General features: G+C 41.6%; 1 protein-coding gene across 1 annotated transcript; it reads left to right on the forward strand.

The window, feature by feature from the left end:
- The first annotated feature begins 13,017 nt into the window (after positions 1–13,017).
- On the forward strand, positions 13,018–57,525 carry Chst7 (carbohydrate sulfotransferase 7). Its single transcript, XM_004665730.2, has 2 exons — positions 13,018–14,603; positions 57,054–57,525. The coding sequence occupies exon 1, from the start codon at positions 13,159–13,161 to the stop codon at positions 14,590–14,592; it is 1,434 nt and encodes a 477-aa protein (XP_004665787.1). The 5' UTR covers positions 13,018–13,158; the 3' UTR covers positions 14,593–14,603; positions 57,054–57,525.
- The last annotated feature ends 3,423 nt before the right edge of the window (positions 57,526–60,948 follow it).

Raw genomic sequence — 60,948 nt, forward strand, 5'->3', positions numbered from 1 at the left:
CTCAGGAGGCAGAGGTAGGACGATCACCGTGAGTTCAAGGCCACCCTGAGACTCCACAGTGAATTCCAGGTCAGCCTGGGCTAAAGTGAGACCCTACCTCAAAAAAAAAAAAAAAAAAAAAAAAAAAGAAGGAGGGAGAGGAAAAAAGGTGTGTCAGGGCCACTAGCCACTGCAAACAAACTCCAGACACAGGTACTGCCTTGTGCATCTGGCTTTACGTGGGCACTGGGGAAATCAAACCTGGGTCATTAGGCTTTGCAGGCAAGCACCTTAACAGTTGAGCCATCTCTCCATCCCCCAAACTTTTTTTCCTCTAAACTTTCTCTCTGTAATAAACTTTATTCTTTAAAACTCATCTTTTCTGTCCATGAAATTCACCCCTCAATTTGTGAAACAATGAACCACTGACTCAGTGGAGCATTGGTGGTCATTGAAAGTTTTGCATTCTAGCTCCTGAGTTAAGCCCACTTAAGAGCTGAGATAGGAATCCATCACTCTCAAAGAGACCTGTTTTCATTATAGCATGCCCTTCTATAAAGGATCAATGACCACATAAAAGACTCAAATAAGACCATGAGTTAACAAAGGAAATCATTCAAGGCATTGATGAGACAGTCTCCAAAGTTAATGATACCATTAGCAAATTGGAGAAGAAAGTCCAAAACATGAAGGACAAATTCAACAACAAAAATATAAACACCGAAAAAGAACTAAACAGGAATTCTAGAAATGAAAGAAAAATCGCTCAAATAAAAATCACAACAGACAGGATCGTCAACAAACAAGACCATGCAGGAGATCAAATTTCAGAGAGAGAGAGGACAAAGTTGAGGCAATAACACACACAGACAACTGTAGATTTTGTGCTTGTCAATATTAATCTTTGCACAGGCTGCACTTGAGGACATGGAAAAATATATGCCTTAGACGTGAGCTCCTAGGACATGATGAACTCACCAGCTTTTGCAAAGATTTCCCAATGCAACAAGCGTGTTCTAAAACAAAATGTTTTAGTCAACAATTTGTGATCTGCCCTATGCTGAGTATAATACATTTTTTTTTCAGTTTGACCTAAGCTGCTGATAACTTTTACTGCCTCAATAAAAGATGTGAGTGCAATCTGCATGGGGATAACTGGCATCCCCCGATGAGGAGGGTTACTTTGAAGGGGAGCAGGGATGAGGGTAAGGACGGTACCAACATGTGCTATTTACATACTGAGTGTGGTGGTTTGATTCAGGTGTCTCTCATTAACTTAGGTGTTCTGAATGCTAGGTTCCCAGCAGGATGGAGATTTGGGAATTAACACCTCCTGGAAACAGTGTATCGCTGGGGCGGGCTTATGGGTGTTATAGCCAGTGTCCCCTTGCACACTCTCCTGTTCCTGTTGTCCACCTGATGTTGGCCAGGGTGTGATGTCCACCCTCTGCTCTTGCCATCATTTTCCCTGCCATCATGGAGCTTCCTCCTTGAGTCTGTAAGCCAAAATAAACCTCTTTTTTTCCCACAATCCACTCTTGGTTGGGTGATTTCTACCAGCAATGTGAACCTGACTGCAACAGTAAAGTGGTACCAAGGAGTGGGATTGCTGCTAAACCCCTGACTGTGTGGCTTTGGCCTTTTGGAGCTGATTTTAAAGAGGAATGTGGAAGGATTTGAAACCTTGGCCTAAGAGATGCCTTGCAGTGCTGTAAGTACAGCTTCATGGACTATTCTGGTCAGAATTGAAAGACCTGAATGCAGTAAAAACTATGGACTGTGAAGTTTGGCTTATGAGGGTGAGAAAGAGCTTTGCTTGGACTGGGCTAGCAGTTTGTGTGAGAAGCTTGCTGTTATGCCCATGTCCTGAGAAGTTGTGCATGGTCGCTTTGCATAGAAATGAACTGGTGTGAGCAAAGTGATATGGCACAGAAAAAAACCTTGGGGTGAATTGTTGCTTATTCACCTGCAATTGAGAAATTACAACCTTTTAGACTGGGCCAGCTGACCTGCACTGGGGCAATAGGAAGAATGTAGACTCTTTTGAAGGGGACTGAGTGCTCAAGGAGTGTCCTGTTCTTCAAATTCTGCTTTATTCCCCCCTGGATTAACAAATTGGCACCCTACCTGGTATTGTGGAGTATAAGAAATGCAGGAAAGAGAGGGTCATTGATTTTACAACACGGTCTTGTGTTTTTGCAATGGCCATGGGAAGTATGAAGCAGGTTTTACTGGATGACTGCATGAAGACCCCATGGGGCCATGAGGATGAACCATGTATTGCAGTGGAGACTCTGTGGAGATTCCAGGACCATGAGATGGCTGCCAAACAAAGCTGCCAGCCTGGGATGAAGATTTTCAGGACTGTGAGTAGCCTAGCTGGGGGGGGGGGGGCAGAATTGGAATACAAGAGACTTGTTGCTGGTTAGAATTATTGGGCTTGGAGACTTGTCACTGACTAGAGTTGTTGGACTTGGAGTTACAGAGTTTAATGTTTGCCATGTTTAAATCTTGTATTGGTTGAATGTTTCTTTGCTATATCCAATGCCATCTTTTTCAGTGTAAATGTTTATTCTGTGCCATTATGGTTTGGGAGGGGGATTTTTTTGGTATAATGGCTCAGTTAGAAGATCTTGGATTGGGGGATGTATGAACATCATTGGAATTGATAAAAACTATGGGGACTTTTAAAGATGGACTGAATGCATTGCATTTTACATCATGGATGATTATCAGCTTTTGGGGGGCAGGGGTGGAATGTGGTGGTTTGATTCAGGTGTCCCCCATAAATTTAGGTGTTCTGAATGCTAGATTCCCAGCTGACAGAGATTTGGGAATTAATGCCTCCTGGAGGCAGTGTATTGTTGGGGGCAGACTTATCAGTGTTATAACCAGTTTCCCCTTGCCAGTGTTTGGCACATTCTCCTGTTGCTATTGTCCACCTGATGTTGGCCAGGGAGTGATGTCCACCTCTGCTCAAGCCATAGTTTTCCCTGCTATCATGGAGTTTTTGCTCGAGCCTGTAAGCCAAAATAAACTCTTTTTCCCCCTGCGAGCTGCTCTTGGTTGGATGATTTCTACCAGCAATGCAAATCTGACTGCAACACTGAGTATGTTCATAACTAATAACAAATCAATAATTAATTAAATTTTAAGGAAGACATGAGTAAAGTCAACTTAAGGTTTCATTCCAGTGGAGCCCTATGGGCCTCCTTTAAATTCTGTCTTGTATGATACATGGTTATTTTGCATCCTCCCAGGTACAAAAGACTATACTGGCAAGTGGTACCAAACAGGGACTTTGGGACTGCACTAGGACATGAACGCTGAGAAAAGTGAAAGTGAGCTCTGCAGCAGACCCTAAGTAAGATTTTTTTTTTTCCCTACGTCTTTGAGACTTTCCAGTCAGGATAACATAGGGCAATCATCTATAAACCAGAAAGGATCTATTGAGGTGCTTAGATCATTGTTAAAATCCTCAGGGGCTTAAGTTTCAGAGAAATAGCTCCTGAAGCTATAACAGAAAATGGTTACCTGACAGTGGCGCAGTGGATCTGGCATTATGGGATCAAATAGGACAGAATATGAGATGGGTTCACGAGAAAGGAGAAAACATACCCATAGCTTGTCTTGTCTCTTGGGGATTCGTACAAAATGTTCTGATTCCATAAAAACAAGATCATGAGGAAAACACAGAGTCTCTGAAACCTCCTCATTTGCCACCAATAGTATTTTCTGGAATAGTAAATCCCATTGAAGTTGCCTGAGCCACCCTCTTGTGTGAGAGAGCATGCATTTGCCAAAGCCATTCCACAGACCACCTTGGCTGAAGATTCGTTAGCCTGCTTGATGGTTATGCAAGATAACCAATGTGCTTTTGTGCCAGTTGGCTATGAAGTCTACAAAGAAATCAGAAAGAACCCAAAAGAACAGTGCTAATAGCACCTGTACCCCTGGTCTTATTACCATCTTTAGCAATCAGTATCATATGACCCCATGGAATTGGCTTACCCTGGAAAATACTGCCTTAGAGGGCTATCAATCCTTGGTCTGGAGAGCTAAATGTGATCATTTATGTATAAATTAAGCCAGCCATAACAATGGGACTGGGGTCGCCATTACTGTAGACATACAAGGGAGAGGCTGATAGCAGGATGTAAATGCTCAAGTCTAGCTCCCTGAGTAAACATTTGAACTACCCAACTGTGGAGTGCATTCTGGATATAAAAACCCAGGACCTCTTTTCAGACATCTATCAGAGGCCACAAGAACCCTACACAAAGATCAGCCAGAAAAGACTTTTCATCATCATGTTTCATGTAAGCAGGCTTCTGAAATCTTGCTTTTACAGTTGGCTTATGAGAATGCAGAATGTAGTAATGCTGTTGAGAGCATTAGATCTAAGGCTACAGATATGGGTGAATTCATTTAGACATGTCAATATGTGGACACAGAGGCTCATAAAGGATCAAAATTGAACAGTGCTTTCAATGTGGGAAGCCAATACCAATGCTACTCTAAATATTATAAGAATGGGAACCCATTACAAAATCAGGGAAACAGGAGGAAGGCCCTGGCCTGGGCCCAGAAACAAAGAGAGTTTTTCCTAGTGGTGTATGGTGTATGACCTCTGCACAACCACTGCAGACAGCATTGTCTTAGACATTTCAGCCAGAACCTTGTTCCAACTTGTAGAGGGTGAACCATTCAAAAAGTTGATAGTGGAGTCTATGGAACCCCACTTTCTGGAACAGTGGGCCTCATGTTGTGAAGGTCCAAATTGAGAGCACAGAGAATTGTCCAGCTTAAAGTAGTTAATAATGATTATGAGGGAGAAATTAAAGTGATTATGTCAAATAAAAGGCCCACATCTTAGAGACAAACATTAAAGTTGACCAGTAAATATTGTTACCATACTGGGTACCTCAGGCTAACATTGGGATGAGGGGAACACTGGGCTTTGATTCTACCAGAGATCATATGGTGTTCTGATCACAGATGCTTAGAACAGATGGGACAACTTTGTGAGTACCCATAAAAGGAAAGGATTTTTCTGGAGTTTTTGGATTCAGAGACCAATGTTACCATCACTAGTCAGAGATACTGGCCACCATAATAGCCAATACAACCCACAATCAGTACTCTTGTTGAAATGGAGCATTATGACAAGTTATATCAAAATGTACATATAATAGAAGCTGAGGGACCTGAATATAAAATGGCCTTTATTCAGCCTTTTATATCCCCTCTTTCTGTTAATCTTTGGAGAACAGATGAACTTGGACAATGGGGAATCATGTTGAACATACATTTTACATAGATGTTGCTGTTATTTCTCCTCTACCCCCTAAAAAGAAGACATTTAAGCCTTAAAGGGGACAAACTTGTACATTCACATGAGCTGGTTAAAAACATAGAAAAGGGGTGTATAGAGGTCTCTAATGGCTCTTAGAATACACCAATATTTATAACTCCTAAGAAGTCAGGGAAATGGCAACTATTACATGATCTCAAAGCTATTAATACTATTTTAGAACCAATGGGCAAATTAGGAGCTAGATTGCCTCCTCCTGCTATGTTACTTAAGGAGTAGCCCCTCATTGTTATTTACCTGAAAATTGCTTTTATACTATCCCATTAGCACCCCAAAATTGTAAAAATTTTGCTTTTACTCTACCTTATATTAGCCATACTCAACCTAATTAAAGCTTCCATTGGAAAGTACTGTCATAGGGTATGTTGAACAATCCAACAATATAAAAAAAAAAAGGAGGATGGCTATAAATCCAAGGCCACCCTGAGACTACAGAGTGCATTCTAGGCCAGCCTGGGCTGAGGTGAGACAGTACCGCAAAAAAAAAAAAAAAAAAGCAAAAACAAAAAAATTCCAACAATATGCCAATGATTTGTGGCTCAGGCCCCTGTGCCTGCAAAGCAAAAGTTTATCAAATCTCATATAAAACATTTCATGGGTGATATATTTCTTGCCTCTTCAGCATGACAAAGATTATTTGAAATATATCAATATCTCCAATCTAGTCTGCCCACTTATGGTTTTGTTATAGCAGAAGATAAGGTTTAGGTGACCTCTCTTTAGAAATACCTTGGCTATTCAGTAAGTGAAAGAGCTAGCAGTCCACAAAAATCAGCTATAAGACAAGATCGCTTAAACACTTTAAATGATTTTCAAAATTTACTAGGGGATATTGACTGTTTCTGCCACACAGTAGGAATCCAACAAATCAATTTTCAGTTTGGTTTAAACTCCCCATAACTTTTACTGCCTTAAACACTCAATAAAAACTGTGAGTAAAGTTAGCTCATGGCTTCACACCAATGGAGCCCTAAGACCCTCCTTCAGATTCTATCTTGTGTGCTATATGGTTATTTCACATCCTCCCAAGTATGGAGAACTATACCAACAGATAATACAGATCATATACATACATACATTATATATATATATATATATATATATATATATATATATATATATATATACACACACACGTGTGTGTGTGTGTGTGTGTGTATACACACACACACGCAACACATGTTGGGCATGGTGACTCGTGCCTTTAATCTCAAAACTCAGGAGGCTGAGATAAGAGGATCTCTGTGATTCCAGGCCATCCTGGTGCTACAGAGTTCCAGGTAAGCCTGGACTAGAGTGAGACCCTACCTCAAAAAAAGAAAGAAAGAAAGAAAGAAAGAAAGAAAGAAAGAAAGAAAGAAAGAAAGAAAGAAAGAAAGAGAACATGAACAATATTTCATTGAAGTCTGAGATCATTCAAGATACCAAACTTTAGAATCATAGGATAGAAGAAGGAGCTGAAAGTGCAATGTTCTCTCTCATTTGTGGATCCTAACTTCAGATGTCTATATTTGCATGTGGGTTGGAGTGAAAGTCAGTAGAAAAGGCCAGGAATATAGAAAGGGACCATAAGAAAGGGAAGACAGAGGAGTTCATCGGGGGAGGCAATAGTAGATAAATAAATAGAGAGGCAGAATATTGTGGGTGAATCAGTCTAAGTGGGGTCAGGGGAAGGGATGCAGTAGAGTACAGGGTGGAGGAGGGTTAATAGAAATTAAAAATGTTATGAGTAAGCCATATGGAAACCTACTTATGTGCTAGCTAATAATTATATGTTAAAAAGAGAGAGAATTTGGGCTGGAAATATGACTCAGTGGTTGAGGCACTTGCCTGCAAAGCCTAACAACCCTGGTTCGATTCCCAAGTACCCATGTAAAGCTAGCTGCACAAAGTGGCACATGCATCTGGAGTTCATTTGCAGAGGCTGGAGGCCCTGGCACACACATTCTCTCTCTCTCTCTCTTTGTTTCTCTGTCTCTCTCTGCTTGCAAATAAATGAAATATTTTTAAAAGAGAGAATTTGGGCAGAAGTACCCGGTGAATATGGATGACACTGTGTCGAAGAACCAGAGATTGTTATAAGAAAATTTCAGTGCCAGGGATAGGATACTTTTCAGTGAGCTGTTAGTCAGGGAGGTCCCTGATGCCCACAAACATTACAGGTATTGCCAAAGCTCTTGGTTGCCCACCATAAATAGATAGTAAGACCCTATTACTTAAGATTCTATATGCTTGGGCTGCAGTCACTGAGAAATCAAGCTGTAGCTAAGCTGGAAGTTTTATCCTTGTTGACTAGCTGTCATTATGCTGGAAAGAGCTATGTGGTCCATTGGGGGAGAAAAGTCATCAATGGTTTTGTTTCTAAAAAATATTTTTAGGGCTGGAGAGATGGCTTAGCGGTTAAGGGCTTGCCTGTGAAGCCTAAGGACCCCGGTTTGAGGCTCGGTTCCCCAGGTCCCACGTTAGCCAGATGCACAAGGGGGTGCATGCGTCTGGAGTTTGTTTGCAGTGGCTGGAAGCCCTGGCGCGCCCATTCTCTCTCTCTCCCTCTATCTGTCTTTCTCTCTGTGTCTGTCGCTCTCAAATAAATAAATAAATAATTTAAAAAATTTAAAAAAATATTTTTAATATTTATTGTAACCAAAGAGAAAAAGTATAGGTGTACCAGGGTCTCTTGCTGCTGCAAACAAGCTCCAGATGCATGTGCCATTTTGTGCATCAGGCTTTACATGGGTACTGGGAAATTGAATCCAGGCCAGCAAGCTTTGCAAGCAAGTACCTGTGGCTGCTCATCCCTATCCCCAGCCTATCATCAATAATGTTAACTAGTAGGGGACCTTTCAAATTTTACTGCTGGACAGCAGTCAAAATGAACCAACTGGTGCAATAGTGGCATGTATGCTATGGGGGAAACCAAGTGCTCTGTGATTAGACTTAAGACCTGCTCCACAGGAAGGAATTCCTGCCTGGTACTGAAAACCTAATCAAAATCCCATGGCTGGGGAATCATAAGCCCTAGGAGGAAAACCATTACTGTTGTCTGGCTAAATGGATATATTATGCTTACCAAGATGTCCTTTATGTTCTTACATTTATCCCAGGAATGGGAAACCCCCAGAGACAATCTGGGTGCCCCCAGGCAAGATCTGGGTTAGAAATGTTGATATAGAATCATTGAACAGGGTGAAAAGAAGGAGGAGGAGGGCTGAGCCTTGAGGAATTTTAACATTAAATGAGCTTCACCAATGATAGTAAATCATAATATATGAAGCTTATTTCATGACATGCATTGTTCTGAGATTATCTTTATATTATTTATATATCATTGCTCTGTCTATCTGCCTTACAGCAACACATAAGGATGGGTTTTATGAGAATCACTGTTTACACATGAGTCATTAAGTAACTTTCTCACTGCCACAGAACTGTAAGGGGCAGATCTGTCATATCAACTTGGGTAGTCTCACTCCAAAACCTAATCTCCTGTGCTCTGGAGGTATAGGTGTGAAATGGCAGGAGAACAAGAAAAATGTGATGTCATAGGCACTGAAAGTAAAGATGGTGTGAAGATTGAAGCTGCAAACTGTGTTAAATGTTAGGAAAAGGTCAACTATGTCGAGAGCTAAAAACATCGTATGGATTCCATAACATAAAAGCCATTGGTCACAACATGAGGACTAGGACCCAGATTATGGTGTGCTAAGGAATGAGGAGAGGATTAAAACATAGAGATCAAGTAGAATGCAGACAACTGGACCATTTGAGCTTGGAGGAGTGGGTAAAGAAACCCACTAGCAGAACAAGGGGCATCCAGGGTCCTTCAATAGACAGAAGCAAGTATGGGAGGCAATCACTCAGTTTCTAGTTCCACGCTGTACAAATTTTGACCTGGGGCTATGGTCTGAAGGAAAGGGTACTGATTCCATGTGGTCCCTTCCCTTGGCACATCTGAAGGGGGCACTTTTCATTTCCTACAAAAAGTGTTTATGGTTCTGTGTAGAGGAGAGAAGGGTGCAGAAAAAAGGGGGAAGGAAATAGTGATTGGGGCTTAATTAAAAATTATTTAATTTTCACACTAGTGGAAATAATCTGGTGGAGAGGGTGTGGTGAAGAAATGGTGGGATTTGTTTTGTTTTGTTGCTTTGAGGCAGGGTTTCATGTATTCTAGGCTAGTTTCAAACTCACTAAAGAGCTTAAGCTGGTCTCAAACTGCTGATCCTCCTGCCTTCCCTTCCTTAGTGCCACCATTTGCCACCCCATCAGGCTTGAGAAGTACAGGGTCTGGGGTTGACTCCATTGTGTTAGAGAAACAAAAAGTGGTAGGAGGTATATTAACAGGTATGATGAAGATCACTTTACAGAAAACAGCTTCATTTGTGTCTTATTTTTCTTTCTACTGGGATGGAAATTTAACTTAATTCCTAGGTCCACTCTGCAGCTATTATTATAGGCCTAGAGTCTTGAGATCACCATTGAGTCTTAGTCCAAATAGTTGCTCTGGGGATTTGCCAGCACGGTCCTTGTGACCTTTCTGCTGCTGTTTCCAAGCTGTGCCTGGGGCACAGGAAGGATTGAGACAATGCCCTAAAGTACCTCTACCAAGGCAAATTATGTGGTCATTCCTCCTTACTCCTACAGGCCCTGACTCATTGCCGGGAACTGTCCATGTGTTCGACTCACCAGTACCCACATAAAGCCAGATGCACACAATGGCACATGTATCTGGAGTTTATTTGCTGTGGTGAAAAGCCCTGGAGTGCTCACTCTTGCTCTTTCTCCACCTTTCCCTCTCCCCCCTCCTCTGTTTCAAATAAATAAATAAATAAATAAATAAATAAATAAAAATATTTTCAAAAAGCCTATATACTAAGGCTCCCTGGATCTGCCAGGTTGGCACCTGCCATTCAAGTGAGAGAAGATATCCCTGACCAGTATTTCATCTTTAATGTTTGATGAGTCTTCTCAGAGTGTAGAAAATGATTTAACCCGGGGAGGGGGGTGAACTCCAGGGTCTCTTGTCACTGCAACTGAACTCCAGATGCATGGGCCATTTTGTTCACCTGGCTTTATGGGGGTACAAGTGTGTCAAACTCGGGCCATCGGTCTTTGCAAGCAAGCGTCTTATTCACTGATCCGTCTCTCCAGCCCATGGAGGCTTTTTATTTATTTTTTTTTAATGTGATACTAGGGAATGAACCCAAGATCTTGTGCATGCTATATCCCCAGCTCCACCAGTCCCTCTCAAGAATCTAATTAATTCTTAGTCCCCAATACCCCTCAACATTGCTACATTAACAACCAAATTTCAACATACATTTGGGTGAGAACAAAACACATCCAAACCATACCAGCTATCCCAGGATTGGTGTTGGAAGGCAAGGCTGAAGGGCACAGAGGGAGCAGGGAAATACTTTGAAGTTGATTTTACTATCTACCACACTCTCCACTACAGGACATGGCTTTTGAAAAGAAACGCCAGCAATCATTTGCATTCTGCCCAGCATCCTTTTCTCCAGGTAAGCTCTGAGCCACTTCTCAAAGGAGGAGAGAAAAATGTAAAAACAGGGCTGGAGAGATGGCTTAGCGGTTAAGCGTTTGCCTGTGAAGCCTAAGGACCCCGGTTCGAGGCTCGGTTCCCCAGGTCCCACGTTAGCCAGATGCACAAGGGGGCACATGTGTCTGGAGTTCGTTTGCAGAGGCTGGAAGCCCTGGCACGCCCATTCTCTCTCTCTCTCTCTCTCTCTCTATCTGTCTTTCTCTCTGTGTCTGTCGCTCTCAAATAAATAAATAAAAAATTTAAAAAAAAATGTAAAAACATGGAGCGATCTATCAATTAATATTGTAAAACAATGTCCTTCTGCCAAGGAGATGAGTATACAGGCAAGTGGATCATCTAATGCAAAGAAAGATGATGTTCAACATGGTTTCTTCTGTCTGTGAAGAGGTAAGATCATTGTTGAGAAAGGGAATAGAGTGGTATCCATGGTTAGAAAAGAGTGGAGAGTTGGAAATAGTCATGATGGGCCAGAGATATGAAATTGACATGAAGAATATGGTATTTTAGGAACCACCTGAATTTGATGGTAATGAATTTCTCTTGATGCCAATCTGTCCTGCATGGAAATGTTTTTCAACAGTGTTTCTGGGTTTACAGAAAGCTACAACAGGATTTGTAGATGAGTAATAACATGCTAAAGGGCAAGGGAGTTTAGTTGATTAACAAGTGTGTTATTAAAACAATGGCTCATGGGCTGGTTCAGTACTTAAAGGTTCATGTTAACAGTGCCTGCTGGCCTGGGTTTGATTCCCTAGTACCCATGTAAAGCCAGATGCACAAAGTAATGCAAGCTTCTGGAGTTTATTTTCAGCAGTCAGAGGCCCTGGTGTGCTCATTCTGTCTCTTTTTCTGTCACTCAAATAAATAAAGATATTTAAAAATAATGGCTCATGGTATCTACGGAGAAGAGTGGGGGAGGGAGTTGTGAAGGAGGTTGACAAATAAACAGAATATACACAGATGGCTGGAAAGGGAGAGAACTGACAGAAAGCAGTGCTTGAGCCTGTGATTTCAGAGGTGGGTAGCTGTGGTGATGAGGAAGACCAAACTTTTGGAAATGTACACACTTTTCCAATTTGAACTCTTTCCACTAGCGAAGATGAGATTTGTTTTTTGGGGTTTTTTTGTTTGTTTGTTTATTAACCTTTCAATACCTTAACCAAGGCAGTGAGAGATGCCTCCTTTCCTTGTTCATTATCCCACTGAAATGAGGAGAGGGAGAAATCATCATTTTCAGTGGTCTTTTGAATTTCATAAATTCTAAGCTTGGATTTCCTGTCACTTTTTTTATATCTTTTGACACTTATTCTTCCTTGTGGGTCCCTTTAAACACTCACTTCCTGGGTAAAGTCACCGTTCTACCCCCTCTGATTCTCCATAAATCTTTATGTATGTGAGAAGTATGTTGTGGTGACAATCTCCAAGCCTTACAAACTTAGGAAGTACGTGAACACTGAAAATTATTTTACAAAAGAGTAAATTCAGTGCCTGCAAAATGCACTGGCAATAATCCGAGGGAACACAACACGTAAACTTCACAAAGGTTAGATCTTAACTATTGTGTTAATGCAGTCACGTCTCCAGCCCTCTCTGCCTCCCCCCTCCCCCGCATATGCCACCTTATAACGTGCAATTCCATATCATTTATCTCCATGGAGTTCTCCATCCAGACCGCAGTAACACGCTCCTGAGCTGATGAGGGCGCTTGCTGTAGATGGTGGTCAGTCTGCTTTGGAAGAGTTGATCAGAGAGGGGACATAAAACAGACGGGATGATGGAGTTCTCTGTGTGGGGGTCTACGTCCAGCCATTAAATATATTATGTACACATCTTTCCCTCTCTTGCCTGCAGTCAGTTTATGAAAAGTACATTTCTTTACTGAGGAGTTGGGGAAACATAGGGACTGACAGGTCCGTGCGCCCCTGCAGTTGACCCCAGCCGGCGACAGCCCCGCCCAGATCTGGCCAAGCAGTGGGCGAAGCCCAGAGGGAAAGAAGGGCGGAGAGAGCAGGCGGGGTTGGGGCGGGGCGGGCGGCGGCTAAATGTGCCAATTGGATCTCTGAAGTGGCTGAGCCATCACTGGAGCACTGCCGCCTTCCAAGTTCTCACTAGTGGATGCACTCACTGGCCCGCCGCTCGGCTCTTCGCGCAGAGGGGCCTGAAGGAGCGGGAGCGGCGGACTCTCCACCCGATTTCTGGGGAAGGGGAGAGGACGCGCCGCTGCTCTGCCTCCGGGCGTCGGTGAAAGATGAAGGGTCGGCGGCGACGGCGGGGAGAGTACTGCAAGTTCGCACTGCTGCTGGTGCTGTACACACTGATGCTCATGCTCATCCCTTCCGTCCTGGACGGCGGCCGCGACGAGGACGAAGGACACTGTCCGGATATGCAGCGCAGCCTGGGAGTGTGGAGCCTGGAGGCGGCGGCGGCCGGCGAACGTGAGCAGGGCGTGGAGGCGCAGCCCGCCGTGGAGTGGGGCGCAGGCACGTCCCTCAGGTCCCCGGGCGATGTCCGAACCCACGAGAAACAACACATCTACGTGCATGCCACCTGGCGCACCGGCTCATCCTTCCTGGGCGAGCTCTTTAACCAGCACCCGGACGTTTTCTACTTGTATGAGCCCATGTGGCATGTATGGCAGGCGTTGTATCCGGGCGACGCCGAAAGCCTCCAAGGGGCTCTGCGGGACATGCTCCGCTCCCTCTTCCGCTGTGACTTCTCAGTGCTGGGACTGTACATGCCGCCTGGAGGACCCGCCGCGCGTGCCTCCGACTTGGCCAACGTCACCACGGCCACCCTCTTCCGCTGGCGGACCAACAAGGTCATCTGCTCGCCGCCGCTGTGTCCAGATGCGCCCCGTGCCCGCTCGGAGGTTGGCCTCGTCGAGGACTCGGTCTGTGAGCGTAGCTGCCCACCGGTGCCGCTTCGCGCCCTGGAGGCTGAGTGCCGCAAGTACCCAGTGGTGGTCATCAAGGACGTGCGCCTGCTCGATCTGGGCGTCCTGGTGCCTCTGCTGCGCGACCCAGGCCTCAACCTGAAGGTGGTGCAGCTTTTCCGAGATCCACGGGCCGTGCACAACTCGCGCCTCAAGTCTAGACAGGGGCTCTTGCGCGAGAGCATCCAGGTGCTGCGCGCGCGTCAGAGGGGCGGCGGTTTCCACCGCATGCTGCTGGGGCATGTCATGGGCCCGCGGCCCGGGAGTCAGTCCCGGGCGATGCCCTCCGCGCCGCGCCCCGATCTCTTCTTAAACAGAGCGCTCGAGGTGATCTGTGAGGCCTGGCTGCGCGACCTGCTTTTCACGAGCGGCGCGCCCGCCTGGCTGCAGCGCCGCTACCTGCAGCTGCGCTACGAGGACCTGGTGTGGCATCCTGAAAGCCAGCTGCGCCGTCTGCTGCAGTTCTCGGGGCTGCGCGCCCTCGACGAGCTCGAAGCCTTCGCGCTCAACATGACTCGCGGCTCGGCCTATGGGGCCGACCGACCCTTCCATCTGTCTGCACGAGACGCCCGCGAGGCGGTGCACGCCTGGCGTGAGCGTCTGAGCCAGGAGCAGGTGCGCCAGGTGGAGGTTGCGTGCGCCCCAGCCATGCGTCTGCTGGCGTATCCTCTCAGCGGAGAGGAGGGCAACGCCGGGGAGCCGCCGCTGGAGATGCAGGCCAAAGGTGTTATGAACCAACTCTATCCCTAACCCCAAACCCGGTAAGGTGGCCCCAGGCAGGGAAGGGCATGAAGAAGGGTCCTCCAGAGAGCCTACGAGGGTTGACAGGGAGAGGATGGTGCCATCCAGAGTCCCATTCATTATTTTATAGTGTAATTCAGCATTCCCTTGGGATGGGTTAAGGGACAAAGGTTGAAGATTTTAATGAAGTCCCATCAGATCAGGTACAAAGGGTGGGAAAAGACTGCTTCCAGAATTTAGGAGATTCGCTGGATTCAGCACCTACGTTCTCAGCACAGGACGTACGGCGGGAGGGAGCACTTGAAGAATGTAAGAATGTAAAATCCACATCTCTGCATTCCCAATCTTTGTTTGGGAAGTATAAGGTATCAGCAGTCTGAGAAAAGTAGTCAAAGTCTGAAGTATGCTAATGGTACTTGAGACTGGGAATCGACATGGGATGTATAGGAGTGGAGATTGATGGCTCTGAAATGGATTTGTCCGGTGAAGCAGCTTTCCGCTGGTGTCTGTTGCCAGAGAAAATCAAAAGCAAAGTTTGGCGAAAAGGCTTGGACTTAACCTTTATGTAGTACTTGTCTGCCTGTCTTCTGCTCAGGCTCCAGGTGGTCCTCCTGAGCACCAAGTTTGCAGGCAATCAGGTGGCTCTTCTAACACTTTTGCACATTTGTGGATCTCAGGGCCTGTTATAATGGGGACATTTCTTTTCTTGGATATCTCCCTCCTCTCCCCACCCCCGCTTTAGTGGCTGACTGCTGTTTGCAGGATATTTGACCATATCCCGTTTGCATCAGGTCACAAAAGCTGCCTGGTCAGCTTCCTCTGCTGCGACAAGACTTCTGGGCTGGGTTTCCCCCACTCCACTCCATCTTTTTAATAGATGGGACCTTAGAATGGCAGTGGCAGTTTAAGAAAAGTCTTCTCTTCTTTTTTGTTCCTTCTTTGTAAATTGTACGTGTAAAGATGGCAAATACGTACCACGAATAATCTCCAAATGCGTTCAGTGTTAGGTCAATGGATGGTGTGTAACATTGGGCTAGGGGACGATTTGTTCTGCGTGATACTAACCCATAGGATGTTACTTAGTGCATGGGAATGCTTTGCCCTAAATGTTGCTTTGGAAGGGTGCCTGCTGCCTTCTGCACTGTACAGACCAAAGGCGGAGGAAAAGCAGTGCAGGGAGGTCGGAAGTGACTTAAGTTTCCATTCATTATTTTATAGTGTAATTCAGCATTCCCTTGGGATGGGTTAAGGGACAAAGGTTGAAGATTTTAATGAAGACAGATTTTTCCGTTAATAGAGCTAGGGTTTCAGAGTGATTTCGGAAGCTGGCTAACTGGTTTTTCTCTCAGTAATCAAGCCACTTTCTGTAACTGGTAGGAAGTCTGTGTTCTTTCCTGACTTCTAGAGTGAAGGAAGGTAAAGCACAGGGTGACTCCTCATGTCTTAACAAAAACATCCTTTCATCTGCTAAGTCTGTATTTACAGATGGAACATAATAGTCTGTAATATTCCGTCACAGACTTCAGGAAACTCCTCCCCTGGGCGAAAGCTACAACATTTTATGGATTTAAGACGTGAAAATCTCTAAGAAACTTTAACTCCCTTCCTTCAATTTGTGCTCACAGTGAGTGAGGCAAGGTAGTGGAAAGGGGAGGAGAGGACAAAGACTTTGCAAGTCTGTGTGAGCAAAGTAATGTGAAGTAAGACGGGGGGGGGGGGGGGCTGCTGCTTGCGAGGCTGATGAGGCTTCCTTTGAAGGGCCGCAGGGATGTGTGTGCGGAGGTTTTAGGCCCTTATAGAATTTGGTGACTGAGCCCTTCCTGCCATATTACTGCCAACCTGTACATTTATGAAAGTTCTTGTATTTCTGGTTTTAGGAAGATGATCTGTTTGCAATTTTTTTTTTCCCCAGACCTCTGCCAACTAACTTCCTTCCCACTGAACTGGGTCCCATGGCCTGCCCTAGGTCAATAATTGGCAAAAGGGAATGAGAGCCTCCTGAGTGGCTCAGTCTTGGCTGAAAATTTCAGAAGAGCACCCTCCCATCCTTGGAAGATATACTTCTAAGACCTTTGTAGATGCCTAAAACAGCTAATACTGTAATATATATATATATATATATATATATATATATATATATATATATATATATATATATGTATGTGTATATATATATTCATATATATTTATAGTCATTCTATGATTTTCTCCTATCTTACATATCTACAATAAAGGTTAATTTAAATTAGGCAAGTAAAATATCACTAATAAAACAGCACAATTATAATATTTGAATGAAAGCTCTATCAGTGTTGTGTTTCTTGGCTGCCACAGGGCACATAGTGTGGGTATGTGGATAAAAGGATGTTCTACATCTCAGACATGACAGAGCAGGACTGCATAATAGTTCAACATGCTACGCAGAATAACAGTATAAAGCTTATAAATTATTTCTACAATTTTCTATGTGCATACCCGGACTGTGCTTGACAGTGGGTAACTGGAACCTCAGAAAGGGAAGCCATGGGAAAGAGGGAACCACAACTATACATTTAGCTAAGGAGAGGTTTTTTTTTAATTTTTATTTATTTATTTGAGAGCAACAGACAGAGAAAGAGGCAGAGAGAGAGAGAGAGAGAGAGAGGGAGAGAGAATGGGCACACCAGGGCCTCCAGCCACTGCAAACAAACTCCAGATGCATGCGCCCCCTTGTGCCCCTTGTGCATCTGGCTAACGTGGGTCCTGGGGAAGGGAGCCTCGAACCTGGGTCCTTAGGCTTCACAGGCAAGTGCTTAACCACTAAGCCATCTCTCCAGCCCAGCTAAGGAGAGTTTTGAAACTACCAATAAGGGTTGGGGAAATGGCTAAGTGGGTAAGGTAGTCACTGCATAAGCATATCAACATAAGCTTAGATACCCACTCATATAAATGCTGGCTAGGTGTGGCAGCCCATTCATAATTCCAACATTTTGGAGGCAGAGACAGGAGATCCATGAGGCAAGCTAACTAGTGAATAGTTGAATTGGTGAGCTCTGGGTTCAAGCAAAAGATTTTTGTCTCATTAAACAAGGTGAAGGGTGATCTAGGAGTAAACTCAATGCCAACCTTCGATCTGCATGAGCGCCTGCACATGTGTGACATATATACAAATGCACACAAAAAAATCATACCCCAATGCTTGAGCGCCACCTGAGGAATTTGTTTTATTGGCTTGGTGATGGAGATAGAACTCATGGACTGACACATGCTAGTTAAGGGATCTACTATTGAGCTACATCCCCAACCCAGGAGATTCTGGTTTAATTGGATTACGGTGAGGTCCCCAGACCCAGGCATTGAAAGCTTTCAAAGTTCACTAGGTGATTCTACTGTAGAACCCAAACTGTAAAGCATTGGCATAGAACAATGATTTCCCTGGGCCAGGCCTCTGGCGCCTGAGTGAGATCAGAATAGTGAATCGAGGGCTCATGATGAACAGCAAACTGTCTGCTACAGTGATTTGTATGGAAGAACTTGAAGCTATGAAGTGTCATCTAAATACAAGATGTTATTATGGAAAGGTAAACCACACACAGGTTTATCATCCTCTCACATACCTTCACATCTTGTTGTTAGTAGCTCCTTAGCTAAAAGTCTATCATTGTACAAACACTGCCCACTCTTGCTCTGAAAAGATTGATGTGTTTTCCTGTCCTTTCCAGCATGTCTCCCTTTGGCATCTATGTGTGTATGTGGGTTTGTGCACATGCAAGCATGTGCATGCACACATGTACACATGTTGGGGATATACCCAGGGCCTCGTGCAGACTGAGAATATACTCTACCACTGAACTGAACCATATCCCCAGTGTTCTAAGGCATTTAGGACATCTTAGTCTTTATTCTTTTTTTTTTTAATTTTTTATTTATTTATTTGAGAGAGACAGACACAGAGAGAAAGACAGGTAGAGGGAGAGAGAGAATGGGCGCGCCAGGGCTTCCAGCCTCTGCAAACAAACTCCAGACGCGTGCGCCCCCTTGTGCATCTGGCTAACGTGGGACCTGGGGAACCGAGCCTCGAACCGGGGTCCTTAGGCTTCACAGGCAAGCGCTTAAATGCTAAGCCATCTCTCCAGCCCTTAGTCTTTATTCTTAACAGGATATATTCACCCTTTGAAAGAAACTAAAGATAAAATTCAGATGTCCTATAGCTTAAGCCCAATAATCCGGAAACTGGAAACTTTCTCTCTAAGGAAATCATCTATACAAAAAAAAAAAAAAAAAGAATTGATTAGCTACTACCAAATCCCTAATAATCTACTTTGAAAGTCTTTCCATTTTAATCAGTGGACTGAGTCCCAAAGTTCCATGTGGGATTATGTATCATCATCACTGAATAGACCCCCTTTTGACTCAAACACAAGCTGCTAAATAACAGGCATTTTAAAGTATTTTATTCTTATTTATTTATTTGAGAGAGAGGCAGATAGAGAGAGAATGGGCACGTCAGGGCCTCCAGCTGCTGCAAATGAACTCTAGACATATGTGCTACCTTGTGCATCTGGCTTACGTGGGTCCTGGAGAATTGAACCTGGGTCCTTTGGCTTTGCAGGCAAACACTTTAACTACTAAGCCATCCCTCCAGCCCTAACAGGCATTTTAAAAACACTACTCCTATACAGAACTCTCAAAAACAAATCAAGCTGGGTTCTGTGTTCAGGCCAGAAGCCTGGAAGTTAAGATGATGGTGGAAATGGTGGGGGGCATGCACTTGTGTGTGTGTGTGTGTGTGTGTGTGTGTGTGTGTGTGCGTGTACATGTATACATAGATATCTGAGTGGTGGGGCTACAATAGGGCATGAACATTTTTTTCTTTCTGTGTTCTCTTGCAGCTTCTTTATTTTTTTTTAACTTTTTGTTGACAACTTCCATAAGTATAGACAATATACTATGATCATAATCCCCTCCTACCATCCCCTTCTTCCCCTCCCTTCCACTGAATCCCTTTGTTCAAGCTATCCTGTCTTCTATTTTGATGTCATCATTTTCCCCCTCCTATTATGCAGGTCTTGTAGTGACAGCCACTGTGAGGTCATGAATATCAAGGCCACTTTGTATCTGAAGATAGCATTGTAAGCCCTCGGACATGAACATTGTTCTAAAACACAGACATGCTCAAATCATTATTGGCGCTTCTGAGGTTTGTGCTTATCTTTGATTCAGACATTCTCTGAGCTCCTGCTTGCCCTGCCTTCCTTGACAGGAGTCCTCAGTTGCTTGTGGAGTTGGTACGCAGGAAAGGTCAAGACTCTTCAGGTCTGCCCAATGAGGCAGGGAATAAGACTGGTCCTATAAAGCAAGGTGTAGGCAGAAAGTACTAACAAACCATCCCTTGATTTCTATGAAGTCAGTTCTTACATTAGGACACAGGAACCCAGGCTTTAGAACCCGGGTCTCTTGTTTAGTATTGGATCAAGTATAAAGAAAAGAGAGGTTAGGGGCTGAGGTTGCAGATTACTGGTAGAGAAACGAAACAGAGCAAAATGTCTGAAACAAATTAAATGTCCTATAGTATAGCAATAGGAAGTAGGTAAACATGTTATAATACATCCCTACAATGAAGACATGGGAAAGTTACCAAAGTATTGTGTGAATAAGAAGAACAATTAGAGCCGGGCGTGGTGGCGCACGCCTTTAATCCCAGCACTCGGGAGGCAGAGGTAGGAGGATCGCCAAGAGTTTGAGGCCACCCTGAGATTACATAGTGAATTCCAGGTCAGCCTGAGCCAGAGTAAGACCCTACCTCGAAAAACCAAAAAAAAAAAAAAAAAAAAAAAAAAGAAGAACAATCAATACAGTTCAGTCCCACATGTGTAGTAAAATGCCAACATATTTGAATCTTCCAAAAACATTTCACAACACAAATCACAGAAATGTAGTGGTTGCCTCTTGGACCCGAGACTGGTACATATTTACCTGCTTCTAACATTTCTACAGAATTTAAACACACTAGTTTAAAATCAAAGAACACAAGCTGGAGAGATGGCTCAGCAGTTAAGGTGCTTGCCTGCAAAGCCTGGTGGCCCTGGTTTGATTCCGCAGTTCTTACATAAAACCAGACGCACAGAGTGGTGCATAGGTCTGGAGTTTGTAGTGGAATGAAGCCTTGGAGCACCTGTTCTCTCTTCTCTCTCTCTCTCTCTCTCTCTCTCTCTCTCTCTCTCTCTCTCTCTGTCCCCTTGTGAATATAATAAATAAATTAAAAAACTAAAACAAAGAACACTTGATTTTAATCCCTGACAATTTTTTTTTAATTTTTTTTGTTCATTTTTTATTTATTTATTTGAGAGCGACAGACACAGAGAGAAAGACAGGTAGAGGGAGAGAGAGAGAATGGGCGCGCCAGGGCTTCCAGCCTCTGCAAACGAACTCCAGACGCGTGCGCCCCCTTGTGCATCTGGCTAACGTGGGACCTGGGGAACCGAGCCTCGAACCGGGGTCCTTAGGCTTCACAGGCAAGCGCTTAACCGCTAAGCCATCTCTCCAGCCCAATCCCTGACAATTTTATCCTTGACAGTTTTCCCAAGTTCTCTGAACTTGTTTCACAATCGAAAAAATAGGGATACACCTACCTCACAGAGCTGAAGTGAAGCCTAGGACAATATCCATTCTGCAAGGTGCACAGTGCACAAATTGGGCAATGAATATTACTTCCCCTTGGCACCAAGAATCCTTAAAAATTCTCTTACCCTCCTATTTCCCATGTTGAGGATAGAGCACAGAGCATTGTGCAAGTTAGGCAAACCCTCTATCACTATGCCCCCAACCCCTTGAAGGTTTTGAGGCAGGATTCAGAGGATTTGCTAAGAGGTTTATTATCTGCACAGAGGTTTTCTTCCCATGAATAAAAATATGTAAATAGTGGGGATGGTAGTTTTTTTTTAAAAAAAAAAAAACATTCACAAGCAACTGGCTTAAAATTCTTCAATATGCCTCTTCTCAGACTGCACCCAGTACTAGCAGCCTAGAAAAGAGTGCAACTGAAGAAGCTAAAGTGGTCTTACTATTGTGTCTAGTGGAACCAGGTGACTATAAGTGAAACTCTCTCCTGTGAGATCTTCTGGCTTCCCATCCTCATACTTCCTAAGGGGGCTTAAGCAACTTGCTCTACTGAAAGGAGCAGTTCTGCTCAAGTACAGTATAGAATAAGAACAGTAGGCACTAAGAAACAGCCCTGGCCCAAGTTCAAGAACACTGGGAAGTGGCGAATTGTTTGGAAGCTGAACAGGAAGCCGTTTCAATTGGAGAAAAGTTGCAGAGTTCAGTGATGTCTTCATGAGAATTAGAATCCTTCAGCTTTTCTCCCCACCCCTGCCACGGCCAGGCACCAAGCCAGCAGCCGGGCTGACATTTTCTGCAGCTGGCCTCGTTCATATTAAAGACCATCCTGCTGGATGCTGAGAATAAATTAGAGTGGGGGCCACTGGTGGATATTTTTAAATTCACAGGGTAAGAGGCTGTGAAATAGGAACATCACTTTGATTTCAGCATTGACAGTGTTCTGAACAGGCAGGCCTCCTCCCTTGAAAGAGATAGGCAGCAAAGATTGTCCTGTAGAATCACATGCTGAAAATAGGGACTGAGGTAGACACGGGTTTGCACAAGAATCAAAGCCTGGTCGGTGAACTATTACCTTCAAGCTGGAGCGTCTGCTACTGGGAAGGTCTCAGATAGGCTCTGGGCCCAGTAAACAAGAAGTCTCATGTTTTCGGCTGGGTGTGAGAGCTAGAACATGTGCCAAACCTCACTAGTACCTGGAGTCCCTCCCTAACACAATGAATGAATGAATGAATGAATGAATGAATGAAGAATGAGCAGAAAAGAGAAGAACAAGAAAAAGACACCAGAAAAGAAGACTCAAGTTGTAGCCTGAAATCCAAATGCCTGGAGGAAGTGCTTCCAGAGAGTACTCTTGAGTAATATTCTAGAGTCCTGGTCTTGGTCTCACATAGGCTGGAAGCAGAGACAGCAGCCCAGCTGTGCTTCTGCCTGCCACAGAATAGCACGGGGGGCGGGGGGGGGCGCTTTGGAAAGCCTGGGCAGTGACAGTGAGGCCGGGGTGGGGACTCTGAGTTCTTTAGTAAACATAATCAAGCATTTCCCCAGATGGAACTGAGAAGCTAATCGAATAAGTCATTCCACAACAGACAGATAAGGTGGATTTTAGGGAAGAATGTCTGAGAGCTCTGAAGTCACTTTTCCCATGGCTGAGACCAGGCTTTATCAAAAAGGGCCCCTTACTGCCTCAGAGAGATTATAGGAATAGTAAGCCAAAAATACTAGGATCAACATATTTTAAAAATAGAACTTCCTTTTGACCAGCCAAGGACTGGTGTTTGTTAAATATACAGATTGTAAAAACAGTAAAAGTACATGCTTTCTCTCACTGTAACAAGGAATTTCAGGGCTGGGGAGATGGCTCAGCAGTTACAAGCACTGGCTTACAAAGTCTAGTGGTCCAGGTTCAATCCCCCCATTCCCACATGAAGTCAGATGCACAAAGTGGTACATGATTCTGGAGCTCATTTGCAGTGGCAAAAGGCCCTGGCATGCCCATTCTCTATCTCCCTGCTTGCTAATAAATATTTTTTTTTAAAAAAAGAATTTCACCAACATGAATATAATAAGGGAAAACAATACATATTTCAGGTTGTGCAAATAACAAAAAATGTTATACTTTGTTGTCGTTCTGACAGTAATTAACCCACATGGTACTCCATAAATATGTACTAGTATTCTGCAGTAAGTGAGAATTTTTTAAAAGGTTTGAAGAGATGGAAATGTTAATTACCTTGATTTGATCACTACATTGTATACATGGATTGAATTATCACAGTATACCCCATAAATATGGACAATTAAAATATTAATAATATTAGAGACAATTTTGCAAGAACAGGATGGTTGCTAAAATGAGCACCTTTCCAGAAATGAGCAAAATCCATAGCATTATTGGTTGGGTTTTTATTTTATTTTATTTTATTTTATTATTTCAGAAAGGCAGAGAAAGGCAGATAGAGAGAGAGAGAATGGATGCACCAGGGCCTCCTAGCCACTGCAAACAAACTTCAGACACATGTGCCACCTTGTGTATATGGCTTACATGGGTACTGGGGAATCAAACTTGGGTCTTTTGGCTTTGCAGGCAAATTCCTTAACAGCTAAACCACCTCTCAATCTCTTGAATTTAAAAAAAAAATGGATCGTATTTCTATTTCTTTTTTAAATTTTTTGTTTATTATTTATTAAAATATTTGTATTATATTTATTTGAGAGAAAGTATGAGTGCACCAGGACCTCTTGCCACTGCAAATAACTCCAAATTCATGTATAACTTGTGCATCTGGCTTTATATGGATGTTGGGGATTCAAACCTGTGGTGGTTTGAATAGAATAGATGACCCCCAATATATTCAGTTGTTTGTTTGTAGTTGTAGTTTGGATGGAGGCAATGTCACCGGGTGGATCTTAAGTTGTGGTGATGGGTTTCTGATTTCAATCTAAAGATATGCAAAGTGTGCCTAGCTGGAGTTACTGAAGTGTGCTGTGGCTTTTGACCTTTAGGCTTGTACTTCTTTCCTTCCACTTGGACCTGTGAAGGCAAGCCAGCTTCTTCTGTTCTTCTGCCATTATGGAACTTCCCCTGGATCTGTAAGCTTCAATAAATCCCTTCCTCCATAACTGTGCCTGGTCTGGAAGTTCATCTCAGTGAACCTGAAGCTGTCTGTTACAAAACCCAATGTTCAGGCTTTGCAAGCAAGCACCTTTAACAACTGAACAATCTCTTCAGCCTTAATTTTAATTTTATTTGCATGTACGTGTGTGTGTGCATGCATGCACATGTGTGCATTTGTGTGTATATGCATACCAGGGTCTCTTGCCTCTATGCAAACGAACACTAGATGCTTATGACACCTTTTGCATCAGGTTTACATGGCAGCTTGGGAATTGAACCTGGAATGGCAGACTTCGCAAGCAAGAGCTTTTAACCACTAAGCAGTCTCCCAGCCTCCTATTTCTATTTCTTAACAGTCAGAAGTGAAAAGAAATAGTTTTGAGCTCAGGAAAAATTCAAGTCCTGATCCTGAGTATGGCAGTCTCCAACAATACTACAAGTCAGAGGGAAGACCAAACTTATACAGTCCAGTGTCCTGTATTCAGGTAAATCTGCTCATGGCCATGGGGTTATTTTATTCCCACTGAACTGTGGGCAGAAAAGGATAGAAAAATGTGGAATAAACATACTGTCTCACTCTGCAGGGAGAGATGCCCAGTGTGACTAGTTACATGTTGGCCCACTAGCCATGTTAACTTGGGAATCTTAAAGCTGGTTGAAGGAAGCCCCAGGTAACCTCCTCTTTAGGAACTGGATAGCCCCTACTGATGTAAAAACACAGCTTTCCCCTTAAAGGCAAGAGAGGAAGGTTTATTCTGAAGCTAAATCTGAAGGACTTTGGCCTGGGAACAGAGTCTAGTTCCCCCGGATACCATGTTTCAGTGTGGTAGCAGTGTCATGAAGCTTTTATTGTAACAGAACAAACAAAGAAAGTCATAAATTGAATTTTTTCCAAAATAACAATTAGTGGGAACATCAGGTAAGCAAGTTATAGCAAAGTGGGGAAATCCCTCAGGTGATATCTGCTAATACTCTTTGCCTTTGGGTTGATGAAAGCTAATGGCCAGTAGGTTCCAGACAGATACTGCCTAATAGTTACAGGATAGGTGTTAGTTCAAACACAGAGGTGGACACTGATTGTCTATTAAGGGGTCTAAAGATAGCCCAAGACAATTTGGCTCTAAACCTATAACATTCCAGCTGTCTACCATAAGAGAAGTTCGAATCAATTAATCTGCCTTATAAAATCTTTTATACAAGTACAGCCTTTTCCCCTCAGAAATTCAGTTCACAGTTTTCCCTGTTGGCCAAACATATATTGTGTGTGTGTGGAAATAAAATATGTTACATCCCACAGTGCTAGGAAGGCTCATTCCTAGGATCTGATAAAGGTAAGGCAACTAGGCAGGGAAACAGTCTGCAAGAGAAATAGTTGGCAAAGGAACTAAGGAATAAAATCCCAGGATCATTTTAAATTATTTTAGACATGATGACTCAGGTCTGATTCCCCTTCACATTTGTATTTTACATAACTTTTAGACATGACAAATAAATATAATGGAAATACTATACCTAAGTTAAAATAATAACGAACATAGTATGACCTAAATAAGTAATGTAGCAGGTAAGTGAAACAAGCATGTTAGTCAAGAAAAAATCATAATCTTTAACTAAATTGGCTGTATTTTCCCCCAAGTTTACACTGATTTCTACTCTATGAAATATTTTAGTTGATTTTTAGAGTCTTTGAAATAATTTATCATCTTTAATTTTTTGTTTTGGCCAGTTTTTTTTTTTTTTTTTTTTTTTTTTGGTTTTTCGAGGTAGGGTCTCACTCTGGTCCAGGCTGACCTGGAATTAACTCTGTAGTCTCAGGGTGGCCTTGAACTCACGGTGATCCTCCTACCTCTGCCTCCCGAGTGCTGGGATTAAAGGCGTGCACCACCACGCCTGGCCATTGGCCAGTTTTATTTTAGGAGAGATTAATTTTTAATATCAAAGTTATCTTATATTTGTGACTATTAATTTCATTCGTCCTATTATTTTGCATTACATGAGATTTTAGCGTGGAGGAGTAAATGGAGAGTCACATTATAGAAGCAATCAGATTGTATCACTTTAATTTTTTTGATGTGTGAATTTATTTATTTATCTATTTATTGTTTTTTTGAGGTAGGGTCTCACTCTAGCCCAGGCTGACCTGGAATTCACTATGTAGTCTCAGGGTGGCCTCAAACCCATGGTGATCCTCCTACCTCTGCCTCCCACGTGCCGGGATTAAAGGCATGCACCACCATGCCCGGCTTGAATTTATTTTTATTTATTTATTTATTTATTTTTGTTCATTTTCATTTATTTATTTGAGAGTGACAGACATAGAGAGAAAGACAGATGGAGGGAGAGAGAGAGAATGGGTGCGCCAGGGCTTCCAGCCACCGCAAACGAACTCCAGACGCGTGCGCCCCCTTGTGCATCTGGCTAACGTGGGACCTGGGGAACCGAGCCTCGAACCGGGGTCCTTAGGCTTCACAGGCAAGCACTTAACCGCTAAGCCATCTCTCCAGCCCTTGAATTTATTTTTTATTGAGTTTCAAAGATTTGTTCCATTATGGTGTTTTAAAACAAACTTTGGTTCTCTTCCTCCCCTTCTCTTTTAATCTCCCCCATTTAAGCCTCCTCCCCAATACTTAGCTTTTAAAATGTTCATTATTATTATTATTTTAAGATATTTTATTTATTTATTTTTATTAATTAGTTTTGTACTCAGCAAATACAGGCAATTTGGTACCATTATTAGGCTCATCCATGACCTACCCCCTCCCCCTGGCCCCTCCTTGTTGAGGTATATGGGGTCGTGCATTGTGGAGTTAGCCCACAGTTATGGGTAGGATAAATGTCTCTGCATATCATGACCCAACATGTGGCTCTGACATTCTTTCTGCCCCCTCTTCCGTAAAATTTCCCTGAGCCATGTTGGGTTGATTTTTGGTCTGCTTCAGTGCTGAGGTGTTGGGGGCCTCTGGGTCTCTGGCTCTCTGATTTGGTAGTAGTTGATTTTTCTCTGTGTTGATCTCTTTCATCCTTGTGCTGGTACCCAGTTCACCAAGAGAACAGCACCCTTGCTTGTTTCGCCAATTATTCTTAGTTTCAGCTGGTATTATTATTAACAACAACAAGTTTCGTATAGATACACCATGTGTCGGTACCCTCTTTTCCCTCGTTCCTGCCCCCATTCCACTGGGGACCTTCCTCAGTAGGGTTGCAAGTGTTACCTGTGAGGTTGTACTTTATGCACTGTGGGAGCGGCAGTCAGTTATTTTTGGTGGGGGAGGGAATTCCAATGGGCATGTTGTCTCAATCGGTGGCTCTTACAATCTTTCTGCCTCCTCTTCGACAAAATTCCCTGAGCCGTGGTGGGTGAGTTTTAAGTATATTTCAATGATGAGCTCTCAGAAACCTCTGGATCTCTGCTTTGGTAGGTGTTGAGTATCCTAAGGATCTGTCTCCTTCCCCCTGGCACTGATTACCAGTACAGCATGGAAGCAGCACTCTTGCTCATTCTGTGGATTCAGCTGTGGCTCGGCTGAAGTGTGAGGGGTGGTTTACCTCCTCCAGTCTCGCTACCTTCTGAAAAAGAACAGATTGTCCAACGGAACTGGAAGTCAGCATACGCAAATGGAATAATCATTAATTTAGGGAGAATTGATGAATCTAACCCCTCTTCTAGCCAAAGACTAGTGAGAGCTTGACACTGGAGAACATAAACTTTGTCTCCATAGGATTCTGATCTGGTTCTCAATTCCAGATATGGGCTCCTTTACACTGGAATTTTGATAAGGATTGCATTAAATGTGTAGATTGCTTTTGGTAAGATTGCCATTTTGACAATATTGATTCTTCCAATCCAAGAACAAGGGTTGTTTTTCCATTTCCTAGTGTCTTCTGAAACTTCTTGCTTGAGTGTTTTAAAGTTTTCATTGTAGAAATCCTTCACTTCCTTGGTTAGGTTTATTCCAAGGTACTTTATTTTTCTGATGCAATTATGAATGGGAGTGATTCCCTGATTAACCCCTCTGTGTGTTTGTTTTTAGCATATAGGAAGGCTACTGATTTCTGTGTATTTATTTTGTATCCTGCTACATGGCTATAGGTGTTTATCAGCTCTAACAGTTTACTGGCAGAGTCTTTAGTCCTTTATGTAAAGAGTCATGTCATCTGCAAATAATGATAACTTGATCTCTTCTTTTCCAACTTGTATCCCTTTTATGTGTATCTCTTGCCTTATTGCTATGGCTAAGACTTCCAGTACTATAGTAAATAAAATTGGAGACAGTAGACACCCTTGTTTTATTCCTGATTTTAGTGGAAAAGCATCCAGTTCTTGCCCATTTAGTAATATGTTGGCTATAGGCTTGTCATAAATAGCCTTTATTATATTGAGATACATGCCTTCTATTCCCAGTCTCTGTAGGACTTTTATCATGAAGGGATGTTGGATTTTGTCAAATGCTTTCTGTGCATCTAATGAGATGATTATGTGATTTTTGTCCTTCAATCCATTTATATAATGTCTTACATTTATTGATTTGCATATGTTGAACCATCCCTGCATCTCTGGAATAAAGCCTATTTGATCAGGGTGAATGATCTTTCTGATGTATTCTTATATTCTTTTTGCCAATATTTTGTTGAGAATTTTTGCATCTATGTTCATGAGGGAGATTGGTCTGTAATTTTCTTTTTTTTTTATTCTATCTTCATCTGACTTTGGTATCAGGGTGATGCTGGGTTCATAGAAGGAGGTTGGTAGGACTCCTTCTTTTTCTATTTTATGGAAAACTTTAAGAAGCAATGGTGTTAGTTCTTCCCTGAAGGTCTGGTAAAATTCACCAGCGAATCTGTCTGGGCCTGGACGTTTTTAGTTGGGAGATTTTTGATAACTTCTTGGATCTCCATAATTGTTATAGGTCTATTTAAATGATTAATCTCACCTTGATTTAATTTAAGTAGGTCATATAAATCAAGGAAATCATCCATTTCTTTCAGATTTTCATACTTTGTGGAGTAAATATGCTTTTATAGTATGTCCCTATGATTTTTTTTTTAAATTCTCTGGAATCTGTTGTGATGTTACCTTTTTCATCTCTAATTTTATTAATTTGTGTCTCTTCTCTCTTTCTTTTGGTCAGATTTGCTAAGGGTTTATCAATCTTGTTTATCCTTTCAAAGAACCAGCTCTTTGTTTCATTGATACTTTGGATTTTTTTTTTTTTTTTTTGGTTTCTATTTCATTAACTTCAGCCCTAATCTTTATTATTTCCTCCTGTCTACTGGATTTTGGTTTGCCTTGTTCTTCTTTTTCCAAGACTTAAGATGAAGCATTAGGTCATTTACTTGAGACCGTTCTAATTTCTTAATATAGGAACTTAAAGCTATAAACTTCACTCTTAGGACTGCCTTCATTGTTTCCCAAAAATTTTGGTATGTTGTGTTCTCATTATCATTTGAGTCTATGATTTTTTTTTATTTCCTTCTTGATTTCTTCATTGATGCATTCATCATTTAGTAGTGTATTGTTTAATTTCCATGATTTTGTGCATGCTGTATAGCTTTTCTTGCTATTGATTTGTAGTTTGATTCCATTGTGGTCAGATAGAATGCAAGGAATAATTGTCCTAATATATGGTCTATTTAAGAGAATGTTTCATGTGCTGCTGAAAAGTATGTGTATTCTGCAGCATTTGGATGAAATGTCCTGTATATATCTGTTAGGTCCATTCCTTCTATGACCTCATTTAATCCAGATGCCTCTCTGTTTATTTTTTTTTGCTGGGATGACTTGTCACTTGATGGGAGTGGGGTTTTGGAGTCACCCACTACAACTGTGTTTGGTGTTATCTGTGACCATAGTTCTAATACTCTTTGTTTGATGAATTTTGGAGCCCCCATGTTAGGTGCATATATGTTTAGGATTCTAATGTCCTCCTGTTGGATTGTGCCTTTAATCAATATAAAGTGACCTTCCTTGTCTTTCCTAACTAATGTTGGACTGAACTCAACCTTTTCAGATATTAGGATAGCAACCTCTACTTGTTTTCTAGGCCCATTTGCTTGAAACACCGTTTTCCAACCTTTCACCCTAAGATAGTGTCCCTCCTTTGTAGAAAGGTGCATTTCTTGGAGGCAATAAATTGAATGATCCTGCTTTTTAACCCAATCTGCAAAACTATGTCTTTTGGTTGGGTGTTGAGGCCATTGATATTAAGAGATATTATTGAAAGGTTTGTATTCATTTTTGCCAGTTTTTGTAGTTCTTCCAGTTTTACCTTTGCTCTCTTGTATTAACTAGTATTTGAGTATGGTTTGTTTTTTTCCAGGTTCCTTATTTGTGTGCTTTTCTTCCTCTTAGCATGGAGGACCCTTTCAAGTATTTTCTGTAGAGCTGGTTTTGTCTTCAAATATTCCTTTAGCTTGCTTTTGTTGTGGAATGTCCTTATTTCTCCATCTATTTGAATAGATAGCTTTTCAGGATAAAGTAACTTTGGTTGACAGTTGTCTTTCAGAACTTGGAATACATCGCTCCACACCCTTCTGGCTTTTAAAGTTTGTGCTGAGTAATCTTCTGTGATCCTGATGGGCTTGCCACTGTAGGTAACTTGATTTTTCTCTGTAACTGCTTTCAATACTTTTTATTTGGTTTGAATTTTTTGGCAGTTTAATTATAATATGGAGAGGAGAGGTTCTTTCCATGTTTTGTCTGCAATTAGCACTTCTGGTTCAGGCCTATATACCAGGCTTATTTGGCAGGTACTGACCTGGTATAAATCCAGTTAACTTTTGGGATGATTTTGGTGTCAGTTAGGTAGCACTCCTGCTTGGGTCTCCCTTTGGTGTACTGTGGGTTCAAATAGGCTGGCTGGGTTGCTGGATCGCTGCTCTGGTTGCTAGTGCTGGATGCTGTGAGCTCCCTTACCCTGGTCTCTGGTGCTTGCTGGTGCTTGCTCTGGCGGTATGGGAGGTGAGGCTGTGAATGGTGACTCTACTTCTTCCCCTGGTCCATGTGATCCTCTATCTTGTGATCTGCTCCTCTGTTGTTGGCTGCAGTCCTACCTTCACATTTCTTGAGTTTGTTAGAAGATCTGGTGTGAGTGAAAATCCCTTCACTTGCCTTTTCCTGAGTCTCAAACCGAATCTTGCAGCTGTGGCCCCGCAGACCCGCTGCCATTGTTGACCTAGTGCAGCTGCTGCTGGAGCCGCTTCTTCCTGATTATATGGACTCTAGATGCTCTGGGTCTCTCCTACTTCTCTGGTGCCATTGCTAATTTCTTGTACACCTCACTTTTTAGTAGAAGAGTGTATTTTACTGTTTGGGTTTTTTGTTTTTTTTTTTTTTGGCTTTTTCCATCCTAGGCTGCTATGGTGTGGTTCCTATGCCACCATCTCAACCAGAAGTCTAATATTTTCATTATATAGGTCTTTCACACTCTTGGTTAGTATTATTCCAAAGTATTTAAATTTTTTGTTGCTATTGAAAATGGAACAACCTCACTGATTTCTTTCTCTGAACATTTGTGCTATGCGTATATAAAGGTTACTAATTTTGGAAGGCTGACTTTGTAGCCTGCCACTTGACAAAGGAATTAATCACCATTAGAAGTTTTGAGATGGAGACTTTTAAGTAATTTATTTATAGGATCATGTCATCTGTATATAGGGCTAACTTGACTTCTTCTTTTCCAATTTTAATTCCTTTTATTTCTTTCTCCTGTCTTATTGTTTGGGCTAGTGACTCTATAATTATGTTGAAAAGCAGTGGGGAGAGTGGGCACCCCTGTTTTGTTCTCAACCTCAATGGGAGCTTCTTGAGTCTTTCCCCAGTAAGTATTATTTGGGATTTAAGTGCTTTATATAGAGCCTTTATTGTGTTGAAGCATAAACCCTCCATGCATATTCTTTCCAGCATTTTGATCATGAATTGGTGTTTTATTTTGTCAAAGGCCTTCTCTGCATCAATCAAGACGATCATGTGGTTCTTATGATTAAGCTTATTTATGTGGTATATTATGTTGACCAATTTCCATATGTTGAACCATCCCTAAATCTCTGGGATGAAGCCTACTTGATCAAGGTGGATAATGCTTTTGATGTATTGCTGAATTCAGTTTGTGAGGATTTTGTTTAGAATCTTTTCATCTAAATTCATCAGGGATATAGGACTATATTTTTCTTTTCTTGTAGTTCTGTCTGGTTTTGGTATTATGGTGATGCTAGCTTCATAAGAGGTGTTGGGGAGGATTTCTTTATCTCCAATTATACAAAACAGTTTGAGAAAAATTAGTTTCAAGCCGGGTGTGGTGGCGCACGCCTTTAATCCCAGCACTCGGGAGGCAGAGGTAGGAGGATCACTGAGAGTTTGAGGCCACCCTGAGACTACATAGTGAATTCCAGGTCAGCCTGAGCCAGAGTGAGACCCTAACTCAAAAAACCAAAAAAAAAAAAAAATTAGTTTCAGTTCTTCAATGAAGGTTTGATAGAATTTGGCTGAGAAGCCATCTGTTCCTGGACTTTTATTTTTGGGAGGTTTTTATTATTAACTTTTAAATCTCCATGGATTTGATAGTTTTGTTTAGAAGATTAATCTGTTCTGAATTTTGTTTTTGGTAGGTGGTATATGGCAAGGAATTCATCCATTTCTTCCGGATTATCCAATTTTGTGGATTAGAGGTTTTGGAAGTATTCCCTGATGGTTCTTCCAATTTCATTGATGTCTGTTGGGACCTCTCCTTTTTAATTTATGATTTTGTTAATTTGAGACTTCTCCTTTTTGCTTGATCAAATTTGCCAGGGGTTTCTCATTCTTGTTTATATTTTCAAAGAACCAGCTCTTCATTTCATTGAGGTTTTTTTGTTTTTTGTTTTTTTTGTTTTCTTAGTTTCCTATTCATTAATTTCTGTTCTAATCTTGATTATTTCTTTCTGTCTAGAGCTCTTAGAGTAGAGTTGGATACTTCTTATTTTTCCAATGCCCTTAGGTGGACAGTCTGGTTATTAATTTGGGATCTCTCTGTCTTTGTTATGAAGGCATTTAGTACTATAAATTTTCCCCTTAGGAGTGCCTGCATTGTGTCCCATAAGTTTTTTTAGGTTGTGTTGTCATTATCATTCAATTCTAGGAATTTTTCACAATTTCTTTTTTGATTTCTTCTACAACTCATTCATTGTTTAAAAGTTTGTTGTTGCCGGGCATGGTGGCACATGCCTTTAATTCCAGCACTTGGTGGGGAGTTCAAGGCCACCCTGAGACTACAGAGTGAATTCCAGGTCAGCCTGAGCTAGAGTGAGACCCTACCTCAAAAAAACAAACAAAAAATAATAATAATAATAAAAATAAATAAAAATGTGTTGTTTAGTTTCCATGAGCTGGTGGAACTCTTGATGTGTCTCTTCTTATTAATTTCTAGCTTTAAATCACTGTGATCTAAAATGATGTAGGAAGTTACTTCAGTTTTCCTGAATTTATGGAGGCATGCTTTATGGCCTAATATATGGTTTATTTTGGAGAAAGTTCCATAGGCTGTTGAGAAGAATGTGTATTCTGTAGAGTTGGGGTGGAGAGTGCTGTAGATAGTCATTGAGGTCTAGTTGATCTATGATGTTGTTGAGGTCCATTATTCCCCTGTTGATTTTCTGCTTGGGTGATCTGTTTATTGATGATAGTAGGGTATTGAAGTCTCTGACTATGATGATGTTAGTGTTTATTTCTGTTTTATTGTCAAGTCGGTTTTGTTTTATAAAGTGTAGTGCACCTGTGTTTGGTGCATATAGATTTATGATTGTGATGTTGTCATGTTGGATCATTCCCTTGGTGAGTAAAAAGTGGCCTTCTTTGTCCTTTTTGATTACTTTTGGTTTGATGTCTATTTTATCAGATACTAATATACCAACACCCACTTGTTTTTTATTTCCATTTGCTTGGAATATCATTTTCCATCCTTTAATTCTGAGGTGGTATCTGTCTTAATAGTGAGGTAAGTTTCTTGAAGACAGCAGATAGAAGGGTCCATTTTTTGATCCACCCTAATACCTTGTGTCTTTTGATGGGTGAGTTAAGACCATTAATTTTAAGGTTATTGCTGTGAGCTTTGAATTAATCCCTGACATGCTGAGGTGCTTTATGGGGTTTGGTGCTTCCTTGTGTTTTGTACTTCTTTGAGCCTGGTATATTTTTGGTTATTACGATCTTCTTGTTGGCTCTTGAGATTGGTTGTTTGACTCTTCTTTGTGGATTATTCCCTAAAATATTCTCTGTAGGTTTGGCATTGTGTTCATATAATCATAAAATTGACTTTTTTCATGGAAAGTTTTCCTTTCACCATCTATTATGAGGGATAGTTTTGCTGGATAGAGATGCTTGGGTTGGAAGCCATAGTTTTGTTAGACCTTGAAGTGTGTTGTTTCTCTCTTGTTGCTTTTAGCACACTCTCTGTCTTTTCATTGCTAAGAGTTTTAACTATGTTATGGCCTGGAGAGTTTCTCCTTTGGACCTGTCTGTTTGGTGTTCTGTGTGCTTCTTGTATCTGGATGGGCCTCTCTTTTGAGAGGTTTGGAAATTTTTCTTCAATAATTTTGTTGACTATATTCATTATGCCTCTGGCCTGGATTTCCTCTCCTTCTGGTATACCCATGATCTGGATGTTTGGTTATTTTATAGTATCCTATGGTTTCCTCATATTTTGTTCTTTTTTTTTTTTTTTTGACTTAGCAAAGTTTTTGGCCACCTGATCAATTTCTTCTGTCTTGTCTTCTACATCAGAGTTGCTGTCTTCCACATGAATAACTCTGTTAGTGAGAGTTCTAGAGAGGTAGTTATAAGCTCTATTTGGGTTTTGTTTTCTGTTGTGTTATTTTGCATCATGTTCATCGCTTTGTTGAGGTATAATTTCAGTTCAAGTTCCGATCTTCTTGATGCTTCCTGGAATTCATTCTTATATTTGATTAAGTCTTCATTAAGATTAATCAATCAGTTATTGACATCTTATATTTGCTGACTCATCTTAAACTAATTTATATCTCTTTTTAGGGGTCTAATGTTTTCTTCAATCAAGTTAAGTGTACTGTCAAAAGCTGAATGCTCTAAGAGATGATTCTGTTCATTTTCATTGATACAATTATTGGTTTTTTGATGGTTTGCTTTCAGTTCAGCAGTTCTTTTGATCAGGGTCTCATTGGTTATTATGTTTTCACTTTGGGATTGAATTTCTGTTGATTTCTCTATGATTTCATTGGAGGCTTCCATTGTGGGACTAGGCATCCCTGGTAGAGATCTCTCCGTTTTCTGACTTTTGTTGGCTTTTTTTGCGCTGTGGTCTTTCCATCTTGGGGAAACACTGTATTTTATTTAGATGGAAGCAAGTTATTGTTCTTGTAGGATCTTCAGAGTATGTTCTGTTTTAAATGTGAGCTGGATTGGTGTACTGGTGTATGATGTGGTTATAAGCACAGATGCTCAGATTGTGGAGATTGCAGGTACATCAAAGGTACCTGGGGAACTAGGAGCTCTGGCATCCTCACTCCACTTACATGTACTCTTCAGCACACAGGGATCACAGGTTGGGGAAGCAGAAGCCAGGAAGCTGGAGAACCAGGGGGAAGAAGCCAATTCCTACAGTGGCCTCTGCACCCTCTGACTCAGGGAAATAGGGTTGTGGGTACCCAGGGGCCAGTCATGATACCAGAGAAAAAAAGCCTGCTTCCACTGCTCATATTCAGGGGTGCCAGAACCATGTAACTGGGAGGTGGGGGACCAACCAGGAGCTCTGGCTACTCCCTCTGTGCTGCGTGCACACTCTAGTGCAGGGTATCTGGGAATTGGGGACCCAGGGCCAGGCAGAGCAAGGGGCCTGCTTCTACAGCAAGCTTACTTTAATTTTTTTTAAAGCAAAATTGTCTTTTCCCATGTAGGACACCTTAAATTAATGAATTAACTTAAATCCCTAAATCAAAAACTATGATTTTTAAAGTATAAAATATTATGGCTTTGGTCACAGGAGATTGTTGATGTCTTTTACATTATTCAGATAAAATAATCAACCCAAGTTTTTGAATGGCCCTAACAAGAGTCAGTAGAGTTAAAGTTACTTTAGGACAAAGTCTAAGATTGCCATGTGGCTTTTAATTAATTGTATTTTAATTTTTAAAATATCAAAGTACCTTTGTTTGCACTCATTTAGTATTCTTCCTTGTTTATTAGTAGGAAGTTTGTTTTGGGTTCTAAGAGTTTGTATTTAACATGGAGGTACCCCAAACTGGAGTTTGAGTTACAGTATTTAAAATAAGCCTTCATCAATTTAAATACTAGAATTCTTAAAATCAAACTATCATAAATAATGAAAGAATTCTTTTACAAAGGTAGTGAAAAAGCATGAATCTATTTTTTTTACACATGAAGACTTAATTTATGTAAGGTAGGAGGTCTGGGTAAGCAGTCATAACAAAAACAGGACAAATGAGGGCTGGGAGGATATAACTTGGAGTCAGTAAAGTGCTTGCCTTGCAAGCATAAGGACTTGAGTTTCATGCCCTGAACCCACTTATAAATACCAGGCAAACCAGGCATGGTGGCACACGTCTTTAATCCTAGCACTCAGGAGGCAGAGGTAGGAGGATCGCCATGAGTTCGAGGCCACTCTGAGACTTCATAGTGAATTCCAGGTCAGCCTGGGCTAGAGTGAGACCCTACCTTGAAAAACCAAGCCACAAAAATTGCCAGGCATAATAATGTGTACCTATAATCCTAGCATGGGGAATGTAGAAATGGGAGGATCCCTGAAGGCCAGTGAGAGACTGTCTCAAAAAAGAAAGAGAGAGAGGAAGGAAGGAAGAAAGGGAGGGAAGGAAGGGAAAAAGAAAGTGGATATCACCTGAAGAATGACACCCCAAGATTGTGCTTTAGCCTATGCATGGGTGTGCACACACACCCCAATTAATTAAAGGACATAATAGCTATCTTCATTTGTAGACTTACTATGACCAAGATTAGCATTATTTCTCACATTTAGAAATATACCAAAGAAAATTTCAAATAGCTCAAATCATTTTAAAAATATTTTTTTATTTATTTGAGAGAGAGACAGACAGAAAGAGGCAGACAGAAAGAGAGAATGACTATGGGCACACCAGGGCTTCCAGCCACAGCAAACAAACTCTACACACATGCACCATTTTGTGCATCTGGCTCTACGTGGGTCCTGGGGACCTTCAAACTTCACAAATAAGCACCTTCAACCACTGAGTCACCTCTCCAGCCCCAGACCATTTGTAAAATATCTAAATATGAAAGAGTTTAAGAAATATAAAAAAAAGTAGATGTGTGTGGTGGCACATGCCTTTAATCCCAGCACTTGGGAGGCAGAGGTAGAAGGATCACCACAAGTTCAAGGCCAGCCTAAATTCCAGATCAGCCTGGGCTAAAGCAAGACCTGACTTTGAAAAAGAAAGAAAGAAAGAGAGAGAGAGAGAGAGAGAGAGAGAGAGATTGGGGGGTGGGGAGGGAGGGAAAGAGGGAGGAAGGAAGGAAGGAAGGAAGGAAGGAAGGAAGGAAGGAAGGAAGGAAGGAAGGAAGGAAGGAAGGAAGGAAGGAAGGTGAGAGTTAGTAAAATTGTTGGTAGAGGATCTTTGAGTTTAGATACTTGGAATACTCAATTGTTGGTGTAGTTGAAGATGAGAATCTTCAACTTTTCTGAAATCCACAAAAATGTTCTCAGAAGGAGATGACACGAGTTTGAGGTGAAAATAACTCATCTAAAATTTTACCTCCTGATGTTTTACAGCACAAGAGGTGGTTAGAAGTGCTAGACAGATGCCTTTCTCTCTAAATTGAAAGCCTTTTCTATGGTGTCTTTTTTCATTGTTGAAATAACCTCATTTTAGCTCTCATTCCTTTAGTTCTTTATCTCCCAGGACCTCACTGTGGAAAGACTGTAACTAATTCTGAATTTTTAGTTTTCATATTCAAAAGGTTCTTGTAGTATTGTATAATATTGCCCTTTAGGAGAGATGGTTTATGTAGTCCTTTGTCTATTTTTTATTTAATTCTTTGTATTTATGACAGAGAGAATAGATGTGTCAGGACACCCTACCAGTACAAACAAACTCCAGATGCATGTGCCACTTTGTGCATCTGGCTTTACGTGGGTACTGGAGAATTGAGCCCCAGTCACCAGGCTTTACAAGTAAGTGCTTTTAACCACTAAGCAATCTCTCCAGGCTTATCTATTTTTTTTAATAGGATGCCCAGTACTTACAAGATAAGGAGATAATGAGTGTTTTCCCAATGGTGTAGCTCTGGGCTGGGAACATGCTCAAGTCCCTGAGATTCAATTCTAGTGCTGCCAAGAAAACCAAGCAGAGCGAAAGCTTTTTGAGGCAGACATAGTGACTCATGCCTTTAATCCCAGCACTCAAGAGGCTGAGAAAGGAGGATCACCAAGATTTCAAGGCCAACCTGGGGTGCAGAGTAAGTTTCAGGTTAGCCTGGGCTAGAGTGAGACTCTGCCTCCAAATAAAAGGTAGATCTTAGATTTACAAGCTCTAGCCAATTTTGAAAATTAATATTTGTTCATTTAATCAACCAACCCAGAGAGTTAAAGATCATAGGCACAAAGAAAATTGTGTACAATAGACCACATTTTCAAAATAAATTTAAAAGTGCCACAGTTACTATACAACTTATCAGAATATCCCACGTCAGAATAATTCCTTTTATTTATTTTTTGAGGCGGGGTGAGGTTTGAAGCAATGTCTCACTCTAGCTCAGGCTGACCAGGAACTCACTTTGTAGCTCAGGCTGGTCTCGAACTCATAGCAATCCTCCTACCTCAGCCTGAGTGCTGGGAATAAAAGTATGCACCACCATGCCTGGCTTTGGAATACTTCTTTATATTTTATTTATTTATTTGAGACACAGAGAAAGATAGAAGGCAGGCAGAGAGTGAGTATGGGTGTGCCAGGGCTTCCTGCCACTGCAAACTCCAGACACATGCACCACTTTGTGCATCTGGCTTCGTGTGAATACTAGGGAATCAAACCCAGGCCATCAGGCTTGGCAAGCAAGCACCTTTAACCAATCAACCATTTCTCCAGCCCAGAGTACTATTCTGTTTGTTTGTTTGTTTGTTTGTTTTTCAAGGTAGGGTCTCACTGTAGCCCAGGCTGACCTAATTAACTATGTAGCTTCAGGCTGGCCTCAAACTCAGAGTGCTCCTCCTCCTACCTCAGCCTCCCAAGTGCTGAGATTAAAGGCATGCACCATCATGCTTGGCCAGAATACTTATTTTTTTAATTTATTTTGAGAGCGCATGAGAAAGAATAAGAGGGAGAGAAAGAGAGAATGGGCATGTGCCAGGACCTTCAGCCACTATAAACAAACCACGGCCACATGCGCCCCCTTGTGGCACATTTGCGACATTGCACCCTTGCGTCACTGGCTACATGGGGCCTGGAGAGTTGAACATGAGTTTTTAGGCTTGGCAGGCAAGCACCTTAACAACTAAGCCATTTCTCCAACCCCAAAATGCTTCTTTTTAATGGATTTTTTTCTGCTGCCAAAGCAGTGACTATCCAGCAAGGAAAGCTTCAACACAAATGGGAAAACACAAAATTTAGCATTTAGATAAAATCTAATCATCAAGTCTTAAATGTCATTTAGGGGGCTGAAGGGTTGGCTCTGTAGTTAAAGGTGCTTGCTTGCAAAGCCTAATAACCTGCTTTTGATTCCCCAGTGCCCACATGAAGTCATATGCACACAGTGGCACATGTGTCTGCAGTTCATTTGCAGTGGCAAGAGGCCCTGGTGTGTCCATTCACTCTCTCTCTCTCTCTGCTTACAAATAAATAGATAAAATATGATTAAAATATTTTTATTTATTTTCAAGGAGACAGGAAGAGAGAGGAGAGACTGACAGAGAGAATGAGCACTTCAGGGCCTCCAGAAGCTTCCAATGAACCCCAAATGCATGCATCTGATTGTGCATCTGGCTTTATGTGAGAATTGAGGAATTCAACCTGGGTCAATAGGCTATGTAGCCAAGCACTTTAATTTTTGGCCCCCAACAGATTTTAAAAATATCATTCAGTAAAAGGCTAAAACATAAAACAATTGTACTCTAAGCCAGTTTTTTTTTTTCTGTAATTATTTCTAATGTGACCATTCTGGCAATCCTGTCAGAAGTAAAGAAATTCTAAAGAGAGGGCAGGAGAGATAGCTTAGTGGTTAGTGCACTGGAGTGTGAAGCCTAAGGACCAAATTTGATTCCCTAGTACCCACATAAGCACAAGGTGGTACATGGGTGTGGAGCTTGTTTTCAGTGGCTGGAGGCCCTGGCACACCCATTCTCTATTGGCCTCTCTCTTTCCCAAATAAATAAATAAATAAAACTTTTTTTAGAGAGAGAGAGCTAGAGAGACAAGGAGAAAGAATTGGTGTGCCAGGGCCTCAGCAACTGAAATCAAACTACAGATGTTTGCTCCACCTAGTGGGCATGTGAGACTTTGCACTTGCCTCACCTTTGTGTGTCTGGCTAATGTGGGATCTAAAGAGTGGAACATGGGTCCTTAGGCTTCGCAGGCAAGCGCCTTAACTGCTACGCCATCTTTCCAGCCCAATAAAATATTTTAAAAATATCCTGGGCTGGAGAGATGGCTTAGCGGTTAAGGCACTTGCTTGCAAAGGCAAAGGACCCAAGTTTGATTTTTTGAGGACCCACATAAAGCCAGATGCACAAGGTAGTACATGTGTCTGGAGTTTGTTTGCAGCAGATGGAGGCCCTGATGCGCCCATTCTCTTTTTCTCTATCTGTCCATTTTTCTCACTCACCCACTCTCTATCATAAATAAATAAATAATAAGCTAAAAAAAAAAGAAATCCTAAGGAGAGACAAGTGTGTCCCTCCCCTCATCTACCAGACTATTGACATAATGGACACCAATGAATTTGAATTTCTCCAGAAGTCTCATACCGTTGAGAAGGGAAAGGCTAAAGCCTGGTGCCAGCCAGAGGAGGAATTTATTTCCCAGGAATAGGTTTCATACAGTTCTAACAACTTGTCAGAACACCTTGCAGGAGAGACAATGATGGGTCAATGATACCTTGACCATAACTGCTTAGTTATGCATCTCTGATGTCTTCTTTTTAAGCCTAAACCTCATGACAGGTACCTGAAGACTGCTTGGGGCAGGTGGTCATTGGACCTTTTATTTGTTCTTCATCCCACATGGCTAGACCACATTGAATAAATCTTCTTCCTTTGCTTTTCACATCCTCCCCCATTTCCACATGAATGTGCACTGCCAGGTGTTCTTGTCTCTTTAATTGGCATATTGAGAAAAAGAGGCAGAGAGAGAGAGAGAGAGAATGAGCACACCAGGGCCTCCAGCCACTGCAAACAAACTCCAGATGCATGTCCAACCTGAGCATCTAGCTTATGTGGATCCTGGGGAATAGAGCCTTGAACTGGGGTCCTTAGGCTTCACAGGCAAGTGCTTAACCATTAAGCCATCTCTCCAGCCCTTTCATAACATTTTAATGACTTTTTCCCATGAGACAGGGTCTCACTCTAGCCCAAGCTGACCTGGAATTCATTCTGTAGTTCCAGGCTGGCCTCAAATTCACAGTGATCTTCCTACCTCTGTCTCTTGAGTGCTGGTATTGATGCAGGATTTTGGGGTTCAGGAGGAGTCCACCAAATTTATAAATCCCCTGTTTAGGTTCTGTCCCACCTTTAATAAAGAGTTGATAAAGGTTGACTAAGAAGGATAAAGTATGAATTATTAATTTTATTTAGGGAGAAATCACAAATTGTGGGGTCTATTTCAAAGGAGGTTTGGATCGAGGAAGTAAGGCTAGAGCGGAGTCATAAGCATGTGGGAAGTAGGAAGCATGTTCTCATGTGGAAAATACTGTATAGTTTATAAGGTTCCTTTTAAGAAAAAATAAACTTTGTAGGGAGAGTATGGAGTAGAGCCACAAGCATGTGGAGGGGAATTCAGAGAGCCCATTTAAGAGAAACTAAGGCTTTCAAGGAGAGATATTAGCATAGAGCCATAAGCAATAGAAGGTAGAACTTAGGTGTATATGTAGGGAGACTTAGAAGGAACACACATGGCATCTATGCTTTCCCATGGAGGGAAGTTGAGAGGGCAAATGGTGGGGATCAAGGAAAAATAGCAGAGTGAAAATAGCAAAGCTGAGACAAAGAAATTCAGAAACTGGGTGTGGTGGTGCACACCTTTAATCCCAGCACTTGGGAGGCAGAAGTAGGAGGATCATCATGAGTTCAAGGCCAGCCTGAGACTACAAAGTGAATTCTGGGCTAGAGTGATACTCTACCTCAAAAAAACCAAAAAAAAAAAAAAATACACACACACTATATATGTGTGTGTGTGTATATATGTTTGTGTGTGTGTGTGTATAAATGTATGTATATATGTATGTGTGTATATATATATAACTTAATAAATATAAAATATTTTTTAAACCCAAAACAAAAAAACTTTTTAAAAAAATTCAGAAAAGGAATGAGCAATAAAGAGAGTTACACTCATGCTTACCAGAGTTAGTGAGAGCATACATGTGGTAGATTTGGAGTGTGAAGGAAATACATATGTGGTAGATTTGGAGACCAGAGGAAAATCATAAAGTGAGAATTTACCCAAAACTAGAAAGCAAAGGAAAGGAGAAAAGTTTTCCCAGACCAAGAAACTGTACTATGTTCTTCCCCCTTGCCCAGCCTGGCTGGGTGTCAGGGAAGCCAGACTCACATGTATCCAAGCAGCACAATATCTCACAGAGATTTTTTTTTTTTGGTATCTTTTTAAAAATTATTAATTAGTTTTATATTCAGTGAATACAGTCAATTTGGTACCATTGTTAGGCTCATCCATGTCCTACCCCCTCCTCCTGGCCCCTCCTTGTTGAGGTATATAGGTCATGCATTGTGGAGTTAGCCCACAGTTACGGGTAGGAAAAATGTCTCTGCATATCATGACCCAACGTGTGGCTCTGACATTCTTTCCGCCCCCTCTTCCGCAAAATTTCCCTGAGCCATGTTGGGTTCATTTTTGGTCTGCTTCAGTGATGAGGTGTTGGGGACCTCTTGGTCTCTGGATATCTGGTTTGGTAGGAGTTGATTGTTCTCTGTGTTGATCTCTTTCACCCTTGTGCTGGTACCCAGTTCACCAAGAGAACAACACCCTTGCTCGTTTTGCCAGTTGTTCTTAGTTTCAGCCAAGGGCCCAAGGGCCCTTTTGAGGTATGATGGGGTGGCTCTCTCCTTAGGATCTACATCTATCTGAAAAAGAGAAGCAGATTCTCCAATGGAGAGTAAGTTAGCACCCGGAAAATTGAGATAACACTTACTTTTTATAGGGAATTTAATAGGTGTAGGCCCTCTTGTAGCCCATGATTGGTGGTAGCTTGCTAATGGAGAGCAGGCTTATGTTTGGATATGTTTCTGACTTGTTTCCCAGATCCAGCTATGGGTCCCATACCACTGAGGGGATCAGTTAGCTGAACCAAGAACAGTAGAGTTTTTTTAAAAAGGAAAGACAGGAAGAAAATGAGAGCCTTTATATGCAAGGGGGAAGACCTGCTTGGTTTGTAGATTTGGAGGGCAGACCCCAGAGCCAGCCCACTATATTGTCTATCCAGGCAGCTTGGTAGGCTGTGGGCATCACAGGGCACTGTAGATCAGTCTCAATCAGACACAAGTTCCATTTCTGCCAAGAGTTCCATTCTTGTGCTAGGGTGAGGTGACATATGGGGTGGCATCTTCTGGTTCATTCTGGGCCTCAATCTCTAACTGAAACTGCCTAAAAGAAGCTAGCTTTCTCCTATATTGCAATATTAAAGGCATGTGCCATCACACCTGGCTTTTCTTTTATTAAGCAGAAACTTTATATAGACACATCATGTGTTGCTACAATCATTTCTCTCCTCTCAGCCCCCATTCTGCTGAGGGCCCTCCTCAATGGGATTGCTGAAATTCACCATGGGGTTGTAGGTTGGGAAATGTGAGAGCAGCAGTTAGTCATTCTAAAGTGAAGCAGTGCCTCTGGACATTCCCTCCCACTCTGTGGCTCTTGAAATCTTTCCATCCCCCTCTTCCACAAAATTTCCTGAGCCATGGTGGGTGTGTTTTAAGTCCACTTTAGTGTTGTGCTCTCAGAAGTTTCTGGATTTTTACTTTGATATGTTGTTAATATCCTCGGTGTCTGTCTCTATCACTCTGGTGCAGGTTGTCAGTCACCATGGAAGGAGCACTCTTGCTCATCTTGCCAATTTCCCTGTGGTTTCACCTGGCTCCTGGCTGATATGTGAAGGGTGGTTTATTTTCTCAATTCTCACTGCCTTCTGAAAAATGAAAGTAGATTCTCCAGCAGAGATTGACAACGGCATAGGTTAAATGGGATAAGCATTGTTAATTAAGACAGATTTTAATGGATGTAGCCTCTCTTTGGGCTAATGACTAGTGAGAATTTTTTGGTCTCCATTGGATTCTGACTCAGTTCCCAGTGTGAGCTATGGGTTCCTTTCCACTGAGTGGATCTCTTAGCCAATCAGAAAGCTATTGGTTACTCTGCTGGGTGCAACTATTGCACAGGTGTGTACACCTTGCAAGGCTGGATGCTTTCATGTAGCAGTGTCCCCTGCTAGCTCACAGTGTTGTTGGCTATTTTCTCCCCATATCTCATGTAGTGCTTTCCAGCACTATATACAGTAGGCCATCTGGGAGCTGGTTTCCTTCCAGATTCCAGCCAGATTTCTCGATGTTCTTATACCTGGCTATTTATGTAAGAGAGAGAGAGAGAAGCAGATAGAGATAATGGGCATGCAGGGCCTCCAGCTGCTGCAAATGAACTCTGGAAGCATGTGCAACCTTGTGCATACAGATTTATGTGGATACTGGGGAATTGAACCTGGGTCCTTTAACTTTGCCAACAAGTATCTTAGCCACGAAGCCATTTCTCCAGCTTCTTATGACATATTTTAACCTTCTCATTTTGTCTGCATCTGCCTATTTTTGTTTGGGACAAATTATTTATCACAGGACCAAACTAATTTACAATCTAAAATCCTTTCTCACCTAAAAGCACTTCCTTTATAACTTTATATATCACTTTTTCTTACTTGGGGGTTCCTTTTGTCTTATTTGTCTTTGAAAAATTTAGCAAATAGTTTTTCTTAATAAAATAACTAGAGTCCAATGAAACTATCTGAAATACAGAAAACATGAACATTAAAAATTATTTATTTATTTATTATTTGAAAGCAAGAGAAAGAGTCAGCTATGGAGAGAGAATGGGCACACCAGGGCCTCTAGTCACTGCAAAAGAACTCTAGGTGCATACCATAAAATTGAAGACATGTTATTATTCTACTCTAGTGGGGAAATATAGTGACCATTTATTTAATTTTAGCTCAGGCCAACTCTGGGGCTTGAATGACTCAAGTGGATTGAAGTGTCACAGTGAACTATTCTCATGATGGCAGCTTGGTCATCTGGATCCTGGCGAGTGGAATCTCTATTAGCTTCCTTCCACCCCACCCCATATACACATATCCAGTCCCAGGCAAGAGTTTTCTGTTTTGTTTTAACTCAACCCAGCTTTTTTTTTCAACCTGAGAGTTTTCAAATGAAATAAAACTTATTAACTTGTGCAAGTACAACCAGCAACCCCCTGCTACTATCACTTGATTTTTCAGATTGAAATCTGTAAGTTAGAGCTGGAGAGATGGCTTAGCGGTTAAGCTCTTGCCTGTGAAGCCTAAGGACCCCGGTTCGAGGCTCGATTCCCCAGGACCCACGTTAGCCAGATGCACAAGGGGGCGCACGCGTCTGGAGTTCGTTTGCAGAGGCTGGAAGCCCTGGCACGCCCGTTCTCTCTCTCTCTCTCTCTCTCTCACTCGCTCTTTCTCTCTCTGTCGCTCTCAAATAAATAAACAACAAAAAAATTTTTTTAATCTGTAAGTTATATAAAGCATTTGTGTTGTTTAATGTACATTTCCGGGCTCTTTAGAGAGGTGAGGTTCTGTCAGCAAACGAATGGTTTCTGATCACGTTGTCTTTAAGAATCACACTTGAGCTTGCACATTGCTGGCATTTCAAGAATTATTTGACATTGCCCCTAAGCAGTGCCCTTGCAACAAAACAACCAAATGGCTCTATTGTCAACATTGTCAGTCATTTCCGTTTTCCTTTGCACTGCATTTCACTGCGTTCAGTTGCAAACAGGAAGGTGAAGAGAACTTAATCTGGGTTAATAGATAAGCTTAGATGTTAGTGTCATCCACAATGTGATTCTAGTTCAGGACGCTGGGATCAGCCCCCACCAGAAATCATGGCCACTGAACTGGAGGTTCCAGCTCCTGTCAGCCCGCTTGCTTTGGAGATGGCCCTGGAGGAAGACTGTTACAATAAACTGCCAAGTAGTGGCACAGCCCTGAGAATGGGATTTGCTGAATACCCGGAAATCTCAGCTCTCAGTCCAAGTGTTAAATGCAGCACTCACTCTGAACATCTGTGAAGCAGCTTTTGGCAGCCAATCCAGGGCTTCTTACTTACCATGAGAAGGTGGAGCTGGACAGGATAAGGCGGAGTCAGTAACAAGCACAAAACCCCCACACTCCAGGCAAGACTTGAAAATGTTGAAGATAATAAGGGCAGGTAAAAATTGACCAGTACACTTCACAGATTGCAGATGAGGTGGGTGACCTTGCCAGCTCCCAAATCTACTTGGGAGGACTAGAGAGGACTAGAGAGCTCCATAGCTGGTTGAGAGGCGGAGTAGCAAGTTCATTTGATTCTGTTCTCAAACTTTAAAGCCGGCAGGAAGTTGATTTCCCCTCCCCCATCTTAGCCTCAAAGGTTGAAAACTGTATGATTAAAATGCTAACAGTGTGTCTGAGAGGAGCCACAGAGGAGCCAAATACATGCAATCCAAGCATCACTAACTGCAATGCACCCAGTAGGGTGTTTGATGGCACTGAGGCGATTAGTAGGTCAAATAGCTGCCTTTAGGGCCTGGCTGGAAACTTAAACACTAAGGGAACCATAGCAGAGATAAAATACACCCAACTCTAAATTAGAATATGACTGAATCTTTAAATAAACAATCTCTGCTTAAAGCGAAAGCCAATTTGTGATTTCATTTAGTATTAAAGAATGACCTCATGCTTAAATACCACATTATTTAAAAAAAAAAGGTCTTATTATATATGCTTCTTAAAACAATGAAATACAGAAACTAAGTTTTCTTTGTTCCCTGACCTGTGAATCCCAAGGTTTAGATCCTTGTCTATTCCAACAAAGAACTGAGGAGACAGATTCTGAAAAGGTTAAATTATAAGGTTTATTTGGGAAAATTGGTAACCAGGGAAGAAGTAGGGAACTCTGTTGCTTAGGGATGAGACTGGATCAGATGCTTAATTTCAGTTTTACTAAGGCAGGCGGGGTGACATGGCTTCTCTCCCTATATTTGCACTTCCCTAGCTGAGTACTTATGCAAAAAAACCACCTTGTTCCTATTTCTCTCTCAAAACCTCTATGATTCTTGACATTAGTTCTCCTGTGAGTTTTTAATGATTTGTTTCCTATTATCATACAGGATAGAGATCTAATAGTTCCAGCCTATGGACAAACTGAAGGGTCTATACTTGTTTCATGCAGTACAGCTAATGTTTGCATTGTCCCCAGACTCTGGGAACTAGAAATAGTTTTAACTAAGAAGTTTAGCAGCCTAGCATTTAATTATTATCATTATTATTATTTTTAAAAGGACAAAGCTAACTTAGCTGGTTAATAAGTTGAATGTTTGGTTTTTAAATATACACCTAAAATTTCATATCTTATTGCTCAGCTCGGGTCTGGAGCAAATTAAATTTCTATACCTGTATCTAAAATAATTGGGCCTGGGCTGGAGAGTTGGCTTAGCGGTTAAGGCACTTGCTTGCGAAGCCCTAAGGACCCAGGTTCGATTCCTCAGGTCCCACATTAGCCAGATGCAAAAGGTAGTGCATGCATCTGGAATTCATTTACAGTAGCCGGAGGCCCTGGCACACCCATTCTTTCTCTCTCTCTCTCTCTCTCTCTCTCTCTCTCTGTAATAAATACATAAATAAAAACTTTAAAATACTTGGGCCTTACAAGTCTTGGGGAAATGCCATTGTCAATTGCTGGGCATGTTTACATTTTAAACAGTAGTAGGAAATTAGTTGACAGTTGATTAGGGTCTACTTGGTAGCTATAGTGTCCATGCAGTCAGAACTGGAAGATAGCTAAGCATCCTTAACTTGGTTCAGTGATACTCAGAACTCAAGGATAACATGGGAGGCTAGAGACCCATTCTTACCTAGCATGCAGAAAGAAAGAGCCTTTGGGAGATTACCACCATATAATAATTCAGAGGCCATAAGACTTCTTGTGCTCCTTTCACTCACTACCCAGCTTGTGTCACTACTAGAGATCTGCTCAAATGTTTGCGCTTAAGGACTGGTGGTATACTTCAGTGGTGGCATTTTGTGCTCAACATGCATAAGGCGTTGCCAGTGAGAAAAAAAAATCAAATTTGAAAGAAAAGTTTTTGTATACTTTGAAAGTGCTAAAGATGTACTTTGCAATGTAACTAAAAATTAAAAAAAAAAAAATAAGCCAGGTGTGGTGGTGCACACATAAATCCCAGCATTTGAAAGGAAGGGAAATCAGGAATCCAAGGTCATCCTTGGCTATATAGCAAATTCAAGGCCAGCCTGCACTACATGAGGCTCTGTCACAAAAGTAAATGAATAAACAAAAATATATGAATATAAAATTATTAAACATGACTTTTAGTAAAAGGATGTAAAGATTGTATGGTCCAGGTGTTGGGCTGGGAGTATCCTGTTTATGGAGAAGTGGGATCTGGCCTGGCAACATTTAACACTTGGTTAGTCATTGACAAAAACACTGTGAGTTATGGCCAAGCTTATTTCCAGGTCTTTTTTTTTTTAATTTTTACTTATTTATTTGAGAGCGACAGGCAGAAAGAGAGGAAGAGAGAGAGAGAGAGAGAGAATGGGCACGCCAGGGCCTCCAGCCACTGCAAACGAACTCCAGATGCTTGTGTCTCCTTGTGCATCTGGCTAACGTGGGTCCTGGGGAATCGAACCTGGGTCCTTTGGCTTTGCAGGCAAATGCTTTAACTGCTAAGCCACCCCTCCAGCCCCGTTTTTCCCTTTTATAAAGAACTTTTTTTCACAACTTGCATACATCTAGACAACATACCATGATCATAATCCCTTCCTATCACCTTTTCTTTCCCTTCTCCAGAATTCCCTCTCCACTGAGTCCCTTATTTCCAACTACTCTGTCTCTCCCTCTCTCTCTCTCTCTCTCTCTCTCTCTCTCTGTGTGTGTGTGTGTGTGTGTGTGTGTGTGTGTGTGTGTGTGTGTGTTTTCAAGGTAAGGTTTCACTCTAGCCAGGGCTCACCTGGAACTCACTCTAGTCAGTCCCAGGATAGCGTTGAAATCATGGCAATCCTCCTACCTCAGCCTCCTAAGTTCTGGCATTAAAATTGTGAGCCACCATGCCTGGCTATTTTGTTTAACTTTTTATTGACAATTTCCATAAGTATATACAATATACCATGATCATAGACCTCCCCATTCTTCTCTCCTCTCTCCACAGAACTCAGGACCTCAGGAGTGCTAGGCAAGTGGTCTATTACAGATGCTAAGTTACCACTCCAGTTCTGTCCTTCTACTTTCTCTCAATGTATTGGTTTAATTTTCCATGGATTATCTGTGTGGTCTTTAATTTCCAAGTTTCTGGAAATTTTTCTGTTATCTTTGATTCATAGTTTGACTCCATTATGGTTAAAAAAATGTATTCTTATTATGTAAGTTCTTTTGAACGTATTTAGGTTTGCTTTGTCAAACAGGGTATGGTCTATGTTTTGAATGTTGCATGTACACTTAAGAAGAAGAATATGTAGCCGGGCGTGGTGGCGCACGCCTTTAATCCCAGCACTCGGGAGGCAGAGGTAGGAGGATCACCGTGAGTTCAAGGCCACCCTGAGACTACAGAGTTACTTCCAGGTCAGCCTGGACCAGAGTGAGACCCTACCTCGAAAAACCAAAAAAAAAAAAAGAAGAAGAATATGTATCCTGGGCTGAAGAGATGGCTCAGCGGTTAAGGCACTTGCCTGCAAAGCCTAAGGACCCATGTTCAACTCTCCAGGTCCCACGTAAGCCAGGTGCATAGAGCTGAGGCAAGTGCAAGGTCACACATGCCCACTAGGTGGTGCAAGCATCTGAAGTGCAATTTCAGTGGCTGAGGCCCTGGCATGCCAATTCTCTCTCTCTCTCTCTCTTGCTCTAAAATTAAAAAAAAATGTCTCATACTGTTATTAGATGATGTTCAATAAATGTCATGGCTGATGTTATTAATTAGTTCATTCAGATCATTGTTGATTCTGTCATTCATTGAGAGAGGGGTATTAAAAAGTTTGCAACTACAAATGTGAAAAAGTCCATTTCTCCTTTGTATTCTTTGAGATTTTGCTTTGGTATATTTGAATCTCTGATGTCTTGATCAGATTGTTGTAGCTTGGTAACTCTTTTACCCATGTGTAATGTTCTTTGTTCCTGGTAATTTTATTTACTCTAAAGTCCATTTTATCTGACATTGATATAACTACTCTTCGTTTCCGTTAATGTTTGCATGGTATACTCTTAACATTCTTTTACTTTCTTTAAAAAATGATTTATTTGCATGTGTGCATGCATGTGTGTGTGTGTGTGTGTTGGTGCATCAGGGCCTCTTGCCATTGTAAATGAATTTCAGATGCATGGGCCATGTTTTGCATCTGCTTTATGTGGCCACTGAGGAAGCAAACCCAAGCCACCAAGTATTGTAAACAAGCACCTGTAACTACTGAGCCATCTCCCCAGCCTCCGTTCTTTTACTTTTGATCTATCTTTAGTACTATATTTGAAATGAATTTCCTATAAGTTGTAGGGAATTGGGCCATTTTAAAATATTTTCTGGGTTTGGAGGATATAGCTCAGTGATGGAATATTTGTCTAGCATGCTCAAGTTTCTGGGTTCCATTACAGTGCTACAAAAAAAGTCCATTCTACTAATATCTTTTACTTTGTGTGTTTAAACTATTTATAATATGATTATTTGTACTTTCAAGCTTATTATACAGTTTTTTGGTTTTTTTTGTTGTTTTTTTTTTGTCTGAGACAGGGTGTCATGTATCCCAGGCTGGCCTGGAAATCACGATGTAGCTGTGAGAACGAATTTGAAATCCTAATCCTCCTGCTTGTACTTCTGGAGCCCTGGGATTACAGGTGTGCACCATACCTGGTTTTATGTGATGTTGGAGATTGAACGGAGGGCTCCATATATATTAGGCAAACACTCTGCCAAATGAACAACACTTCCAGCCATACCTGCTGTTTTTATTGCTTAGCCCCAATTTTTGTTCATCTGTTTCCCTTTTTGTACCTTGTATTATTTGAACTTTTTTTGTTTTTTTGGTTTTTCGAGGAGGGGTCTCACTCTAGCCCAGGCTAACCTGGAATTCACTATGTAGTCTCAGGACAGCCTCAAACTCATGCAATCGTCCTACCTCTGCCTCCCAAGTGCTGGGATTAAAGTCGTGCTCTACCCCGCCTGGCCATTTTATAATTTTTTTTTAAAGAATTTCACTTTGACCCGGAGCAATGATTTAGCAATTAAGGCACTTGCCTGCAAAACCTAAGGACCCAGGTTCAATTCCACAGTACCCATGTAAGCCAGATGCACATGGTAGCACATGCATCTGGAGTTCGTTTACATTGGCAGGAAGCCCTGGCATACCCGTATATTCATTTCTCTCAAATAAATAAGAATTTCACTTTATAGTATTTTTGAGTGCATCATTGTGTATTTCTTTTAGTAGTTCCTTTGGATTGTACATATGAAATTTACCACTGGCTACCAATGTCAGCATTTTACTATCTCTAGACAAGTACAGAAAGCCAATATACAATGAGTTTCCTTTATCCTGTTCCTTTTAAAATTACTCTTTTAACTATTTTCTATGCATATACTGAGAACCAAATTATACAATAAGTTAGCCTTCAAAAAATCAAACACAATTTTTTTAAAAAAAAATCAAGGGAGGGCTGGAGAGATGGCTTAGCGGTTCAGCGCTTGCCTGTGAAGCCTAAGGACCTCGGTTCGAGGCTCATTTCCCCAGGACCCACGTTAGCCAGATGCACAAGGAGGCGCACACATCTGGAGTTCGTTTGCAGTGGTTGGAAGCCCTGGTGCGCCCATTCTCTCTCTGTGTCTCTCTGCCTCCTTCTCTCTCTGTCGCTCTCAAATAAATAAATAAAAATGAACAAAAAAATATTTTAAAAAAAATCAAGGGAACAGTCAATTGTTTACTTATAGTGTCATCCTTTCTATGCTTTCATTTGTGATATTTGAAGGCTTCTTGGGGCTGGGAAGATGGCTTATTGGTTAAAGGCACTTGCTTGGAAAGCCTGATTGCCTGGGGTTCAATTCCCAAGCCACTCATGTAAGCTGGACCCAGAAAAATGGTGCAAGCATCTGGTGTTTGTTTGCAGAGGCAAGAGGCCCTGGCATGCATATGTGCTCATGTGTGTGCACATGCGAGTGTGTGTGAGCCCACACAAACACACACACACTCCAATTTTTAAAAAAATGTAAAAAGAAACCTCCTATTTTATCATTTCTCTTGGAAGAACTTGCAGTTCTTGTACAGCAACAATTTTTCTTTGCTTTGTTTCCCTCAGAGACAGTCTTTTTTTTTTTTTTTTTTTTGGTGGTTTTTCAAGGTAGGGTCTCATTCTAGCCCAGGCTGACCTTGAATTCACTATGGAGTCTCAGGGTGGCCTCGAACTCACGGTGATCCTCCTACCTCTGCCTCCCGAGTGCTGGGATTAAAAGTGTGCACCACCACTCCCGACAGAGACAGTCTTTATTTCATTATCATTCTGAAGAAATTTATCATGGAATATAGAAATCTGGATTGAGAGTTGGTTTTTTTTTTCATTGCTTGAAAAATGTGCCACTTCTTTTGAACCTCCATGCTTTCAGGTATGAAATCCATTGACATTCAAATTACCCTAATAAGTAATGGGTCATTTCTCACTGGTTGCTTCCAAGATGTTTTTCTTTCCTTATTCACTTTTAAAGTTATGTATTTAAAATATTATTTATATATGGTTGTAGGAGGGGTGCAAATGAATAGCCTGTGTGTGGTCAGAGGACAACTTTTTTTAATTTTTTTTTTAATTTTATTTATTTATTTGAGAGCGACAGACACAGAGAGAAAGACAGATAGAGGGAGAGAGAGAGAGAATGGGCGCGCCAGGGCTTCCAGCCTCTGCAAACGAACTCCAGACGCGTGCGCCCCCTTGTGCATCTGGCTAACGTGGGACCTGGGGAACCGAGCCTCGAACCAGGGTCCTTAGGCTTCACAGGCAAGCGCTTAACCGCTAAGCCATCTCTCCAGCCCTCAGAGGACAACTTTGAGGTGTTTGTGCTCTACCTTCTTTGAGACAGAGTCTCTTGCTGCTGCAAATGAACTCCCAGACTACAAAGGAATATCAGACTAGCTGGCCTGTGAGCTTCAGATTCTCCTCATTACATTGTCCTGGGTGAATGGTATCACAGATGTGTGTGCCACTTTGCATCTGGCTTTATGTGGGTGCTGGGGAATTCAGCCTGGGACAACAGGCTTTGAAAGCAAGCTCCTTTAACTGCTGAGCCTATTCTCCAGCACTATTTTTTTTTTAAAGAGTTTCATTTTGTAACCCAGGCTGGCCTTGAACTCATGATCTTCCTGCTTGTACCTCTCAAGTGTTGGGATTATAGGTTTATACCACTATGCCTGCTTGTCTTTCCTGAAATTTCACTGGATTGTCTTGGGATAGATTTGAGTTTTTGTTTTGTGTTCTCAGAGTTTATTGAATCTATAGGTTTATGTCTTTTGACAAAGGCAGGGCATTTCAACTGTATTTTAAGTACTTTTTATTTGGGGGGAAGAGTTCAAGGCAGGGTTTCACTCTAGCCCAAACTGACCTGGAACTCACTCTGTAGTCCCAGGCTGGCCTTGAACTCACAGCCATCCTACCTCTGCCTCCCAAGAGCTGGGATTACAGGCATGTACCACCACACCCAGCTCGAGTACTTTTCTTTTTTTTTTTTCTTTAGGTTTTCTAAGGTAGGGTCTCACTCTAGCTCAGGCTGATTTGGAATTCACTATGTGTTCTCAGGGTGGCCTCAAACTCTCAGCGATCCTCCTACCTCTGCCTCCCGAGTGCTGCGATTAAAGGTGTGCACCACCACGCCCGACTTTCAAGTACTTCTCAACTGCACGCTCTTCTGTAACTCTGATAATATGAATGGCAGATTATTTACTATAATATCACCACTGCTTGAAGCTCTGATCATCTTTTTTGTCATTCCATTTTCTGTTGTTCAGATTGGGTAACTCTGTTGTTCTATTTTCAGAAAAAATATTCTTTTTTTTCTATTTTTATTTTTTAAAAACCTTTTTTTAAAATTATTTTTATTTTAGAGCAACAGACAGAGAAAGAGGCAGAGAGAGAGAACGGGCATACCAGAACCTCCAGCCACGGTTGTGCATCTGGCTAATGTGGGTCCTGGGGAATTGAGCCTCGAACCGGGGTCCTTAGGCTTCACAGGCAAGCGCTTAACCACTAAGCCATCTCTCCAGCCCTGAAAAAATATTCTTTATTTTTGCATGCATTCATTCATTTATGGAATTAAACCTGGGTCAGCAGACCTTGCAAACAAGTGCCTTTAACTGTGGACCCATTGCCCCAGACCCAGATTTAATAGTTCTTTATACTATCATCTTTGTTCTACTATTGAGCCCATTCAGAGTCTTTCATATTTTGTTTTTTTACAAGTCTAAGTTTTCCATTCAATTGTTAAGCATGGTGGCACATGCTTACAAGGATGATCACAAAGTCATGGCCAGTCTGAGTCACATAGCAAAACCAATCTTGTTTCAAAATTTTTGTTTTTGATTCTTTAAAAGAAATTATTCCTTTGCTGGGCATTGTGGTATACACCTTTAGTTCCAGCACTTAGGAGGCAGGGGGATCACTGTGAGTTCAAGGCCTCCCTGAGAGACTACATAGTGAATTCTATGTCAGCCTGGGCTAGAGCAAGACTCTACTTTGAAAAACATATATATATATATATATATATATATATATATATATATATATATATATATGATTTCTTTAGTGAAAAATCTCTATTTTTGTTTCAGCTAGATTTGTAATTGCTAGTTGAAACATTCTGATGATAGCTATTTAAAAATTTTTCTTGTTAGTTCAATGTCAGTGTCATCTTAGTGTTGAAATCTGTCAGGGTTTTTTTTTGTTTGTTTTTTTGCAATCAAGTTGAAATTTTCTTGGCTCTTGGTTTGACAAGTGCTCTTTTCATTGTGTCTTGGGCATTTACTCTACTATACCATTAATCTCCAAGTCTTAACTTCCACTAACAGCATACTGGTGCGCCATTTGGTTACTGCCAGGTCCAAAAGTTCTGTCTTCTCATTAAACCTCTGGTAACAGGCTTACAGTCCTTGGTTTCTGTCTGCATGCTTACCCTTTTCCCTGTCCTTTGGCTAGAGATACTGGGCTTTTTTTCTTTTCTTTTTTGGCAGGGGGAGTTCTTTTTTTGTCTATGTCCAGTGATGTTTCTAGCCTGCTGGCTTCTTCGGTACACACTTCAGAATATACAGGTGGCAAAAGGAAACTTGGAGACTCATAGCTGGGATCTGCCTGTCTCCCCAGCACTGGGATTACAAGCAACTCCCACCATACCTGGCATTTCTCTGGGTTCTGAGAATCAAACTCAGGTTCTCATACTGTAAGGCAAGCATTGTACTAATTGAGCTATCTCCCCAATCACCCAACTAGCTTTTATTAAACTAATATATGCCATAATTTGGCATGGTTGTTCTTTGTGTAAATAATCTACTAGAACAACTCAAGATTCATTGAATGGCTGGCTCCATGGTATTTGTGAAATTAGTTTTCCTTAATGCTTACATGTTTTTATTGTACCTTTTTCAGCTTGAAAAGGCTTCTTCCCCAAACTCTGTACTAGTTATATTAAACTGATAAAGTTTTACCACATTAGAAAATGTCCAATTTGGTACACATCCAGGGTCAGAGGAAGGGCCCCCCAATCAAGAAAGCTGGTGATACAAGTTGCATAAACATACCCAAGGTCAGCCTCCCTTGCACTGACCACGCGCAATGACAATGTGTTTAAAGTGAAAGCATCATTTTCAGATGCCATAAAGGCAGTAAGCCGGGCTTTTATAAAAGAGCTAATTGGCAACATGGTTTCTTTTGTACATAGGAGCCAGTACAGAGCGAAGAGTAGATAGCTACAATGCAGCTACCTAACAATATGGATTCAATCCTCATTCCTCCCCTCCCCTTCTCCTACCCAGCCACCCTAAGCAAGTTGTTCCCTGAACAGGCACCCACAATAACAGCTGCATAAAGCACAGCCATGTTGACAGAGGGACCCACATCATTTTCCTGTCTTCACCCTCACCGAACACACTGAGTCACATTTTCTCATCTTTTCTCACAGGCCAGAAATAATAGATACTGACTCAGTAAGTGTTGCCAATACAGGGCACTATAACTTGGATAAGGGTTCAACAGCCTTTCTGAAGTTCAGACATCCTTTGTTCTTTCCCTTCCAGGTCAGTCACCATGAACCAGGGCACTCAGCATGCTGCGACAGCATTGGAGAAGCAGCATGATGGAGGCAATCTATCACACAGCCAGAGACTGCGATTGACTTGGTACCAACTGCTGTGCAATTCTGCTGGGCAGGAGCAACACAAGCTGTTAAATAATGACATTGAGATGAAATTTCCAGAGAGGAAGTGACAATGCAGTGTGGGTATTTATGGCCATAAGATAGGAAGAGCTCAGTTCCCAGGCTAAACTTGTCTCTGCTGGAGCCATTTCAACAAAGAAGAGATGCGATTTGGTTCCATTTCACATCAGGCAGATGTCTGAACAAAATCATTAATGTGAATACAAGCCAAGTGCAGTAGTGTGTATCGTGATTAAATTACTTTGTGTTAAATAAAATGTATGTGTGGTTTTGTTTTTAACTGGACTTTTCCAGCTCTCCTTCAAATGCCGACCCCCCCTCACCCACTTCCATAAAACCAATTTTTAAAAAGTAACTTTTCTCCCTGGGTAGGAGAACCACAGTGAGAGGTAATGATGTTTTGCTTTCAAATTGTTTTATTTGGTGTTTTTATAATTATGCAATTGAATGACTCTAGAGTTGTGCTAATGACAGGATTTATTTTGTTTTGCTAAGATTTTATGATGTGGCTTAATTGTATGACTCAAATAAAAGCCAGTCGACAAAAAAAGGAATATGAGGACTCTGAAAGAAGTTATATATTGGCTTCTAGGATTTTAGCAGTCACCCAGTAAGAAGCTAAGCATTAAATAGCAATGACAAACCTCAGTCTTACAATTTCCTTGTTCCAACATCCAGTGATGCATCTTTTTATTTTTTAAAAAATGTATTTACTTATAAGCGGGATGGGGGGGGAGAGAAACAAGCATGTCAAGACTTGTTGCCACTGCAGATGAACTCCAGACACATGTATCACTTTGTGTATCTGGTTTTACATGGTACTGGAAAATTAAACCTGGGCTGACAGGCTTTCTAAGCAAGTGCTTTTAATCGCTGAACCAGCTCCATAGCCCAGTGATGCATTCTTTAGGATTCTGCATGCAAAGCCTGTGCCTCCTTTGTGTTGTGAGTACAGGTGTGCACCTCTACACTCGGTGCTACTGTTTTTAAGGCCAACTTTCTTAAGGCATCTAACTTAGGGGCTGGCAAACAGTTTCTATGTAAGGGGGAGAGGGAATAATCAGTTTATTTATGGGCCTAAGAATCTCGGTCACAACTCCTCAGCTCTCCAACAGTACTCAGAAGGTACTGGATGCTAATAAACCTTTATTTACAAACACAGGCAGTAGGTTGAATTTGTTTCAGGGTACACACATAATTTGCCAACCCTGGTTTGAATGAATTCCCCTAGAGAGAAACAATTATGACTCAGAAAAGATGATCCTTTCAAAGAATTAAACAAATCATCTCAGCCAATTAATCTTTTTTATTTTGAATTTTATTAAAAAATGCTTTGAGAAAAATGTTTTAAATATCAGTAAAGGACAGAAAAACACATGGCTAGCTTTACAATAGCAATCTAAACATCTATACAAGGCAAACATTGGGTAAAAGGCTAGGGAAACAGCACTCTTGGGGCCTACTGTTGATTTTCCTTATTGCACATCAAGGTTGTGGATAACTCCAAGTCTTGAAGTTTTCACAGTTATAACATACTTTTATGTCATTTATATAAAATTCTCCCTAAATACAGTATATCAGCTCTCTATACAAAGTTCCTCAGAAAACCCATCATTCAATGTTAAATTCATCCTATTCTACTTAAAAATTGCGTTTTAGCTATTAAATGAATCTTTCTGGCCTTCCAATTTAATCATTTTAATGGGCACAATGAAACATCCCAAGCAAAGTGGTACCAGTGTACCTTGAGCAAAAACAAAAAAAAAAACCCACACAACCTAGGAAGAGCTGATCCTACTGTGGTGTCACATTTTAAATGAGCAATTTTAGTGCTAAAATTACACATTTATGGATTTAACACTCACAAAACTGAAAATAATTCATTTGCTACTTCAAACCCCAAAGTGGAATAATCACAAAAGTCAGCCCCTAAACGCCCATGTGGTTAGTCATCCAGTGACTTTTGAAAAGTGCTCCGAGAGCAGGGGTTGGTTGAATGCTTCGCATGAGCTCCTTCTGTCAGAGCCTCCCCAGCCCATCCAGGCTCAGAGACATCTCCGTTGGCCAACAATAGAGTCAATTGTGCATTTGGAAATTCTATAAAGCCTTTTAAAAGATGACTGTGAGAAAGGAGCCTGTGCTGTGCGCTCTCCTATCTGCTTCAGATATTTGCAAAGGACAGTACAGCAGACAGACCCTCCTTCTCATGTTCCCCAAGGCTTGGGTGGCCAAAAACTGGTTGGTTGCCCACGTGTTCCATCTGGGCCATGGTTAAAGTATACTCTGCTTATGAAAGCAAAATGAACATCAAAAGCTTTGGTTTGATTCTTTACAAGTTTTGCTAGCACTGGGTGAAAAGACTGTGTTTGCTAGTTTAAAATACGTGGACAGGGGCCAGGTGTAGTGGTGCACGCCTTTAATCCCAGTACTTGGGAGGCAGGGGTAGGAGGATCACTGTGAGTTCGAAGCCACCCTGAGATTACATAATGAATTCCAGGTCAGCCTGGGCTAGAGTGAGACCCTACCTCGAAACACCCCCCCCCCAAAAAATATATATAGACAGATTTGCTTTTAGGTCCTATTTGTGCCAGCATCTACCTGCTTTTCCTAGTTCGATGCTGACATTTGTTTCTGTAGTACTTCTCTATATATTTTCTAACGGGTTTACAATAGGAAGGAGGTCTTTTAAGTAATGAAAGTATGAAAGCAGCATTCAGAGAGGTTATTTCTAAATTGTGACTCAACCACTAGATTCCTTCAACTTACTTATCAGAATGCAACATCTAACACTAGCAAATAAGATTTTCAAAACAGAAGAGGTAAGAGCTCAATGATACCAGGTTTAGTCCTGCACTAACTCCCTGAGGGAGTTGACATCAAAGAGAAGGCATGAGACTTATCAAGGGCCCCACTTGAAGTGGAATAGTCCTACAGCAAGCAGCCTCTACAGCAGCCCTTACTGCCATGACATCTTATAATGGATAGTGGTGTTAGCTCTTTCAGAGCTCACTTTGGGTAGAAAGCTGGTTTGCAAATGGATAATTTGTTCCTCTGCAGAGCTGCTCAATTACCCTGCCCCTGATCTCAGTGGCGTTTCTGTACTTGAGAATTACTGGTTCATATTAAATATCTGACACAATTATATTCACTTCCACTGAAGACAAAGAAAGTCCAATGGTGGGAGCATATAAAACAGACCTCGGGTTTGGAGGGAACTGTTAACATTTTGGTGCTGGACTGAGATATTCATGCATAACTGAAATAACATTTTGAGTTGTCTTCTAATGACATTTCATTTGTCTACGAAACCACAGGACATTTGAGGTCTTAAGAACACAGCCCCAAAGAGCCATTTTCTGTTTGCTTGATGAGGCATTTGATGTCACAGTGTGAGTTCTGGCTTCAAGGCATCAATGCTCACTCATCTATCTGGTCACCTTGGGAACTACCCTGGATAGTCAGAATCAGTATGCCCTTCCTGGCTTACTCCTAGGAAGAAGTACCAACCTGCTTGGAAATTCAGAATTTCTTCTCTAAGAAAGTTTAAGTTTTCCAGTGAGTTCCCACCAAGAAAGTTACTAAAAGGAATGGCAGTGGTTTTTATCTGCTGTCAGAGCTAGACCACTGCCCACATGTGATAGCAGTGTGACAACATCCTTCCCTGTGCTCTAGCTGTACCTGAACCTACCCTTATTCTGTGGACTCCAACATGGATTCAGGCATGGGGACAACAGGACGAAGTCTGATCACAAAAA

The sequence above is a fragment of the Jaculus jaculus genome, chromosome X (genome assembly GCF_020740685.1).
Source record: "Jaculus jaculus isolate mJacJac1 chromosome X, mJacJac1.mat.Y.cur, whole genome shotgun sequence".
Lineage (NCBI taxonomy): Eukaryota > Metazoa > Chordata > Mammalia > Rodentia > Dipodidae > Jaculus > Jaculus jaculus.

Coding starts and splice junctions, on each gene's coding strand:
- Chst7 (XM_004665730.2), top strand. CDS start 13,159: ATGAAGGGTCGGCGGCGACGGCGGGGAGAGTACTGCAAGTTCGCACTG.